The sequence below is a fragment of the Electrona antarctica genome, assembly GCF_951216825.1.
Source record: "Electrona antarctica genome assembly, chromosome: 5".
NCBI lineage: Eukaryota > Metazoa > Chordata > Actinopteri > Myctophiformes > Myctophidae > Electrona > Electrona antarctica.
The window spans coordinates 44,145,193-44,206,140 of NC_136810.1; the positions used below are offsets into that span (position 1 = coordinate 44,145,193).

At 43.9% G+C, this 60,948-nt stretch overlaps 3 protein-coding genes across 3 annotated transcripts; all 3 read right to left on the bottom strand.

Annotated features, from left to right (window-relative positions):
• Window positions 1–7,983: 7,983 nt before the first annotated feature.
• On the bottom strand, window positions 7,984–19,490 carry tmem168b (transmembrane protein 168b). The gene is made up of 10 exons (XM_079501366.1): window positions 18,624–19,490; window positions 16,431–16,574; window positions 14,401–14,533; window positions 13,649–13,897; window positions 12,689–12,772; window positions 11,744–12,022; window positions 11,205–11,347; window positions 10,485–10,759; window positions 9,543–9,698; window positions 7,984–8,751 (listed from the first exon to the last, which is right to left on the bottom strand). Exons 1-10 carry the CDS (start codon window positions 18,884–18,886, stop codon window positions 8,357–8,359), a joined length of 2,121 nt encoding a protein of 706 aa, XP_079357492.1. The 5' UTR covers window positions 18,887–19,490; the 3' UTR covers window positions 7,984–8,356.
• Window positions 19,491–25,498: 6,008 nt separating this feature from the next.
• slc7a10b (solute carrier family 7 member 10b) lies at window positions 25,499–47,315 on the bottom strand. The gene is made up of 11 exons (XM_079500664.1): window positions 46,956–47,315; window positions 43,511–43,715; window positions 38,368–38,519; window positions 34,701–34,826; window positions 32,888–33,041; window positions 31,557–31,680; window positions 30,792–30,895; window positions 29,617–29,713; window positions 28,227–28,376; window positions 26,763–26,940; window positions 25,499–25,833 (listed from the first exon to the last, which is right to left on the bottom strand). The coding sequence occupies exons 1-11, from the start codon at window positions 47,191–47,193 to the stop codon at window positions 25,703–25,705; spliced, it is 1,659 nt and encodes a 552-aa protein (XP_079356790.1). The 5' UTR covers window positions 47,194–47,315; the 3' UTR covers window positions 25,499–25,702.
• Window positions 47,316–50,017: 2,702 nt separating this feature from the next.
• Window positions 50,018–56,902, bottom strand: faap24 (FA core complex associated protein 24). Its single transcript, XM_079500665.1, has 4 exons — window positions 56,714–56,902; window positions 53,163–53,302; window positions 52,249–52,404; window positions 50,018–50,794 (listed from the first exon to the last, which is right to left on the bottom strand). Exons 1-4 carry the CDS (start codon window positions 56,814–56,816, stop codon window positions 50,552–50,554), a joined length of 642 nt encoding a protein of 213 aa, XP_079356791.1. The 5' UTR covers window positions 56,817–56,902; the 3' UTR covers window positions 50,018–50,551.
• Between the last annotated feature and the right edge of the window lie 4,046 nt (window positions 56,903–60,948).

Here is a 60,948-nt window from a genome sequence, read left to right on the forward strand (position 1 = left end):
GCGTTATCTACACGTCAGTCTGTGCAGGGCAGAGGTGACATAACACCATCTGCGTGAGAAGATGTGCAGCTCTTCAGTCTAAGGAAATCAATCTACAAATCAATCTGCAGAGTAAAATTACTAACAATATTTTACCTTCAATTGCCTCCGAGCGACTTTCAAGAGCTTACTGCCGTTATAAATCTACTAGAATCAGGAAACGTTACTAGATCCTTTTATAACAATACGCATAGCTGCCAGGTTCAGTACCTACAATTGCCAATTCGTGTTAACCACTATTGGATAGGGAACCCAAGGTCTCGTTCACAGAACCTCGTCCATCCACCTAGATGTCGGGCCCTCATGACGCCGCCGCGTCTGCACCGACTAAGACTATGGCCGACAGCTTTACCAAGCCACCGGGCGACTCCTCAAGATGGAGAATACCACAGCGATTTACGCTAGACTTCGGTCGAATTCAATCTGACTACTTTGTCCATGATGTTCGTGCTAGTGTCGATAATCAGAATACAATTTCTGTAGCGACCTTCCAACAAATGGAACCACTAACTCAGGCTTAACTCCCGATAGTTGTTGCGGATTTCACAAGAATGTGGAAAACTCTGGTTCTAAAGAGGACTCAAGATGTATATGAAAGTGCGAAACGAACACGTCCACGCGATTACATTCGCATTAGCAATAACATCCCAACCCCCGCGTCACTCGCGGATCTCTTAGCCAATTTGGGCAACTACTACTGCAAAGAGACAGGCGTACAATACGACCTTGTCCCTCAAAGCTTTTATCCAAGGTCCTACTCCCGCGGACGCCATGATACGGTTCCTCCATGATCCGATGTATCTTCCTGCCGCACATGCCTACGGCACCTGCCACCTAAGAGGCTGAAGGATTGATTGTGCAGTGGACGTGAAACTTGAATGAGGTTTTTGTACATCTACGGGCTTGGACTAAACTGCCATCATCCTCAGTGGCATAATGAACTTTCACTTCAGGAAGGCGGCATTAAAGCAGAGAAGTGTGATTTAAGCAGGCTGGTCAAGGCCATTCTCCCTCTCACCCCTACTCAGGAAACATTGTTTGGTTTTGGTTCTTTTGAGTTAGTTTGGTCCTTAGTTAATGCACCTGCACATACACTACATTCTCACACATCCATACATGCACTACACTACTGATACAACTGACTACTCACACGCCACTCAAAGTAAAGTATAATTAATTCATGTTTAATCTAGTTTCAAATAAATACATTTTGGCATTTATTTCTGTGTGTCATACATGAGTCAGGTCATGACAAGATGGGGGCTCGCTAAAACTTTAGCCAAGTTTATTGGTAGATGTGTTTACTTTTTTGGAGGTTTTATCTATCAAGTGGTTTGGTAAACTGAGGCTTTGTTTGTTGTTCTTAAGACAAGTGGAACAAGTTGTTTTGGGAGACACACATAGAATTTGGTATTTTGTTTGGGGGGGGGGGGGGGGGGGGGGCATTGGGAACTACATCCCTTTCCTTGGGGTTCCAACTCCCGGTAGATTTTTAACAGTGGGTCTCCATATGGGATTTGCTGTGTTTTTTTTCTGGTTTAGACTGTGTTCCACAAAAGCTGGAGTGCGGTGGTACCACTGAGAGGCCTTGGTCGGAAGGGGGGACTCAGGAGGGCCACTGAAGACTAGGGTTGAGCCAGTCAGTCAGATTTTGGTAGGCAGTTTAGGTAGGGGAGTTGGGATCTTTTGCTACTTTATGGTTAAAACCTGTGCAGAAATGAGTTCTTTAGTGGAGGAATTTATTCAGGCTCCGTCTGTGGGGGTGCTGGACAGATGCACAAAAGAGCAGCTGTTTAAGATAGCAGACTACTACAAAATTGAGATCCCTGCCAAACGGTCAAAGGTTAGGGTAAAACTCTTTCTGGTGGACGACTTGGTGGCACAGAAAGTATTTCCAGAGGAGGAGGAGGTCCCATCGGAGGAGGACACTCAAGAAGCTTGAGATATTGACAACCATTCCCGCAGAGCAGCAGGCCAAGGTTATATAATAGTTTTTATTTTTTTATTATAGTTTAGCTTTAGTTTCGTTTTGACATTTGTATTTACTAATTCAGGTTTAATTCAATTTTAGAGCGGGTTTGCTAGTTTTTATCTTTGTGACAACACTTAGTTTTAGGGTTTAGTTGAGTTTTTATTAGGTTTAGTTTTTTTAAGATTGAAAGATTGCCAAACCAGGCAAGCGTCAAAGTTTGTGGGCAGTGCTCGGCAAACCTCCCTACCAAAGCCAAACATCGAGCCAAATTAGAAAAGTATGAGATGGGCAAGTGGAGCAGTGCTGTTAAGAACAATGTTTCCAGTGAATATAACGCAGCAGAAGTTACCGTGGCCAAACTCCATGCTTTAGGACAGGCTGTAAGCCAATCCTGCTCTATGGTAAACTGGATAGAGAAGTGTACTGCACTGTACATACAGTAAGCTCCTGGTCACTCTACTGTTGGATGATATGAATGGAGGAGGAAGATCCACAATCAATTTGAAAGGTTAAGTTACTAGTTTCTTTTTACATTATTAATGCATGAACTACCTAAACCCCTATTTTATACTTGAAAATAGACATTTAAAAAATGTTGTGACTTTGGTATGTACATTTTGATGCCAATTTACTTTAACTAAACTAAAGATTTGAATGCAGGCCTTTTAGTACATTTTGATGCCAATACTTTTGTACTTTACCCAACCTAAAAATTCAAATGCAGGCCTTTAAGTATATTTTGATGCCAATACTTTTGTACTTTACCTAACCTAAAAATTCAAATGCAGGCCTTTAAGTACATTTTGATGCCAATACTTTTGTACTTTACCTAACCTAAAAATTCAAATGGAGGCCTTTAAGTATATTTTGATGCCAATACTTTTGTATGTTAACTCAAGTAAACATTTTAGTAAGGCCTCACTCAGACCTTTACTGCATGTTGTGTGTTGTGTAGTGTCATGGCCGCCCCAATGCATTTCCAATGGAAGTCACATGGTTTGTAGTCCACATTTTGGACTACAAGCTGTTGTATGGTTTTCGGCTATGTTTCAACTGCGCCCCTCCCCCTCATACAACACAAATGTGTCAAACCATGTGACTCCCATTGGAAATGCATTGGGGCGGCCATGACACTACACAACATGCAGTAAAGGTCTGAGTGAGGCCTTAGGGTGCACTCACACGGTTAATGCAATTCTCTGTGCTCGTTGGATCAATGCTGTGTTGTGTCATGGCCGCCCAATGCATTTCCAATGGAGGTCACATGGTTTGACACAACATTGTGTTGTGTGAGGGGGAGGGGCGCATTCGACTGCGCCCCTCCCCCTCACACAACACAATGTTGTGTCAAACCATGTGACCTCCATTGGAAATACATTGGGCGGCCATGACACTACACAACATGCATCCAACGAGCACCAGAATTGCATTAAAGGTGTGAGCTCAGCCTAAGGCCCCGACAAGCTGAAGAATGCCAATACTTTTGTACTTTAACTCAAGTAAACATTTTAGTAAGGCCCTGACAAGCTGAAGATGGTTGGGGGGGGGGGGGGGGGGGGGGGGACCAGAATTAAGACCACGCCTCCCTCCCGTCTCAGAGGAGCTGAAGGTGTGGATGGATAAGATGAAGGAATCCGTGAAGAACGTTCAATGGCTGCCACGAAAAGGAGGTTTAATAATAGTGTCACCTCTAACAGCACCATGCGCTCACCTCCCACCGCAAAGAACATTCCAGATTCACAGAGTACAGAAACATAAGACGCTTCCACACAGGTGGACTAGATTATATAATTGAGTAGTATAATTAACTATCAATAATTTTCTCAGCCATTATTCTATAGATTATTTTCTAGTAATAAATAATTGCCAGGCAGACATGAATGTTTGTATACATTTGCCTATACTGCCTCCCTCTGGCCAGCCAGGGTGCCTGATGGAGGGGAAAGGAACGGCTTGGAATGACGTGTTCTTTCCATGTACTACGTCCTATTAGGGAAACATCCCCCTGTCAGGTGATAAGAAGCGTTAATAGTGATGTTGCTTTTTGATCCTTCGATGTCGGCTCTTCCTATCATTGTGAAGCAGAATTCTTCCTTGTGTTGGAGTGCCTCAGTGCAGCCGCATGTGCAACCTCTTCCAGAGAGAGATGGAGACACTATAAACACTGCAGCAGGTCTTTGTGTGAGTCCCACATTGTTAGGGAAATAAGACTATTGTAAAACCCTGAAAAATGACCCGGGGAGGGGGGGGGGACCCAAAAAAACTTTCAATGGCTGCCACGAAAAGGAGGTTTAATAATAGTGTCACCTCACCTCCCACCACAAAGAACATTCCAGATTCACAGAGTACAGAAACATAAGACGCTTCCACACAGGTGGACTATATAATTAAGTAAGGCTGCAACTATCAATAATTTTCTCAGCCATTATTCTATAATTATTTTCTAGTAATAAATAATTGCCAGGCAGACATGAATGTTTGTATACATTTGCCTATACTGCCTCCCTCTGGCCAGCCAGGGTGCCTGATGGAGGGGAAAGGAACTGCTTGGAATAACGTGTTCTTTCCACGCACTACGTCCTACCGGGGAACCCCCGTCAGGTGATAAGAAGCGGTCATAGCGATGTCGCTTTTAGATCCTTTGATGTCGTTTCTTCCCATCATTGTGAAGCAGAAGCAGAAGCGTTGGATTGTTCACCCACGAATAGGGAACGTGAGCTGAGCTGGGTTTAGACTAGGGATGCCAGAAAGTGACCATCAGCCAAATCGAATAATCAACAGCTCTGCCCATTAACAATCGATTAATTGAATTAATTTTTTTAATCAATATCAGATAAAACTTTTAAGATTTTATATTATGCACATGCCATGGTCACATAACCATTATATGTTGAGTGCATGCTTTGATGGTTACAGTTTTAATGAGTAAACCTTTGTGGAGAACTTCTCAGTTCTCAGATGCTAGTTACTGCCATTCAGGATGGAAAATGAAATCAATTTGGATTTGGGGAGAAGTAGTTGCATAAGGGGCTGGTATGAAGTACTTGATAAACAGAAAACGTTCAGTTCACTAGTCTACACCTGCCTTCATTTCATCTGATTGTCTGTCTGGCAGGCACTTAACAAGCGATCGTTAACTGTGTCTGTTAGCGAGAGGGGCAGAGAAGAGTGGCTTTGCTCAACTTGATTTATACTTCTATTCTCCACTCTGATGAAGGTACATGTTCGATATATCATGCAGCCTTACTTATTAGCCTATATTTTGGCTATTAAAATCGATTGGCTATTAAAATCGAGACTAAAATCGAGACTCCGACGATTAATCGGAAAATCGATTAATCGGCGGCATCCCTAGTTTAGACCATCATGAGACAGGTTAGTTTTACCCTACCGATGATGTGTTGTTGCAATAGTAATCTCGCTCAGTACGAGAGGAAGCAGCTTTCTGCTTCTACAGGCCGACGGCGTGGAACAAACTCCCACATTTTAGTTGAGCTTTTAAAAATCCTTGTTATTCATGTCCTCGCAGGGCTATCCATTTCAGAACACAAGAAATTTGAAGGAAACAATAAAGGCTCCATTCTCTTGGGTGGACACTAGTCACCACACACACTCCTGAGAAGACGGGCAGGCACCAGCATTAAAGAATGTCATTATTCACTGGCAATCACTGCTAATATTTAATGTAATTTTATGCCTTTGCTTTTCTTTTGTCTATTGCTCTGTAAGGCACTTTGAGCTGCATTTCATGTCATGAAATGTGCTATACAAAATAATTGTTAATAATGATAATAATAAAACGGAGCCTGTAGTGGAGACAGGACTAAATCCAGTCAATTTTAAGACATTGGTAATTTAAAATGTTAAGTTCAAGTCTGAAGGTCCATCACTTTGGCTCACTTTAAAAGGAGCCAAATCAGCCCCTTTCTGGTGGAAAACGACACTTTCTTCTGCAGATGATACTTTTGATTTTTTTGAAGTTTTGAGAGGCCTGTTTTGGTCGCGGACGCAGTCCACAATGAAAGCATCATCTCAGACCTGACTGAGAATAGTATATTTTCTTTTAATTCCTAGATCAGTGGTTTCAAGGAACCATACTCAAGAGTTACAGACCAGTAAGGGTCCATTTGGAACCCCCCCTCACGGAACCCTGACCTTTAAGGGTCCATTTGGAACCCCCCCTCACGGAACCCTGACCTCTAAGGGTCCATTTGGAAAAACCCCTCATGGAACCCTGACCTGTAAGGGTCTATTTGGAACCCCCTCATGGAACCCTGACCTGTAAGGGTCTATTTGGAACCCCCTCATGGAACCCTGACCTGTAAGGGTCTATTTGGAACCCCCTCATGGAACCCTGACCTGTAAGGGTCTATTTGCCTCATGGAACCCTGACCTGTAAGGGTCTATTTGGAACCCCCTCATGGAACCCTGACCTCTAAGGGTCCATTTGGAACTCCCTCATGGAATCCTGACCTTTAAGGGTCCATTTGGAACCCCCTCATGGAACCCTGACCTGTAAGGGTCTATTTGGAACCCCCTCATGGAACCCTGACCTGTAAGGGTCTATTTGGAACCCCCTCATGGAACCCTGACCTGTAAGGGACGGGTCCATTTGGAACCCCCTCATGGAACCCTGACCTGTAAGGGACGGGTCCATTTGGAACCCCCTCATGGAACCCCGAGTCCGATTCATTTAAATTTCTCCTATATTGCTTTAACCGCCCACTCCAAATAAGTTAGGCTAATAGTTGGAACTTGACACCCAATTCTCATCTACAATTAAATATGATCGATATAATATATACAGATAGATGGATAATAGTATTTCTTTCAACAGCTAATGGATTTGAGAAAGAAATACATGCGCTGCACTGCGGGTAAAACATATCGCCTAGGCAGAGAAAGTAGGGCTGTCACGATTTCAAATTTAAGTTGACGGCTGTCTTACAAACAATTGCTATTAACGATTTAACTGTTTTTGGTGTTGAACATAATACAAAAATCACACCCGTGTGAACTGAGTGGTGCAACTGTTCACACACTACCCATAGCAACCATTCTCATCTGTACGTGGGCGTACAGGTACACACACATACACAGACACATACAGACAAAGCTGGTTGTTGGAGTGGTTTGCACCACTCAAAAATATATATGTAAAAATAGCACATTTCTGCTTTTTTACATTTCGACGATTATAAAAATAATTATTGCGATTAACTCAAATAATTGTGATTAGATGTAATAATTGTGACAGCCCTAGAGAAGTACTTGGAGTGTTGAGCCAGTAGGGAGAAGAAAAGAAAAAAGCCAGACCCTGAGAGACTTGTACAATCAGTGGTTCCCAACCTCTTTTTGATTACAGCCCTCCTTCTTAGCGGACGGGACGGCAGGCTGGGAACCACCGGTCTATGCCAAGGCACATTTGTGACAACGTTCTGGAAGCTCATGGACCATGGTGGCTACAGTTGGAGGCCATCGATATTGTCCTTTTCTTTTTGCTGAGGTTTGCGTGATCTGCGCAAAAGGACAGTTAACCCATTTTGGGCGGGAACCCCTTTTGGTGTTTTAAACTATGTTATAATTTAGCTATTGAAAAATAGCAGATCTACAAGCTCATAGCGCGCCACCGAGTGGCGCGCTATGAATCGTGAAAATATTTATTTCAGAAAACTGGAGGATTTAGAAGGATTTTTTAAAATTTTAAGGTCAGGCCTAAATGGGTCAAATGATAAGGGACAATATCGGTGGCACCCAACTGTATAAACACCTCACTAAAGGTCCTTCCAAACGGGCAGCGGTGAACGCAGACGTTGTCACCTGGATGAACGACAGGTCTGCTCAAGAGGGGCGTGACAACGCAAGCGTGCCCGAAACGAGCACGCGCGACAATTTCACGAAAATACGCTTGCGTTACTTGTCACCCCTCGACTTCTCCGCGTGTACAAAAAAAAAAAAAACTGCAGGTCTCATTAAAAATGAACTATAGGTGCGTTAAATCGCTTCACGTTTGAAAGGACCTTAACTCTTTTCCACCAAAAAAAATAACTTTGGTTCTAGAACTCGTTACGTTCTAGATTCTTGGAACCGGCGGCCATTCTTTGGTTCCAGTTCCGAACCAACTTTTAGGGTTCTGAACCAATCATCTTCAGTGGAAACACTCTGAGCTGGTTCAATATTAGGCGAGAAAAGAATAACTGAACCTTCCTATAATTTGCCACTTTTGTCTGCACATCAATATCAAAAAACGGACTTCTACAAAATAGTCACGAGCTGTGGAAAAAATATATACATTTCACTAAATAAAAAGCAAAAAAAGAACCTTTGTGACTGTGCAAATCTCCTTCAGGACTTGACGAGCTTGAAGCCCTGGCCAGTGTCCAGCACGCCCGGCGGGAACCAGTTGAGTTTGACCCTCCGGAGACACCGTAGGCAGGCGCCGCAGGCCCAGAGCAGGTTGAGGCCGCCGCACCACAGCGCTAGCTGCACCACCGGGTAGGTGACCCGGGGGAAATACGTCCGCCAGTGGTCGGTGACGTCGCTGCCCGTGGGCAGGTGCAGCGTGTAGTCGCTCCATTGCCGCGAGACGCCGTAGGCAGCCCGGACTGTGCGGCCCCTCTCCGACCACCGGATGTCGCTGGCCGCGTTGCAGTTGAACTCCACCCACTGCGCCGTGAAGTCGCCGAGCCGTGGCACGTCATCCTCCATCTCCACGTCCCTGGGACAGACCAGCTCCGCACCTGCAGAACGACAATCACAATCGGCTGTATTTGTCACACACGTTTACAGAGTGAAAGAGCGGGTCAAAGTAGTTTTTGTGCAAAGTTCCCCATCGTGGCAAAAATCTACATATAATCTGAGATAAGGTGCACGAGCATAGAAGCAGGTGCGTACTTAATATACCACAGTTACCCTTAAAAAAAAGATATTCAATAAAATACGGGGGCGTGTTTACACCTAGCTTAGATGGTAGCCACTGCCTGCAGAGACTGCCCAGCACAGCTGTTTTTTAAATGTTTTTATTAGGTGTGCGGTGATGCTCGTTTGAAGCACGGGTAGAGAACTATTCTCAACCAATCAGATACAGATACCTGTGGTATAATGTGCGCTTCAGTGCGTTGTGCATGGGATTGGCGTGCAAACTGCGTGTCAACCATGTGTGGTTTTCATGTCAGGGACCCCCAAATTGACACTAATTAGCCCACGGACCACAATTTCAAAACATATACCAAGGACCCACATAAGAGGATATCTGTATGGCTCTAGCAGTGATTCTCAACCCGTTTCATTTCAAGGACCCCCAGTTCGACATGCATTAGGCCCATTTAATGGCATTTCTATCTCTGGGAACGCAAATTATATTGTAAAATCAATGTTACAAATGGTGTACAATTTGTACACCTCAGAGTTACAGACCCATAAGGGTCCATTTGGTTCCAAACTATCATTTAGCTGGGAACCCCCTGGAACTCCCTCAAGGACCCCAGACCCCACTTTGGGAACCACTGATGTAATCTACATCATAAGATACCTTGCACGGCTACGTAGAGGCCCTCCACCTTGCGTATGTCGCGCACCCAAGGCGCAGAGTTGTCGCAGTCCAGCACGAGGATGAGGCGCGAACACGAGGCGCCGTTCTTCTCCCTCCACCACGTCAAGATGTGGTCCAGGCGGAGAGTGTCTCCCCCTGGTGGCAAACGCAAGATGCCCAAAGATCATCGTCTGAGGACTCTTTGGCCAGTGACGGAAAAAGTACTCACAACTGGTTGATGTCGCCAAACAAGTTTACATAGAGGGGAAGTGACACACAGGGAAGGAGGAATCTCAAACATACAGAGTGTAGGCCTACACGGGGGAGAAGAGGAGCTCCAGGCTCCAGATAGCGTTTTACATTTGAACCGCTATTAACACAATCATTCCTGGGATTCCTTCAAAATAGGAGCTCTGGGGTGCCGGAAAGACATGGCCGCTTTTACTCTGGATTAGGAGAGACGAGGCATTCTTTCTACCGCGCTAACAGCTAAGTCAACGGGAAGCTAATATGACCGTAGAGCACAAAGTACTCAGAATATTCTTCTCTCGCCTGGTATCATTGAGGATGCGCTAGGACGTGTACACACGTCCAATGCATCCCTCGATTGGATTCCCTATGACGCTTCCAGACGTCCTACGGAATGTGTTAAAGTTTAAACGCGCATATCTGCAGCCATAATAATGAAAGAACAGTCGGGCCCATCGGATAGAGCATCACACATGCTGCTTCTGTCGGGGATCGGTGTTGGAATCAAGGGTTACGTGCCGGTGTTTGGAGTCCAACAGAGCTGCTGCTACAGGTGAGGCCATTCCAAGTTGTTTTTGGACGATTAATTTTTCCAACAGCTAAAGTATAACAAGTATAACAACTAAAACACCAAAAGGGGTTCCCGTCCTGAATGGATGGGATAATCAACAACAGTGCTGCATTCATTCTCACCTGCCAAGGCCCACTCCCCGGAGCGGTGCGTGTGTCCGCTGTAGAAGAGCACGTAGGTGTCGTGGCGTGGCCCGTCGGCCGTGCGGAGCTCCAGGAAGGCCTTGAGCTTGGCCTGCACGGCGTCCAGCGCCAGGCCGCTGGTGGAGTAGTCGCAGCCGAATGTCTGGATCAGGTGGTGGGAGAAGAAGCGCTGCACGGCGCTCAGCATGGCCGTGGAGCGAGCGTTCAGACGCTGCACCTGCTCCGGAGGCAGCAGGGTGGGCTGGCCGTCAGGACTGAGACACACACACACACAGAGAGAGAGAGAGAAGTTAAGGTCCCCACACACACACCGAGTGCGTTTTTAGCTGCGTTTCTCCATCGGTTTTCCGAAAAACGCGTCCAGTGTGCAACCACATTTACGGTCACGGTGTTGACGATTAGAAATCAGTGTGTCTTATGTTTTTTTGAAACTTAACCATAACAACACTGGTGATTTAATGTTTCCATGAAAATATGGCTTTCAGATTTCAAATTCCTCATAAGTCATAACTGGTCCAATTAACAAATTCTAGGCCAGGGGTCTTCAAAATGTTCAGGACCCCTTAATAATAAAGTATAGCACCTTTCATGACATCCAATGCAGCCCAAAGTGCTTTACATAAAAGTGAGAGAAATAACACAACACTAAACAAGATTTAAAACAATAAAGCGACAGCGCAGCCCACGCATGTGTCTTACCTGCAGTAATTGGTGGGTATAACGACAGCGTAGCCCACGCAGGTTCCTCCCAGACAGTTGGCCAGCTCGTAGAAGAGGCCGTGGAACAGAGCCTCGAGGGGCAGGACCAGCAGGAACACACTGACAAACAGGCTGTTGGACGACTGAGAGAGCAACACGTTTACATTTACATGGCGCAGTCAGAGCACTGGTTCAACTTCAGTCTAAAGTTCAGCAGAATGGAGCAACTAAGAGCATTCACGGGGATTTGCTATTGAGTCACTGAACAGTCGCTTTATTCATCCAGCGTGATCCGTGCTGGAATTCTCATAAAAAGGACTAGAAAGGCCTCATCCACCACCTTCCTTTTTTTCAATGCATTGTGGCTGAAGGGAAAGCCAATCGAACATGGAGCTGCCGATCGACGAGAGCTTTGTTTGGTAAGCCAACATTATATGTTTATCATTAAATAACACGTTAATGGCGTCGTTGGCGGGGGATGAGTTTAAACTAACTAGTAATCGTTTTGACATTGCGGAGACAACAAAAGTAAAGCCTACCTGCCACGAGAGACCAGCGAGGAGGCCCGTGGCCACCAGGGTGAAGAGCAGCAGGCGTTCAGAGATGAGGCAGAAGTGTCTCATGCCCTTGGACGCCATGACTTTATCCAGGCCGCTGAGGGAGCCTGCCGTCTGGCCGAAGCACAACCTCTGGCACTCGCTGAGCTTGGTGTGGAAGCCCCACAACGTGATGACAAACACCATGTGGCAGATGAGCCAGAACAGGCCGCACAGCACCAAGCCCGGGATCATCACGTACCACTGCTCCAGGTTGGCCAGCTGCCACGGGGAAAGGGGGGGGGGGGGCAATACGTGTGTTTTCGGTTAACCCATTTAGACCCGAGAAAAGATTCTACAAAAGGTCTTCGAAATCATGACAGTTTTCTGAAAAACCTTATGTTTCTATGTCAGTAGTTCTCAAACATTTCCATGCCAACAACCCCCAAAAATTATATGTTGGCCGCCGACCCCCATCTGAAAATATGTTGTTCCAGGGACCCCACAGAAGGAAAGATGAGTTAAAAACGTTTACTCTGGAATAATATATATTCAAAGATTTGCACCACATTTTTTCAAAAATAGCAGATCTACAAGCTCGTAGCGTGGCTATTTTTCCACAGCTAAAGTATAACATAACGATTAATACACCAAAAGGGGTGCTGAATGGGTTAAAACCAATTTATAGCAATGAGTAGCATCACATCAATATAGAAACTCTCAACACAACTTTTAAAAACCTTTGAAGACAGATTTGATATTAATGACCCAACAATGTAAGTTAGGATTGATTTTGCTCATCATGCTAAAAAATGTTTTACTACCTTTAAACAGACAGTGCCTCACACCCAATCTATGATCTTTAACCCACCCCTCCTTAAGAATTAAAATATTTTAACAATTCACACCTTTTTAAATAACAATATAGTCAAGTCGTTTTAATACTACCTTTAAGCTGGCCAGGATGAGGAAGGTGAGCTCCACCACCAGTAGGGGCAGCAGAGAGAGCCTCCGCCACAAGCCTCGCCACACCTAAGGGTTGTCACCATAATCACATATTAAACCACCATTCACTCACCTCAAGCATACAGAGAATAGGCTCAAACCAGTAAGACGAAATCGACCTCAAGGGCGAGGTCGCGTGCACGCATCCGCCTGGGTGACAGCAGACTTCTGGGCGAGCACTGGCCATATATGGAGCGTGTCTTGAGTGTACAGGGTTTGATGAGGTCAGATCAACATATGGAATGTCAGAACAAGTCAGCTCCATATATGGAGATCTAAGGGTGGCAGTGTCTTGAGTGTACAGGGTTTGATGGGGGTCGAGGTAGGGACGAGGTAGGGACCCATCAGGAATCTCCATCCCTGATGTCACGAGGCATGAGGCATATGGAGATGTGGGGTGACGGATGGACTGACGGGAAATGCACGTTTGCCAATCTTTCAGTAATTTCATGAAGAAATTAAAGATTGTAGATGGGCTATTTTCACTAGTTTGTGTCCCTGTAAAACGTCCAATTTATTTTTCGGGTCACGGGCTAAGACGTTGACAGACATTGACAGTCATTAGCCCGCGGAACCACATTACAAAATACATGCCAGGGACCCCCCATAACCACTAGCAGTGATTCTCAACCAGTTTAATTTCAAGGACCGTCACGTTTGACATGCATTAGGCTACGGACTCCCATTTAATGGCATTTCTATCTCTGGGACCCCCAATTTATATAGTAAAAATGTTAATTTAACTCTGAGATTGTACAAATGGTCCATTTGTACAACTCTGAGTTACAGACCCATAAGGGTCCATTTGGTTCGAAATTTAGCTGGGGACCCCCTGGAACTCCCTCAAGGACCCTTGGGGGTACCCAGACCACACTCTGGGAACCCCTGCTCTAGAATACCCACCAGGAAGGGCTGCCATCGCTCGGTCACAGACAGGCCACTGAAGTAGACGTCCAGCAGAGGCTCACAGAGCAGCCGAGTGTAGAAGCAGGCCAGGGCGAAGGGGTTGGTGTCCACGGCCAGCGACCTGAAGAACAGCAGCCCGCTGAGCAGGGAGAAGAGCACCAGGGCGGGCAGCGCCAGCAGGGCCTTGGTCCGCAGGGACACCATGACGCTGGCCAGAGCCACGGAGAGCACGGCCACACTCAGGGACTGGCGGGAGAGGGAGCATCAAGGTTAATACCGTATTGTCCCGAATAGAAGACCACTCTGATTAGAAGACGACCCTCATTTTTTGGTGGAAAAAACAACATTGAATGTCAAATAGTCTAGTCTCCGATTATAATACGACCCCGCTTTTTAGAATATTTCCATTGGAAAAAAAATAGTCTTATCTTATATTCAGGCCAATAGGGTATATAGTGTTCGCAGACTGACGAAAACTAAATAAAAACTAACCTATGATGATTAAAACCAAGAGTAAATGTGTCATCAATTTCATCAAATAAAAACTAGACTAAAGGGACTAGAGGAACTAGTGGGAAAGAGATCCAGTAGAAGTTTGGTTGCGCTCGGGTGTTGTGCTGAAATGAGCAGAGCTACAACAAGCTCACAACTAAATAGCATTTTCAAAAATAAAAACTAGCGAACCCGCCTCTTAAAAAACGAATTAAAACATACTGAATTAGAAAAACTAAATGTCAACATCTTCTAACCTTGGTGTGGGAGAGCAGCAGTGTGGCGCTCGCCACGGCAAAGCCTGTCAGCTCCAGCAGCTCTGCCGAGGTGAGGAAGGCTGGCCGCTGTCTGGTGCACCCGCACATCCTCGCCAGCAGGGCCCACAGCGTCCTGATTACAACGAGGTAAAGAGAACGTCAAGTTACTGTACACTGTTGACGTCAAACTCGCCAACATTGCAGCTGCATGAAAAGCTTGGCTCTAGCCCAAAGTCGCTTATGTTAAGCATACATGGCAACACCGGTAAACAGGAAATCCCTTGATATTCAAACCCCATCCCACTCCACACTCCAACAGTGGGCATGGCCAGGAAAAGTGAGTAGGTCTGGGCGATACATACAACTTCAAATCAATAAGCTCTGAGCATAACTGTAGTTCCTCTTTCCAGACAGTCAGTGGTATAAATATTTCCTGTTCCTGGTCCAGTTTTTCCTCAATGCATAGCTTAATTTGATTGGCTCAGCATCAGATTTGAAACATATGAAGGTGTAGGTGTTTTTCCAGTTCAAATGTGCTGTGCTGAGCCAATCAAACAAAGCTATGGAAAACTAACACAGAAACAGGACATTTTTATGCCACCTTCTGAAAAAGGGAACTACAGTTATGGACGGAGTCCATTTCATGATTTATTTAAAACGTTTTGATTAAGACTATTTAATGATTTAAACTGTTTTATTTTCAAATTGCCTCAGTATTGATCAATAAATAATTAGTCCAATAAGATGACGTATGATTCTGAAATGGGCATAATGAGTCCTTTTACTTTAGCTACTTGGAAAAACAAAAAAGTTTGACAGAATAGAAAGTTTCTCATAACATCAGTAGATTTGTATTAAAGGTATATTCAGTGATTTGACTTAATTCAAATATCACTTATTTTTTTCTGGATAATCCTCCCTACTATAGAGTGTGCTGACCATATAAGGAGTTCCTCCCTGTCCCCAGTGAGCCCCTGGGGTCAAAAAACCCTAGTTTCAGTTTTGGTGGCGGGTGGCAAAGCCTTCATCCAATCAGGATGAGAGGGGCCTTCCTCCAATCATGATCGAGTGGGGGCGGGCCTTGGTGCACATGCTATTGGCTTGTTGCACTTCCCCCCACTGTAGAGCGTGCATGTGCACATTTTGTTACCGGGGCGGACTGGGTGGTTTTCCAAATCACCCAAATCACTGAATGCTCCTTTAAACAGTCTTGACAGAGACAAGGAGGATAATCAAAGCTGAATATGTTTTTTGAATATGTTCATTCAGACAGGACTTTCCCTATTTCATGATTGGGCCGTCAACGGAGCAGCAAGATAATTCTAGCAGCCCATGTCCCGTCTAACTACCGTACTTCAAATGAGTGAGAAACGCCCACGGGCACAAAGCCATAAAAGAGCACCTGTCGTCTAGCTTGCAAAAACAGGGGCACATACGTTGGTCCGATGTACTGTACAGTCCAACATGCAACAGTCCGACACATGTGTGGCTGGTTAAGCCAAGGTCACTGCAGGTGCACTGGCGATTGAATGAAATCATTAATACCTTAGTATTGTATGTCTTTATATCAGGTCTTGATGCATCGAATACAGTGCAGGGGCTCCTTTTAGTATTATTGTAATTGTACTTTTTGCAAACTGTTAAGTATTCCATCAATCAACCAGCCTACCTCAGCTGCAGGGTTTTAACCCATTCAGGACAGGAACCCCTTTCGGTGTTTAAGCATTATGTTATACTTTATCTATTGAAACATAACAGATCTACAAGCCCATATTGCGGCACAGAGTGCAGCGCTACGAGCTTGTAGATTTGCTATTTTTTTTAAATCGTGAAAATGTGGCGCAAATCTTTGAAAATATATATATATTCTTTCAGAACTAATAATTCTGGGGGTCCTTGACATGAACAAGGTTGAGCACCACTGACATAGAAACATAGGTTTTTCAGAAATCCTTTAGGATTTAGAAGACTTTTTTAGAATCTGCCTCAGGTCTAAATGGGTACTTTATTACTGTAATCAACCAGCCTACCTCAACAGCAGGCTGGCCAGCAGGATGTAGCAGGTGGCCTTCTCCTTCACGTCGCTCTGGAGCTCCAGGGTGTTGAGGAAGCACAGCAGACCCAGCAAAAAGCCCAACCACAGGTGCAGCAGGCCCCTGCCCAGCCTCTTCATGCTGGAGGAAGGCAACAAGACTTTGATTTAACCACAGGTGCAGCAGGCCCCTGCCCAGCCTCTTCATGCTGGAGGAAGGCAACAAGACTTTGATTTAACCACAGGTACAGCAGGCCCCTGCCCAGCCTCTCCATGCTGGAGGAAGGCAACAAGACTTATTTAACCACAGGTGCAGCAGGCCCCTGCCCAGCCTCTCCATGCTGGAGGAAGGTAACAAGACTTTGATTTAACCACAGGTGCAGCAGGCCCCTGCCCAGCCTCTCCATGCTGGAGGAAGGCAACAAGACTTTGATTTAACCACAGGTACAGCAGGCCCCTGCCCAGCCTCTCCATGCTGGAGGAAGGCAACAAGACTTATTTAACCACAGGTACAGCAGGCCCCTGCCCAGCCTCTCCATGCTGGAGGAAGGCAACAAGACTTTGATTTAACCACAGGTACAGCAGGCCCCTGCCCAGCCTCTCCATGCTGGAGGAAGGCAACAAGACTTTGATTTAACCACAGGTACAGCAGGCACCTGCCCAGCCTCTCCATGCTGGAGGAAGGCAACAAGACTTTGATTTAACCACAGGTGCAGCAGGCCCCTGCCCAGCCTCTCCATGCTGGAGGAAGGCAACAAGACTTATTTAACCACAGGTGCAGCAGGCCCCTGCCCAGCCTCTCCATGCTGGAGGAAGGCAACAAGACTTTGATTTAACCACAGGTGCAGCAGGCCCCTGCCCAGCCTCTCCATGCTGGAGGAAGGCCACAAGACTTTGATTGCAGCAGGCCCCTGCCCAGCCTTGGAGGAAGGCAAAAAGACATATTTAACCACATTTGTATAGCAAAAAACGCACCGGTTCAATTTTAATGCACGCGTCACGCAACGTGGGCAGTGGAGCCACCCTTCATTGAACATTCCCTGACGGTGACGGAGACGCGATGCGGACGCGCCCGGTGGAGCCCTGGTGTAACACTCAAACTCAGCTGATTTTGTATCTAAAATAACAGAAAAAAAACTTTGCCTTAGTTTTGCACGAAAAACACTCAATTCGGCCATAGCCACTTGCCCAAATGTGCTGACCGCTATGGTCAGCCCAAGGAGTGTTTTTCGTGCAAAACTAATGCTTGGAATGAATTCAGAATCATGAAAACCCATAGCCCCTTTCGAGGGTCCCGAAAGGGGCCAGTTTGACACGTCACATGATACTTAAAGCATAATGACATTTAGAAAAAACCTTATATAGGTTGTCAATGGTGGCCATACTTTACAGGCTTTCTCAAATTGGAACTTGAGAAAGCCCGGAGGGGCGAAACGTTGTTGTATTTAGGTTGAAATATAAAGACGGGGAGCAGAACTATATCGTGTGCTAGCCCCTCTCGGCACCCTCTGTAAAGTTTGTTTACACTGGACTTTACATAGGGTCCCTCCCCATCGGTCCCTGCTCTGTCGCAGCTAGCCAGTTCCGGTGCTGGAGGCGGTACAATGGGATGTCAATAAGGAAGTGAAGGAAGGAAGAGATAATTTCAGACCAGGTATCAGATCAGGTATACAGACGGAAAGTCCGTCTGTATACCATTTAGCTTGGGACCGATGGGGAGGGACCCTATGTAAAGTCCAGTGTAAACAAACTTTACAGAGGGTCCCGAGAGGGGCCAATCGTGTGCGGACATTCCACTTTTTTCTTCATTCAGTCATTTTTTGGGTCCTGCACCGTATTCTGAAACTGGGATGTCGTGCATATCGTTTTCCTTCTGGCCATACTTTACATGACATTTTCAAAACTTTCCCCTCAGACAATTCCAGGGAACTTTTCTTCTGTTATTCAGGATATATTGAAGATAAAAAAATCCGCTGAGTTTGTATTTTTTTTGCAATTAGTCGGAGGTCAAATTACATTATTACTGTACTACTATTCATCTGGACTTATGCATTTAAAAAGCCATTTTAAGCTATAACTAGGACTAGGACTTTGAAAAGCCATTTTAAGCTATAACTAGGACTTAAATGATACTCATGATAATCATGAGTATCATCCTCTCCTACAGTAGTCAATAATGTACAATCAATACCTGAAGTAGTAGTAGAGTATGCTGGCGATGCCCAGGGCGAACAGGGCCAGCACGGAGGCGACCAGGATGGTGGCATCCTCCTGGGTCTTCTCCCAGCGCACGTACAGGCCCAGGCAGAGCGCCACCGCCAGGTTGAGGCCGGACAGGCAGCCCAGGAGGCGGACAGACGACCACATGTTGACCTCTCCGTTCACCTCGTCCAGCCTGCTCATGGCTGCCCGCAGGCAGTGGCTCACACTGTAGCGGAGTCCTAAGCGACACATTCCCAGCTTTCTGGGTCTACTTTGACCCCCCTGAATGGCCCCGTTTCTAATCTAAACGCCCCCAAAATAATGCCATCATGATGACGTTATGATTTGAACCCGGCACGACACGACACACAGAAGTAGCTTCCTTCCGCAATCCTCCTCCTCCTCAACACACAACTTGCAGTGTTAATTTTTACAGCAAATTGTGACACCTTTTATTTCAGTCTGAAAGTCATATCCTATGATTATTGTTTAGTCTTAAGTCTAGTCGACTAAATATCAAAAATCTCAAGTCTTTTAATCAGTCGCATTCGCACTCGGACTGTTAGTCAACAAACTTTACACAGCTTACAAACAGTCTAGCATCGCTAGCTATCTCTGTTCTCCTCTTCAGTCTCCTCCTAGCCGGCTGTTGATGATGATGATGTTGATGATGGTTGGCATTTTAGAATAAATAATTAAATACGGTTGTTTGTTTTATAACCGGATGTCCTGTTAAGTTTGAAAAGTTGCCAGAGGAGCGGTCATCCTAAATGCAGACGCAGGGGGGTCAACGTCGACGCCATATCAGCCAGATAAGTTTGTCTGTCACTCTGTGAAAAGTTTGAGATGACAGTCAGTCGCCATCATTGTTATAGTAAACTTGATCGAGTACGGCAAGCCCTCGGGGACAAAACGCTTTGACGCGCGGATCAATTTACCCACTAACCTGAGTTCCCAGAAGTTTTCTTTTTTTCGCCACTAGGGGGCGAGAAAAACTTGCACACAGAACAGCAACAGCTGGTTTCTATTTCAATTTCAAATCAATCGTGGTGGAAAAAGTATAGTCACTTTTTTCTCCTTTTTCTTGTTGCTTTAAGTAAAAGTACCAATACTGCAATGTTGAAGTAAACGTCCGGAATTAAAGATTTACTTGAGTAAACGTAGAAAAGTATTGGTATGAAAAATCAAATGTAAAAGTAGGCTACTCATTGTGCAGAATAATGTCCCATTTCACAAGTAGCCTACCCCAAAATGTAGGCTATTATTTAAATATTTTGAAAATAGCCGATCTACAAGCTCACAATGTGCCACATCACAACGTAGTGGGCTTGAAATAGGCCTGAAGTTATAGTAACTATAGTAGGCTAACTAAAGTTACTTACTTTCCATAATTGTAGTGGAGTAAATAAGCTTAGGCTATAATATTTTCCTCCGAGATATGTACGTGGAGAAGTACTGAAAATTGGAAATAATACAGTAAAAGTACCTCAAACTTTTACTCAAGTAAATGTACTTTCCACCACTGATTTCAATTCCTAGTAAAACTGGATCCTATTACCATAATACCAATACAACGGCATCGTCCCTATAGCTCAGTGGTTCCCAAACTTGTTCATGTCAAGGACCCGTCCTTGGACCCCCATTTGAAAATATATGCCAAGGACCCCCATAAGAGAAGACTTTTTTACGGCTCTAACAGTGATTTTCAACAATTTTCATTTCAAGGACCCCCCGGTTTGACCTGAATTAGGCTACGGCCCCCCATTTAATGGCATTTCTATCCCTGGGACCCCCAATGTATATTGTAAAATCACTGTTTATTTAACTCAGAGAGTGTACAAATGGAACGGGTCCATTTGGTTCCATTTGTACACTCTCTGAGTTACAGACCCATAAGGGTCTATTTGGTTCCTATCACTTAGCTGGGGACCCCCTGGAACTCCCTCAAGGACCCCGGACCCCACTTTGGGAACCACTGCTATAGCTGTTCCCCCAAATACTGGTTACTTCTATTCTACCACAACTCAGAGGAAAATATTGTAGGCTACTTTGACTAGTCAGTAGATAATTAATCAGAAATCTTACATTTTTTGAAAATAGCAGATCTACAGAACTGTTATTGTTAAATGGTAAATGGTGCATTTATATAGTGCCTTTATCCAAGGCGCTTTACATAGATTGTGCATTACATTCACCCATTCACACACACATTCATACACTGATGGCGGCGAAAACCATGCAAGCACATCGGGAGCAATTAGGGGTTCAGTGTCTTGCTCGAGGACACTTCGACACTAACTCTGGGGGAGCCCGGGTTCGAACTGGCAACCTTGTGGTTACCAGGCATTCGGCCACTCTACCCCTGAGCCACCGCCGTCCCACATTTGTTGTTAACTTAATGTATGAAGAATATGTTTTCAATGTCAATGTCAATTAAATGTAAGACTGACTTTTTTTTAACAAATAGGCATAGTGTGGAGGAAAAATCTTGAAAATGTTGATATACTGTAAATCTTTTGATTTGATTTGATAATCTTTATTTTAAACTTTCAGGTAAAATTTTAAATAAAAAAACAATGTATTTAAAAAAAATGAAATAAACAAAAGATTTTGTGCCAGATTACAGATTAGTTCAACTTTGTACATGGCCCCTTGTGAACTTTAGGGGATGTGTGTGTGTGTGTGTGTGTGTGTGTGTGTGTGTGTGTGTGTGTGTGTGTGTGTGTGTGTGTGTGTGTGTGTGTGGACTTCTCAGATGCCACAGCTAATACACCAGATGTTGTTGATGAGGACAGTAGAGAAGAACATTTTGGAAGTGGCAGCATGTACACCTTCTACAGGGGCACCGTCAAGTCCATCCTCACTTACAGCTTCACCTCCTGGTTCGGCAGTCTCAAGGTACAAGAGCAACATCAGCCGAATGGTGGTGAAGACAGCTGGGAGGATCATTGGTGCCTCTGTTCCCTCCTTGCTAGTGCTCTATACAGAGCGCTGTGCCAGAAGAGCCACCAGCATTATTAGGGACTCCCATAATCCGTCCCATGGCCTGTTTGTCCTCCTACCCTCTGGGAAGAGGTACAGGAGCATTAAGGCCAGGACAAGCAGGATGAACAAAACAGCTTTTTCCCAAGCGCAGTGAGGCTCATCAATTTCCTTTGTGACACCGTCTTATCATCATCATCATCATCATCATCATCATATCATCATACTACAATTAACCGAATGTCAACAAATTATAGATTAATAATTAATTTATTAGTGAATTAAAACGCACACAGGGCATAGTACCCCCACGGCCACAAGGGGGGGTGCAATATCTCACAACGGGTAAGGGCTAGTGATGCATAGTATACTAGAATAGGTTAATGAATACCACAGTCCATTCACATCTTACAGAATGTATAAAAAATGAACATTCCATTCATTAAGTTCTGAGTTGTGGCTTTTAAACAATAATAATAATAATAATAATATAATAATACATTATAATAATAACCACAATAATAAAAAGACTACAATAAGTTCACTTACAATTTCCACTTGATTTATTGTGCTGCAATTGTTATTTTCTTGTTTACAAAAAGTGCTCTAAAAATACATCTCAGTTAAAACTTCCAAGTACTGAATAACCCATTGTAAACACCAGATGCTTTACAAATAATTTACAGTGTAAAATGTATATTTGTAGACAAAGATGACAATCACTGCGGGACATTTGCTGCAGATGTATTTTTCCTGATCTCCTTTAAGGAGGAATACAATTAACCCAACTTCAGCTTTTAAATATAAAACTTAGTCTCAGTGGTGGAAAGTAACTATAGTACATTTACTCAAGTACGTTACATTTACTCAAAGTACTGTACAATTGTTGTGCGATATATTTTATACTTCTACTCCACTATAGTGTCAGAGGCAAATATTGTACCTTTTTACTCCGCTAAACTTATTTGAAAACTTTAGTTGGTAGTTACTTTGCAGATTTAGATTATTAATAGGCTACAAAACATACATTAACCACTTCAGCCCTATTTTTATATTTCGAGAATAGACTATCTACAAGTTCCGCTCTACAAGCTTGTAGATTGTCTATTTTTTGTTAAAAAACAAACAAAACAAAAAAGAATGTTAAATGTTAAATGTGAAATTTATAATGAGTACTTTGACTTTGGTACAGTAAGTATATTTTGAATTTCCCCCCAAGAAAATAGTGAAAAACGGACTGACACAGAAAATCGGCCCTGGCATTTGTGGTCTTCACCGGCCCAAAATCGCCACTTTTTCTTTTTTGGCTCAGGCCTCATGACTGCCCAGGCCTTCTGGCATCTGACAGAATTGCCAGACCATCCAATCTGGGCCTGCTCTTCGCCATACTAAAAAGTGTATACACTGTAGGGCTTAAAGTGGTTAAAAAAAGAAAGAGAGGCAGTAGCTCACACTGTTGATGTCAAAACAAACAAACCAAAAATAACACAGACAATGGAAGACCACAATGCTTCTTAAACATACATACAAAGACACAAAGCAAAGGGCGTTTCAAAAATATATTATAACTAATACAGTGAATCTGTTAATCAAGTACATTTAAAGTACAATTTCCCTGTAAGGCACAATAAAACAAAACAAAACACATAAAACAAAAATTCAAATGGCTTTTCTTTCAGCCAGGGATCTGTGGCGTTACTGAGGAATGAGTACAGAAGTCCTGATGCCAGACCAATTAACAGTGGTGGAAAGTAACTAAGTACATTTACTCAAGTACTGTACTGCAGGAGGATGTTCATGACCCGGTCCGGGGAAAAAAAGTACTGTATACGGACAAAATATTCAGCAGCAGTGTGCAAACGTGATTGACATAAAGTGAGGTCGCTTTTCTTTTTACGTCCTCCGAAATTCGCTCAGATATTCGGCCGAAAAATAAAAATGGAATATATAAATGGACAGTAGTCAAAGTTAACTTGTGTGTATGTGTATTGTGTATATGAATATATGTGTGTATAACTAGAACCATATTCTGCTGCCAATTAGCCACAGAGTATGGTGGTGAGGCATCGTATATATTATATTATAAGTATAAGTGAATATCATATTCTGTAAAATTGGAATCATATTATGTGATCAAAAAGCCACTAAGTATGAAGCCTAGAAACATATTTTATTTAGTGTAACTGATCTTTTTCTTTTGCTTTCTGTTCTTGGTCTGTCTTTTGCTTTAATTTATCCAATATTGTCAGTTTTGTTAAATCAAAGTTAGTTATTTAGTTTTGAAACATTTGTTACCTTTCAAATAGTGTAGGCACAATCTAAGCCTTGCTTAGCTTCTTCAAATTGTCTGATGTTTTCAATCTTGTAAAATCTATGTTTGAAAATGTGTTACTACGTTTTGTTTTTACAACCTGAGTTACGTTCAAAAAGGGTCGGCAATATAAGCCTCGGCTTCAGCCTACACCTTTTTGGTGCCACCAACATTAATGGATTCAACTGCATGTATGTCATGATCTTTTAAATGGACAGAAATAAAATGTACTTACTCTCCTACAGAATAAAAAAAAGGCCAATGCAACACAAGGTGCCCCAGCGGTGCCACATGTGTAATGGCAGATGTAGTCATTAGGTACGTTTTAAGCCTGAGAATAATTGTAGTCGATTTATAGGTGGCACCGTACATCCGCACTCTTAGGATATATTTGTTATTTTGGGAACATATACAACTAGAAAAAGTGCCCCTCAGGGCACAGGTCTCCACCAAGCCAGGTCAGGTTGTGGCCTCCTGGTGGCGCTATAATAGGCCAATGTGAAAAGGGTGCCATTTCTTCATACGCCTTTGATGGCAATTGGATGATTTGAGGCATTTTGTTCCAAAAATGTGTTTTGCAAAAATCAACCTGTTGGTGGCGCTATAACAGGCCAATGTGAAAAGGGTGGGATATATTCCTCAGCCTAGTAAGAAAATCTGTGAAAGATTTCACGTAAATTGCATGCTGCGTTCATGATTTGAGGCTTTTGTTCAAAACGGGGCAATCTTTGAAAGCCAATTATAGCCAATTAGGATGGAATATGAAATATCGGACAGATCCGACTTGAGCACATGACCATAGAGATACTGTGTAACGATTTGTGAGATTTTTGGACAGAATCTGGAGGAGTAATATCAAAAAATGTGTTTTACAAAAGTCGGCCTCCTGGTGGCGCTATAAAAGGCAGATGCGGAAAATGCAGGTCAAAGGTTTTTTCTTGGACTCTAGGGAGTGTGCGTGCAACGTTTCACGCAGATCGGTGCAATTTTAGGTAAAAAATGTGAAAAGCTGCCTCATGGTGGCGCTATAACAGGCCGTTCTGGAAAATGTGGGGCAGAGGTTCATCGTTGGCATCCAGGGAGTGTGTGTGCAAAGTTTGGCATCGACCGGGTTAACGGTGCCGGAGATTAGCTGGTAACGGAAGGACGGACACACACACACACGGACGGAGTGCAAAACATACTCTCTCCCCATGCCTTCGGCCTGGTGGAGACAATTATACAGTATGGTAGTTCTTATGATGTGATGGTGAAAAGGGCTCTGGGATTTAGAATGGGGGAACACTTCTGTGATCCAGCCACCAGGGGAAGTGGGTTTTGACATCAGCAGGCTTCAGTACTGCAATGGGTACTGCAATGGCTCTCAGGGTGTACTTGAGGGCGTTCTAAATTGACCCTTACAAGTCTGTAACTCTGACAGTCAGTATACAAATGGAACCAAATGGGTCCATTTGGTTACATTTGTATACTGTCAGAGTAGAGGGGAGACCTTGACATTTAAAACGTTTGAGAACCACTGCTCTATACTGGAAAAGTGAAGTCCATAAAACACAATTACGATACCGTTGGCATTAGGGTTTGTCGTAATTGACCACTTACTAGGAACGTGGAGAGGCACAAAAAGTGCAGGTGGCGGCCCGCCCCGTCCGTGACTGAGAACACACACGGCTGTAAAAGATTGTTGGCCCAGCTATAGGTTGCAATAAAAGGAACCGCGTGTCTGTAATAATAATAATAATACAGTGACGGAAATACGAGAGAGAAAAAGCAAAACATTAGGAGTTGGCCGACATACTGCTCCTGCCTGAAGATTTGTCAGTCCATTCCGAGGGAGGGTTCAGCTCGATGGGGTCGACCTGGGGGAACACCACGCAGCACAGACGCTGGCCCACGTACGTCGCCCACTCTGCATGCCGGGGGGGTGACATTGTTACGCTAGTGAAATATGACCCTGAAACATGACTGTCATGAGGAAAATACATCGTTATGCTAGAACACTAGCCATGAATGTGACTCTGTGAGGAAAAGACATCGTTATGCTAGAACACTAGCCATGAATGTCACTCTGTGAGGAAAATACATCGTTATGCTAGAACACTAGCCATGAATGTGACTCTGTGAGGAAAAGACATCGTTATGCTAGAACACTAGCCATGAATGTCACTCTGTGAGGAAAATACATCGTTATGCTAGAACACTAGCCATGAATGTCACTCTGTGAGGAAAAGACATCGTTATGCTAGAACACTAGCCCTGAAACATGACTGTCACACTGTGAGGAAACGTCATCGTTACGCTAGTAAAACACTAGCCCTGAAACATGACTGTCATAATCATGACAGTATTTCTTATTGTTCAATAAAAAAAAATATCCGACCGCCGGCCATCTACACACAAACAAAACGTAGACTACAGGGAACCCCTTTTGGTGTTTTAAGCATTATGTTATACTTTAGCTATTGAAAAATAGCAGATCTACAACCTCAGAATGCGGCACCGAGTGCCACGATATGATTGTAGATCTGCTATTTTTGAAAAATCGTGAAAATGTGGTGCAAATCTTTGAATATATTCTTTCAGAGCAGGCGTTTTTAACTCAAATCTTTGCTTCTGGGGGTTCCCTGGTGCCTGGATCAACATATTTTCAGATGGGGGTCTGCGGCCAAATACAGATATTTCTGGGGGTCCTTGACATGAAATAGTTTGAGCATCACTGACATAGAAACATAGGTTTTTCAGAAAACGGTCATGATTTAGAAGACATTTCTAAATGGGTTAAGTAAAACAAATGTGAATACTTTTTTCCCCCACCACTGCCTGCGTGGGGACACTCACCAATGAAGTCGTAGATACATTTTGGCTTGTGCTTCCAGTGCACTCCCAGGAAGTAGACGGGCACGCCGGTGAGCATTATGACCAGACCCACACCACACACCAGAGGCTCCGAGTGCAGGCTGAAGGCTAGCATGAGGGCCCAGAACAGCAGGTAGCACACCGGGACCAGCAGGTTCACCTGATGGGAAGGGGGAGGGGTCATAGTCATAGGCAGGGGTCATCATCAACATGTCCCTACAGCGTACACGGACAAAATAATGTGTCCGTGGAAAAGACTTGGTCTTGTCCGTGGCATAAGACCAATGTCACCTCTTAAGGTTTTTCTTCAAAATATGTATGTACAGTATGACACTTATTTACTATACGACTCTTATAAGGGCCTGTTACAAACAGATTCTAACATCACAGCAAAAAAGTCTTGCTTTGAATAGTGTAGCGGTTTGTTGGGGCGAGCGTCGGGGTGCCAGTCAGAGTCCCAGTCTGACAAATAGGGTTAAATAATAATAATAGCCCCAAACACCGTACAAGGGAATAAGGGATTGACAAATTGTATCAACCCCTAGCAAACAATTCACACACAATACCATATGCAGCATAAAGAAAATACACACAAAGATAACTTCATTAACCAACAGTGTATTATATTCAACAGTGCAATCAACCCAAAATGAAATAATGTTCCTTTGTTTTCCCACAGTCAAATGTTCCAATGTTTCATAAAGTTCCAAGGACGTCACTGGACGAGTGGACGTGCACTACACACACACAATCAACAGTGCACTTCCCGGTCAACCCTCCGTAAATTATAGAAAACGGTAACCAGTCACGTCACTCGTGTCAGAGTCGGCACGTCAGTATTCACCGGTAAAGGGACTTTCCCAATAGTGGAACGTTGAATGTGGTCTTAATTCCCCCAAATCCGTCCCGAGATATCCACGTAACCACTGACAGCTAGCTCCGCTGTCATGAACTGGTGTTACCTTAGCCCAGGAACCCACTGACAGCTCGCCTGTCAGCTGTCAGACGGAAACTTCTGCTCCTCGATAGATAAGAGACGACACGATCCAAATCACGTCTTGCGTGGACAAAGGCTAAATGGCGAAATACTAATAATCCGACGGACTGCATTCACGGGCCGTGAGTAGGCCACTATAGTATATGGACGGCAGGAGAAAGGTCATATTAACAGCACGTAGCACAGCGCTAGCCTCACACGCAGCGTCTGACAGGGGGCTGCGTCTACTACACGCTCAGTTCCTTTGATTCATTCACAAACTTCTGTGAGAGCGTGGGAACGGGTGATGTGGCAGACATGGTTAAAGGCGCAGATCGCCACAATAGTGGGCTCTGATTGGTCACCCACAACTCTGGGGTGAACAAAATGTATTTCAAACTGAGGAGTGCCAGACCAATCTCCCAGGGATTTTTCCCCCCTGGCAGATTCGTCTGGTTTCCAGGCTATACCTTAATAGGCCTGTAGATGTTGGGTTTCTTCCAGCGGTAGTAGAGCAGGCCAGCGATGGTCACCCCATAGGACAGGTAGTTGATGAAGGACACGTAGTTGATCAGGTTGTGTGTTTCCCCGATGCACAGGATCACCACCGTGGCAGTGCACTGAATGAATGAACAACACACACACAATGCACAGGATCACCACTGGGTGGCAGTGCACTGAATGAATGAACAACAACATATAATATGTAATATATTATTATTATTATATACAGCAGTGGTTTTCAACCCTTTTCACATCAAGGCCCATTATTTATTTGGCATTTGAGCCACGGACCACCATTTGATGAGATTTAGCCTTGCAGACCCAAAACTAGAGAATATGTCCACATTTGTACCATAGGAGAGATAACAGGCAAACGTTGATCAAATTCTTCGACCTTCTCTAATTGTGTAGACTTCTTTTAAATTAACTTAAGTAGGCCTAATGCAGATGTTTAACAATAATTTTACTCTTGAGAGTGTAAAATGGAACACTTACGGGTCTATTTGGTTCCATTTTACACTCTCAATAGTTAAAGATCTATAAGGGTCCATTTGGTTACAAACTCTCCATCATTTAGCTGGAGCCCCCTCAAGGACCACTGATATACAGGATCAGAACGGTGGCAGTGCACTGAATGAAAAACAGTGGTGTGGCCTACTCACATTTGTTTTGTGATTTTTACAGTAAAAGTATCAATACTGCAATGTAGAAGTACTAATACTTCTAAATAAAGTAAAAGTCCGGAATTCAAAATGTACTTGGGTAAAAGTAGAAAAGTGTTGGTATCAACATGTACTTAAGTACCAAAAGTAAAAGTACTCATCATTATACATTTAAAGTTTTCAAATGTCCCTTGGGCCATGAGAATGCCAAAGGCCAGATGGAGTGAAAAGGAACTGGTTGTAATAACGTGTTCCTTCCACGCGCTACGGCCAACTGGGGAAACTCCCCCCTGTCAGGTGATAAGAAGCGACTCCACATGCAGTGAAGGAAGTATGAGGTCAGTCTTTTGCTCTCCCCAGGTTGGCAGAGGGAGAGTAGAGCCCAGGATTACATTAGATAATTGACACTGGGTAAAAATGGGGGTACAAAATCGTGAAAATAGCCGCTATTTTGTATTGTAAGGGCCAAAATGTATATAGGGCTGAAGTGGTTAAGGTATGTTTTGTAATAATAATCCAAATTTAGAAAGTAAGTAGTAAGTACGCTGTAATTGTATAGTGGGGTAAAAGTACAATAATTGCCTCTGAGATATAGTGGAAGTACAGTATGCGAGTAGGCCTACTTAGTTACTTTCCACCACTGCATTTCATACTAATAAAAATAACCCTCCTCCCAAAAAAGAATGAAACATACACAGACTAGAAGGGCAGGAATGGGAGTGCAGTTCTTGAAGTGAATCATGGCCAACAGACTTGGTAGATGTCCCTCTCTAGCTCCAGAAAAACATAATCTGCACACCCCCACGCACACGCACACACACACACACACACACACACACACACACACACACACACACACACACACACACACACACACACACACACACACACACACACACACACACCATATTGTAACCCATGCAAAATCTTTGTTTCTGTCAGCTGCAAACTATTATTTTTCAGGAAATAGAAAACAAATGACAAACAAAAACAAAAAAAACTGCAAAACACTTTAAAGGGATATTTCACTTTCAAAAAAACTTTTGGTCATTTTAACGTCTACTCAGTCTTATGTGAACACCCCGGGCAGTTCCTTGATTCAGTATTTAGATATTTGATATTAATTTTAACTGCCCCGCCCCCTTCCTATACAAACCCATTATAACTTAAAACTCAATTTTAACCATGATAGATTCCTCAAAAACACAAACACAAACCACGGCCCCCTCACGTATTAGAAGGACATTATCAGTCAACAGAAAATAGGTTGGGTGTTTTTGATGAATCTATCATGGTTAAAATGGAGTTTTAAGTTATAATGGGTTTGTATAGGAAGGGGGTGGGGCAGCTCAAATTAATATCAAATATCTAAATACTGACTGAAGCAACTTAAAAACTGTCTGGGGTGCTCACATAAGCCTGAGTAGATGATTAAATGACCAAAAGGTTTTTTGAAAGTGAATTAATCATTTTTCATTTAGTACAATATCTTATGTTAAAATTGGCTTAATGGCACCAGCCATAACCATATAAGGATTAATGTCACTATGAGTCAGCCATAACCAAATAAGGATTCATGTCACTGGATCGGCGGTGGGAGGGCTGTGTAGCGGCCCAAACCTCTAGTTTATAAAACCCACAGACTTTCAGAAATAGTGAAAATAGCATAGACATATCGCATCGCATAGCGTTGTGAATGTGTAAATCAGCTATTTTCGGGTCTTTTGCGTGACATTCCTGTACGACTATGTAGGGCCCTAAAAAGTTGAAATAATGTGACTATATTCTTCTAACCCATTAAAATGAATATAGTTTATACTTTAATTAGAATCCATGTGGACATGGGGCAACAGACAGGAACAACCTGACCTTGAGGACGTGAACAGATATCCGTTGATCCCTCCAAACGTAGACAAGGCCACAGAGATGGGCATGATCACAGAGAACATGCCCAGGAGCTTCTCTCCAAACGTCTGTGGACAATTCAAACACGTTTTAACTTTCTTTAAAGCCTCACTATGTAACTTCTTTTAGCGAATAAAATGCAATTTTGTCCAATCTGTGTGGTAGAGTATGTTAATACAATATCACTTATAGCGTGATTGTATGTTGTCTCCCTGCTCTTCTAATGAGACATTTAGATCGTGTCAAAGGTCATGTCTCAAGTAGACACAGGATATGTCTACACTTGCGCAGGAAACCGGATTCAAATCCGGGCAGAATAGGAAAGTTACAAAGTGCTGCTTTAAATGTAGTCATTATAGTGGTTCCCAGTTCCCCTCCACCCCACTTCTTACATCTGACAAAAGCTGAGACCCCCCACACATGTGCACATGCATACATCTACTGTATGTACTTCTATGTGACAAATAGTGTACAAGCTCACATACTGTACACAATACATTCGGTAAGTAATCACAAAATAGAGTGCAGAGATAAACTAGATTAAGAACCTAGCATCTGTCTAAATCACATGCACGCACGCGCACGCGCACACGCGCACGCGCACACGCACACACACACACACACACACACACACACACACACACACACACACACACACACACACACACACACAGAATACACACTGACTCAATGAATAGTTTTGTCTCTGTGCACAGGTGATTAACTCACCACAGCCACAGCGTTGGATGAGAGGAGCTCTTCGGGAGACATGGAGGAGAAGTATGCGATGTTGGTGAGCGTGTACACAAAGGTCACCAGGGGGATGGAGATGTAGATGGCACGGGGAAGGTTCCTGATCGGGACAAGATGACACCATCAAACTCGTCCTAGAAAATCATGCTTTTGAGGTATGAAAAAACCTAGATACCTCATTGGCCGCTGCAGTTCATTGGAGAGACCTGTATCGCAGGGAAGGCGGAAGTCAAGCGGAAGTGCAGAAGGCACGTACACTGCCACTCAAAGTGACTACTGGCAAATCACAGCCAAATGGACCCTAACGTGTCCATTTGGTTCCATTTGTACACTGTCAGAGTTAAATTTACTTTGATTTTACAATACAGTTGGGGGTCCCAGAGATAGAAATGCCATTAAATGGGGGTCCGAAAGCCTAATGTATGTTAAACTGGGGGTCCTTGAAATTAAAACTGGTTGGAAATCCCTGCTAGAGCTGTAAGAACCTTCTCTTATGGGGGTCCTTGGCATATTTTCAAATGGGGGGTACTCAGGCTAATGAGTGTCATTTTGGGGGTCCTTGACATGAAAAGGTTTGGAAACCCCTGCTATAATGTATGTTTTGCTATGCTCACGCACCTTTATGTCTCACCTCAGGTACTTACTGCACCGGAGAGAGACATATGCAGATATTTAGTTTGTTTTGTATTGATCTCTCTGCCTCTCTTCCTGATTTGACAATAAAGTTGATTGTGATTCTAATGGCTAATATAGAGGGTATGCGTGTGACATCGTCATCATACCCGGAAGTTATGCGGGAACGCCTACTGAGTGGCAAAAAACTACTTTCTGGCCTTGACAGCCCATACATCTAAAGAGAAAAGTCCTATCTGGTTGCATTAAACAACGTTAAACAACGTTAAACTCACTTTGCCACTCCATTTGCCACTCACCCTATACTGCGACCAAAAGGTTATATGGGTCCATGTGGCTCTGAAGCAGATACCATGGTATAAAGAAAAAAATTCTAAACTTTTTTATTTTTTGGGGGGGAAATCGGATGGGCACCCCACGTCGCTATTTTGATCTACAAGTTCACAACATGGCGTGTAGCGACGTGTTGTAGATCTGCTATATTCACTAGTTTGGGTCCCGGGCAAATGTCTAATTTCTTTTTTGGCTCTTGAGCTAAAAAGTTTGGGAACCACTGCTATATAGTTATTTTCGCTGTGCAACGTGCTTCCATAAAACACATGCTGGCTTCTATGAAATCCAAATGACTGAAATCAGTCGCGGCGACTGACAACCGTGAGATACTGTATACTCACCGTCGGGGATCGACCACTTCCTCTGTCACGTAGTTGAGGAAGTTCCAGCCGCTGAAGGCGAAGGAGGCCTGCAGGAACGCCAGAGCGATCTGACCCACCGACGGTGTCGTGCTGAACTTGAACGCCACCTGAGGCGTGAGTCCTTCATAGTGTCCTGTATAGGTACACACCACATGAAACCTGAGCCCTTCATAGTGTTCTGTATAGGTACACATCCCAGCAAAGCACGGTCAGGACCTGGACGAATTAGCTTACTGTGGAGACTCATTTTTACTTTAAAATGATTTGTAGTTTCTGAGTTATTTAACTTAAACGCCCAATGCATTCTCAATGGCAATAGCACAAACTTTGGCATGCTACTAGTCCTACATACTTACACCTAGAAACCCCATTCAAACCTATTTAAGTTCATCTTATGGTGGACTGAAAAGAAATCTTTGAAATGTTTCATAGTTTTAGAAATATAGTGCTTTCAAATTTGAGAAATTCACAATGGGGCTCAATGGCAGATATTGGCACGTCAAAAAATCACTTTCACCTAGAAACTCCATTCACACATTTTATAATTCAGCTTACTGTGGAGACACATGCTGGAACTTTTCACTTTGAAATGATTTGTAGTTTCTGAGTTATTTAACTTAAACGCCCAATGCATTCTCAATGGCAATAGCACAAACTTTGGCATGCTAATAGTCCTACAATGTAGATGAATCAATCTCCGTCTCGGGCACATGACCGTGCACTTGAACTTGACGGTGATCTACGTCATGGGCCATTAAACTGTTAATAAACAAATCTTTAAAAAAAAGAAAGATCATCCCCATATGGGCTGTGATCTGGCGTAGTCCTGAACGTCACCAGAGGACGTCATCATGACGTAATTTAGCAAGCTGGGATCACATAGTAGTCCTAGTGGATCATGCTACCTAGTCCTAGTGGATCATGCTACCTAGTCCTAGTGGATCATGCTACAGCTTCACACAAAAGCATCAAAAGCAGCAGATTCGCAGAATCCGCAGAAGCGTGATGCTTCTGACCAATAACACAATGTCTGGACATTATTCGGACAGTCAGAACATCGAGTGGTGCTAGTGGAGCGTCCAAAGAAAGTTCTGAGATCGACCACCCATCCAAAGTTCTTCTGATGAGGTCATTTTGTAGTTATCACCTACCCCTGAGATGTTCGGATGGAGCATGCAACCTCCCTAAATTGGAATAATGACTTATAGAGTTTGGAAGCGCTCGTTTTCAATAACGCAATGTCCAGCTGCCTCCTGCATTATGTACAACTCAGGTGGTACGCAGGACCGCTGAGTGATTTCCAACGAGCGCTTCCAAACTCTAAACGCTCCATGCTGCTCAATGTTTTTTCACTCAGTCTAGGTGAGGGGGGGTTGGGGGTGGGTGCCATGGTGGAAAAGTGATGCATGACTTGCATACTCTCTATTGTGTTCAGCAACGTGGAAGGCACCGGCGGAAGATTCAAACTCCTAGACTCTGCGGTGTTGGGCAGGTAATGTACCCCTGCCCCACCTGAATCATGAACTGGATCATGATAGGTGAACTGAGTCATGACAGATGAACTGAATCATGATAGATTATTTGCACTGGTTTTAGTGAAGTACTTATTTATTTTATTTGTATTAAAGGATACATGTGGTAGGCCTATGTAGTATTGTAGTATGTTCTTTCTGTCTCGTCTGCCCGTTTAAATGCTGACCCTGGGAGCTGCAGCAAATGGCAAATAAAGTCTATTCAATCCTCTATTCTATAGTATAAAGTAAGTATAAATGATGTGTGTAGCCTGTCTCACCGTTGGAGATCTGGATCAAACCCACTACTATGATGAGGCACAGGGCTAGCAGCTTCCCCACGGTGAAGATATCCTGGATCCTGGTGGCTAATCGCACGCTGGAGCAGTTCACCCAGGTTAGGAACACTGCAGAGGAAAACACTCTTATTAAAGGCCTATTTACACTCCAGTGTTAGGTGATAAGGTGACCACCGTTTCTGGTTAGTAAAAACAGAGAGATGTGTTTAGGCTCATTCATAGTCTGGATTTTCAGTGGTGAGGTGACCACCACTCCGGTGGTGAGCTGGTGGTTTGCTCTTCACCGCGGCTCGTGACGTCATGTTGTAGTTCGGTGGTCACCTCACCACCGAAAATCCAGACTATGAATGAGCCTTTAGTGTGAGAGCTGACCACTGCGTCGTGACGTCATATTGTAGTTTTTGTTGGTGGAGCCTTCAGTCAGTGAAGGCAGATATTGTACTTTTACTCCACTACGATTAGTCGAAAACTTTAGTTACTAGTTATTTTGTAGATTTTGATTATTATTACAAAACATATATTAATGACCTGGTGCAATGAAAAATACGGCATTTTAATTTTGAAGTTTCGCCCTGAAACAGAAAGCGGTGTGTTTTTGAACCAATCAGAACGTTGCATCCCTGGGACGTACAGTAGCTCTGTTACATGTGCAACGCATGCACGCTCATGCAGATTGTATGTTTACAAAGTGACAGAGAGATGGGCAGCAAAGCTTGTGGATTATTTCTAACCTATGTTTTCAGATACATATTTTAGTGTGAGGAGTAAGTTTAAAACTATTAATGGATGTCAAAAACGGAGTAGTTCTGTAATCAACATCAACATCAGCTGACAGCTGTGTTTGGAGGACGAGCAGCAATGGGAATAAAACTGGTGAATTAAATCAAGATTCATTTGACACTCGACACGTCATCACGCATCACGTTTTCGTTCAAAGGAAGTAATTCAAATTGGATTTTTCTGGACTTTTGATATAAAAATACACAAAAATGAAGATTTTCCCCTTTTTTTTGCATCCTATAGTAACTCCGAGGACCCCCTAGCAGGCCCCGGACCCCCTTTGAAGACCCCTGAAAGAAGTCATGTAGAACCTGTTAAGACCAAAGTATAGCCTGTGAGGTGGTGTTTTGTTTTTTGCGCGTGATCCCTCTCTTTCTAGATGCCATCATCATTTACACTTGTTTTTAGGAGCCGGAGACTTCAACCATGTGAAGAGAACGTGAGCCTTTGTCTCCTGCCTCTTCGGGGACCTGCCTGCCTGTTTGTCTTCGGCCAGTGTTGCCCCCACCCCCCCACCCCCCCCCACGCATCGGAAACGGTTTGTTTGGGCTGGCTGACAGCTCTGAGAAAGCCAGGCCACCATGGGAGTCAGAGGCAAGCCACTGACGCTGATGGATGACCGGCTCTCGCCCTCCCCCGTTCTGCCACATTCCTGCGTGCCATAGAAACTGCTCCGATGTGGTGCTGCCGCACCGGGGCAGCACCACATCCCCCTGGAACCACGTGGCCAGCCATGTGTCCTAATTGACTCTCACTGTGTCTGCTGCTGTCAGTGGTGGACAGTATCTGAGGCAATGTACTTGAGTACTGTAGCGGTGTATAGCCTACTTAAAAGTCTGGTGACATCTTTTTTTTTTTTTTTTTTGGGAGGGGGTGGGGGGGGGGGGGGTTCTGACCTCAATTGTACCCAAAAAACCTGAACCTGAACATCCAGTAGATTTTCGGTGATCTGGGGTTTTCTGAATAATTAGCCTCAAAGGGCAGTATTATGCGTGTCTTAAGTACCACGTCTTATTACTTAACTTAAGGCCTGGAGGCGTGATCAATGCCATTTGGCTATTCTGAGTGGCCAAACAGCATTCACCACGCCTCCAGGTCTTAAGTTAAGTCATAAGACCTGGTACGCATAATACTGCCCAAAGAGTCCACGGGGAAATTGATTTGCCTGTGGACGGTGATGTCATCAGAATTCAAGACCACAGAACATCTACTGAATGTTCAAAGTTCAAGTTGTTTTGGGTGCAACTGATTCTGAGGATCTGTACTTTTTGTACTTTTTTTTGCGTCCGACGAGCGAGAAAGATATGAAGCAAAATAAAGCCTGGTGTTAAAGTGAACATGGAAGTGGCTGATGTGGAGACCGAAGGTGAGCGGACATGGTTAGATAACACTTGGTCGAGGTGCTGTAGCTTTGTAGCTGCGGCATCTACAGTATTTGTTTCTACACACGCAGAAGAGTCTGTTATATAAGCACATATATTTTTCAATAGTAGTGCTTTTCACAACAGTCACGTTGCATCATACATAACTAAAAAATACAGCAAGATTCTCAAGTAAGGCATGCACAACTAACCCTAACCCTTGTGCAGCACAAGGCTTGGAATTCAAGGTTTTAATTTAATTTAAATGCATGCATTCGTCCAGCCAGCATTCGTCCACCCAATTATCTGTTTTAATTAAGCATAGCCCATCGTTGCTGTCGGTCAGAAAACTTGTATCTCCATATTTCAACTTCTTGAATGAATGCCCTAGCCTACTTTGTCGCATATGGCTGATCAAACTAATCGCATATTCTTTACTAAAATGTCATGATTGTGACAAGCCATAATAGAGGCTATGCGTGTGACTGACACCATGATCATCATAACCGGAAGTTATGCGGGAACGCCTACTGAGTGGCAAAAAAATACTTTCTGGCCTTTACAGCCAACACATCCAAGAAAATCTACCGAAAAGTCCCTGTATTAAACATTTTTAAGTGTCAGAGTTTGAAAGCGCTCGTTTTCATCAACACAACGTCCTCCTATGCCTCCTGCATTATGTGATATTTAGAAACAGATGGTACGCAGGACCATTGAGTGATTTCAAACAAGCGCTTCCAAACACTGCACGCTGCTCAGTCTAGACTTCATAACGTTCGCCACGGCAACTCGCTCGCACAAACTCACTCGGTGGTGTCTCTCGTTGCTTAAGTTCGATTGGGACGGCGCCCCTCCGTCGCGGTCTAAAACTATAGGGCGGTTAATGGGGAGGATTTCAATGTAATATGTACGGTGTTATTTCACCGTGTTTGGGTGAGACCAGGCACATATACTCACACAGGCAGGTGGTGGACAGCATGCGCGTAAGGCACATATACTCACACAGGCAGGTGGTGGACAGCATGCGCGTAAAGCAAAGCAAAGCAAAGTTCTGTTTACCCAGGGAAGTGGACTAAGCTCGAGATGCTTGTTTACAGCCACACCCTGCTCATAGAACATTTCATGGTAGGGGTTCAATGCCTTGCTCAAGGGCACGTCAGCGGTGGTAATTTTAACGTGCCGGTCCGGGGATTCGAACTGGCGACCTTCCGGTATCAAGACCGCTCCGCAAACCGTTCGGCCACCGCTGCCCCAATATGTGCGTAAGGCACATATACTCACACAGGCAGGCGGTGGACAGCATGCGCATAAGGCACATATACTCACACAGGTGGTGGACAGCATGCGCATAAGGCACATATACTCACACAGGCAGGCGGTGGACAGCATGCGCGTAAGGCACATATACTCACACAGGCAGGTGGTGGACAGCATGCGCGTAAGGCACATATACTCACACAGGCAGGCAGTGGACAGCATGCGTGTAAGGCTAAGGCACATATACTCACACAGGCAGGCGGTGGACAGCATGCGCGTGGCCATGTAGGGAGGCACGCAGTTGGGAAAGACCGGCTGCAGCACGTAGTTGGAGAAGGTGAGGGCGATGACGGCCAGCGTGGCCGGGTACATGATGAGAACTGCACTCCACAGCAACAGGAACCTACAGGGAGGGACACACAGTTAAATGCCGGCCGAAAACTGTCCATATTCCAAAAATAATTTGTGTGTATTTTGTGTTTTTCTAAATTAATTGATGTCTCCCCGGGACTCAAACTAGTGAACACTCCGATTGCCCAGGGTTATTTAATTAATTAAATCATAGCGCCCGGCAATTTATAGTAGGACTGGATGTTATCCCGGATGTGGCTGTAGCAGCTAAATGTAGCCAAAACACTCTAGAGCCGATCGACAACAACGGGAGGTATGATTAAATCTAACGCGACTAGCGATGGGGCCGTCATGATCTTTTCTTAGAATTGGACGGGATGATTTAGAATTAGATCAAGAGTTATTAACATTTTAAGATTTTCGGTCTCGAGTCGAGTATTGCGCAACAGGCGCGATGCGATCGGCTTTGATATCAATAACCTCCGTCTTTTTGATAAAACTTCGTCCTGGGCGCTGGGTGTTACTAATTGAAAGGACGGTGAACTTCGTCCTGGGCGATCGGGGTGTGGGGTTTCTAATTTATGGAATTTCTTATATTTTTCTTTAATTTCTTCATGAAATTACTGAAAAAATGCATTGAATTTAGTTTTGTTGTTATTTGGGGAATGTTTTTTGGAAATGTTTTGAAATAATAAGTTACTAGGAACCAAAAACTAAGGGGACCCATAAAAATGTGTCCGCGACTCACAAATGGGTCCCGACCCACTGTTTGGCAAACTACTACAGTGTCACTCAAAGAAGGCAATTAGCAATAAGAACAATATGCACAATTAGCCATTGAAGACTGAATTTGAGAAAAAGAAGACCATGTTATTGTGCCAGGGTCAGTTTTTATTGTGGTTGGGCAGGGTTCTTGAAGACTCATACACTGAGTTATCGGTACCCGGATTTGAACCCATGACCTTGTGGTCCAAAGTCAAGAGCTGGAATGGCTGAGCTAGCTAAACACAATCACTTGTTTCTTTGTTAAGTGTGTGTTCGCTATTCATGTGTTCACGTACAAACTTCTCTTCAACTGGGACTTCAGATAATGGTCCATAGATGTGTGTAGAACGTTTCATGCAAGTTGCTCAAAAATCAGGGCAGAGAATCAGGTATAAGCATTTTTCAAACTGCTCAAAATGTCGGAATATCTGAGGGCGGAGCTTACTGGCCAAAGTGACAGATGTGTTCCCCATGAGTCAAAGAACATGTGGAAACAAGTGCCATGACTTTTGGCGAAACGAGGCATAAGTTATGCCTGTTCAAAGTTTTCATTTTCAAAATATTTCTATAGCGCCCCACTTTGGCCTATTGCACGAAGACTGGTTTCAGTGCTATTTGGCATGACGCTCTACCATACTGTAAAATGTCATAAGCATATGATGCTGCATGTATGTATTAGGGGCAGAAAACAGCAATTTTCATTGGCTCATGAAACCTTCATTTTTTCCAAAGTTCACGTGTAGAAGTTTTCGTGCATTTTGATCATCGTTTAGTTACCATTTGGCATGGCCCTCTACCAGATTCCTGCGTTTCGCTAAAACCGACTGCACGGTTCAGCCAGAACTGCTATTTTTGGCAGAAGAAGAAGAAGAAGAAGAAGAAGAAGAAGAAGCAGCTTGCATCGAGCGGCGCGTATGAGGCGAACCGCGAACCCTTGAGCATGAATCCAAATTTGGGCAAGGTTTCAGCGCAGTCAGAGGCAGAGCCCCTTTGACTTCCATTCCAAAATTATATTAAAAATGTTAAAACAATTGTGCAATTAGTGGAGGTACTACTGTGGCTTACAGCACTACTTGGCGGCGATTGGTCCAGTGGTTTGAGATTAGCTCCAGACACACAGACTACAGACTACACACACGTGCGGGTCGTGCGCACACACACACACACACACAAACACACATGTGTGTACATGCACACAGACCCTGCAGACATCTCCATCTCCATGAGACATATACCAGTAAGACGCCTTAATATAGGCGACGGGCGACCGAAGGGCTGACCTACTCTACCGGAATAATATCACATCATTATGTCAGCACTGTCATAGAAGTTTCATTTTAAATTGTCTCATATAAACAGGGGTGCACATTCATATTTTGGGCTAGTTCTCAAAGGAGCACCTGGACATGTAAGTTCGGACGTTTCTACTCTGCCACAATGTTATGCTGCCCACACGGGCAGATGCAAAAGATACAAAGATGCTAAGCAACACAGAGTCACAGACACTGTATTTGTGGTCGTTAAGCAGCAGGAGGACGTTTGTTAACAGCTCAACCACTGAAACCAAAACAAACGTCCAACACAGATAAAACTAGAAAAAGTGCCCTTCTGGGCACAGGTCTCCACCAGGAGGATAGGAGTGTGTGTGTGATGTTTGGCAAAATGTTTAGGAGCAATATAAACGTGTGTGTGTGACGCGGCTTGGCCTGTTGTAGCGCCACCATGAGGCTGATTTGAAAACTGTCAAGTGGCATTTCTTCCAAAGCCTAGTGGGAATATGCATGGACAGTTTCACCACAATCGGACGCTGCGTTGAGTAGTTGTGGCGATTTGTACAAAACGGGTACAAAGCGGGCTACTCCTGAAATTTAGAAGCCAATCGTAGCCAATGAGGGTGGATTATGAGAAATCAAACAAACCCGTGTTGATCACATGACTATGAAGAGCATGTGTACCGATTTGCGTGAAATTTGGATAAAATCTGAAGGAGTAATATTAGAAAATGTGTTTTACATAGGTCGGCCTCCTGGTGGCGCTATAAAGAGCAGATGTGAAAAATTCCAGGCAAAGGTTTTTCCTTGGCCTCTAGGGAGTTGGCATACAAAGTTATCCACAGATCCGTGCAGTTAGAGGTAAAAACACTTTTCGGCCAGTTATAGCGCCACCATGAGGCTGAGTTGAAAATGTTCATGTGTCATTTCTTCCTCGGCCTAGTGGGAATATGCGTGCACAATTTCACGGAAGTCACACAATGTGTTCATGATTTGCAGCATTTTGTTAGAAACTGAGCACTCCTGCGAACTTTGGAAGCCAATCTTAGCCAATCAGGATGGAGTCTGAGAAATCTGAAAGACCCGTTTCGTTGAATGGCTCTAGAGAGACTGTGTACCAATTTGCGTGATGTTTGGACAAAATCTGTAGGTGTACTGTCCAAAAACTTGTTTTGCACAAAGCGGCCTCCTGGTGGCGCTATAACAGGCCGTTCTGGAAATTTTGGGGCAGAGGTTCATCGTTGGCATCCAGGGAGTGTGTGTGCAAAATGTGGCATCGACCGGGTTAACGGTGCCGGAGATTAGCTGTTCACAGACGGACGGACGGACGGACGGACGGACGGACGGACGGACGGACGGACGGACGGACGGACACACACACGGACGGACGGACGGACGGAGTGCAAAACATACTCTCTCCCCCTACACTGTGTGTGTGTGTGTGTGTGTGTGTGTGTGTGTGTGTGTGTGTGTGTGAGAGAGAACGGGAGCCTGTGACAAGCTTGAGTTAGTGTTACAGTGTCACTGCACGTTTGCATAGTAAGTGTGCGACCTTCGGTCGCAATAACAATATACCTATTGGTAGATTACCAGTAATAAAGCATGAATTCTGTCTCTCATTTGGTATCATATACGACATATGAGGGGAACCCATAGTCAATAGATTTTAATTAAGACACCCACGACGGGTGTCTTAATTCAAATCTATGGGTTCCCCAGCGCTCTACACTTGCACGTGCAGTATTTTTTTTCCTTCTATCATGATACCATCTGTGTTGAAAATAGCCGATCTACAAGCTCACAACGCGTCACAACAGCGTCACAACGTGACGCGTTGTGAGCTTGTAGATCAGATATTTTGACAGACCCTAGAACACTACCGTTGAAAACTGTCACACCATCACTAACGTTGGGTATATAAAGGAAATCCATAAAAGATATTTCTGGTGGGCTTTAGGCCCTCCTCTTCCGGTGGGGCCCTGACGACAGTTTCAGTGGCGTGGCTCGGAATCTGTTCTTGAGAGATTAGGGGTACCCTAATGGTATCAATATGACATCATTGTACTGACTGGCCTGGACTCCATAATATGGACCCGTTGTCAAGGTACCTGTTGTACCTTATACCCATATATGGAGTCCATATATGGATATAAGGTACAACGGGTATAGGAATTGTACAACCAGATCCCAACAGGCATCATTCCCGATGGGCATCTTTATTGAGAAATAAACCCCTTCAGGGTGATAAAGACTCACTAATCAGGGTTTATTTCTCTAGTGGACACAAACCGTCCATCCATATAAACATGACACAACAATGTGAAAAGGCAATGGCAATTGGATGATTTGAGGAATTTTGTTCCACCTGTTGGTGGTGCTATAACAGGCCAATGTGAAAAGGGTGGGATATATTCCTCAGCCTAGTAGGAAAGTCCGTGAAAGATTTCACGTACATTTTTCACGCTGCGTTCATGATTTGAGGCTTTTTGTTCAAAACGGGCCAATCCGGCAAACTTTGAAAGCCAATGTTTGCCAATTAGGATGGAATATGAAATATCGGACAGATCCGGCGTGAACACATGACTATAGAGATAGTGTGTAACGATTTGCGAGATCTTTGGACAGAATCTGGAGGAGTAATGTAAAATAATGTGTTTTTCAAAAGTCGGCCTCCTGGTGACGCTATAACAGGCCGTTCTGGAGAATTTGGAGCAGAGGTTCATCGTTGGCATCCAGGGAGTGTGTGCGCCAAATCTGGCATCGACCGGGTTAACGGTGCCGGAGATTAGCTGGTAACAGACGGACAGCCGGACGGACACACGGACGGAGTGCAAAACATACTCTCTCCCCATGCCTTCGGCCTGGTGGAGACAATAATAGTTCAACACAGACTCATTTCAGAAGTGCCTCACGTATTTCCGCTTGAAAATCTCGTATTGCAATGCAGTGGGGGATAAATGAGGATCATCCCTTTGAAATCTACCGCTACCCTAGTTCTTATACTTACCCCACCAGGCCACCAAATATCTGGGTGACATAGGCGTAGTCCCCTCCAGACTTGGGGATGGTGACCCCCAGTTCGGCATAGCAGAGGGAGCCCAGGGCAGCTATGCAGCCGCCCAGCACCCACACTATCAGCGCTATCCCCACTGAGCCGGAGTGCTCCAACACCCCCTTGGGAGAGATGAAGATCCCTGAGCCAATGATGTTCCCTGTAAGCAATCACAAGACAAGTTATTTGTATAAATATATTGCAACACAGAGAGTTAGTGTCAAAGTGTCCTTGAGCAAGACACTGAACCCGTAGTTGCTCCTGATGTGCAGGTTGTTGCCTTCTATGGTTTCATCCACCATCGGTATATAAATGCACCATTTACCATTTCCAAACAACATGAATTTAATAGCAGGTTTCTGTAAGTGATGTCTCTTTGGTTATAACAAAAACGTGTATTGTTCAACAGTGAAACCTGTATTTTCTGATAGTAATCAATCTAATCATATAGACTAACAGTAACAGGCCTATTCCCAGGCCACCCCACTACATTTCAAAGATAAATATTGTTCTTTTGACCCCACTGCATTTCTAGGAAGGGAAAACATACATTGTGAATTAACCCCTTCAGCCATATTGCAAAATAAATGAATAGTGAAAATAGCCTAGAATACAAGCTCAATGTGTCAAGGCTATAGGGAAAGCCTCCATGGCAAGGCCAGCCCAGGGCAGCAGCAGTTCTCAAAACATTCAGGGTACAGCGCTGCGAGTAGCACAGCAGAAGGCAGCCAAGTGGCACAGACCTCCATTACGTAACTGGACATCAATTATTTACTCTGAGACGTCCCGGGATAGGGAGGCTGGGGGCCGCGAGAATTAAACTGCACGGACTGACTGACTCTCCTCGTCTGCATTATTTCTACAGCTTTCTCTCTTGTTTTCTAAAAGTGTCAGTTTGATGATCATCTGATTGTTAGGCTTGTGTTGATATCAATGTTGGGTTTCCAATCACTTGGTACATGGTGCATTTATATAGTGCCTTTATCCAAGGCGCTTTTAACATAGATTGTGCATTGCTGCACCCGATTGATTACATTCACACACAGATGGCAGAGAAAACCATGCAAGGCACCAACCTGCTCATCAGGAGCAATTAGGGGTTCAGAGTCTTGCTCAAGGACACTTCGACACGTAAGGCTCATTCATAGTCTGGATTTTCGGTGGTGAGGTGACCACCGCTCCGGTGGTGAGGTGACCACCGCTCCGGTGGTGAGGTGACCACCGCTCCGGTAGTGAGGTGATCACCGGAGCTGAAATAACGTTGAGCGGTGGTGAGTAAAAACAGAGAGAAGGGCTGGAGCGGTGGCGGTGGTTTGCTCTTCACCGCGGCTCGTGACGTCATGTTGTAGTTCTTTGGTCACCTCACCACCGAAAATCCAGACTATGAATGAGGCTCAACTCTGGTTCACACAATCACTTCTCTGAGGCTGATTCTACAAATGTCTTCTAAATCGGTTTTCTGAAAAGTTACACTCATGTGAAGTGAGTGGCTGTGGCTGCCACATGACATCACTGCTTAAAGCAAAAGTCCATAGACTTGGCTGGGGTCCTGTTCTTTTGGGGGGTACCGAGTTTTTTCTTCCAAATATAAAAAGTCCATAGACTTGGCTGGGGTCCTGTTATTTTGGGGGGTACCGATTTTTTTCTTCCAAATATAAAAAGTCCATAGACTTGGCTGCCACAATGCGTCACGAGTGGTGCTGTTTTTTATTTTTTCAAACATTAACAACTCTTTGGGTGCCAGGGGGTGGACACCAGTTTTGGTCCTGGGTGCCACTTTTCCCATTATAAATAAAAGAAAGACATTTTAATTCTATTGTGCATGTCATGTGCATGTCATCACCTGCACACCAGATTAGAGGAATTTTCAAAAACATGGTGATATTGAGCTCGTCTTAACGTCCCTGGCACTTAAAAGTCCATAGACTTTGGCTGCCACATGATGTAATTTCTGAAATCCTGAAGTTAGCTAGCGGCTATAGCGGCCCTCAAAAACATACGTTTCTATCACTCAGTGGTTCTCAAACTTTTTCATGTCAAGGACTCCCAAAATTATATGTATTTGGCCACGGACCCCTGTCTCAACACTACACTTTTTGAGTGGTGTAAACCACTCCTACAACTGGCTTTGTTAGTTTACGTGTCTGTTCGTACCAAAAAATGAGCATGGTTGCTATGGTCACCCAGTTCACACGGGTGTGATTTCATTACGTCAGACATTACGTCAGACCACAGTTGATCAGTCTATATAAGACCTTACACCACTCAGTTCACACGGGTGTGATTTTCTTTTAAAGAAATACCAGATCTACAAGCTCAAAGCAGGGCACAAAGTGGCGCACTGTGAGCTTGTATATCTGCTATTTTTTGAAGAGCCAAAGTATAAAATAATGCTTTTTAGCTCAAATGAAATGACATGGATGGATGCTTTCCCACTCTTAACACATGGTGCAGGACAAAGTAGGCTATAGGCATACTAGTAGGCTTGCAGGCTGACACATTTCTGGAGCACCCCACAAAAAGGTAATTGTTTGAATGTGTTTTTTTAATTTCCAAAATAGGGATCATTATATATTAAATATAATTATTCTAATTAATGAATAGGCCTATATCATAATTGACTTGATTAACTGCATGCTTCGTGTGACGTGCTGCAGATGAACTGGGCTATATGGACAATCAACTGCTCTAAAACCAACCCGTGGTGGAAAGTTACCAAGAGGCTATACGTCTCTATAGCCTATACCTGATCAGGGTCCCCCGCAGCCCAGTTTGAGAAGCACTGCTTTACTGCCATCCATCCAGATCCATTCTACCTCAGCAAACAATCAGCTTCTGCTTGACAAGCTAATGTTCTTCTTGACAAGATATTTTTGGCCACGTAAGCAGTGAAGAGGCTGTCTCTGCGACACCCAATTTATCCCAATTTATGTAATCCTGCCAAATGTATGAGGGATTCCCCATGGTTTTCGAATTATTTCAAAATGTGTTATTGGCTATTGCTCCGTTAAAATAGACAACAGACAACAAAAAAAGAGAGGAAAAGGAAAACCGAGGTAGCTTGCTGCAACAGGTGTAAAGTATAAGAGCATGGCCTATCGTGAGATATATAGGCTACTGAAAGGGAGCTTTGCATAAGTTTAGCACAATGACCAAACCAAAGCCTAGGCTTGCATCTTTGGCCCAATTAATTAGGCTATTACAAAATAGATTATAGACTATATGGCTATTCTATGATGTTACACAATAGAGGAAAACAAGAGAAAAGATTTAGCTAGGCTTTATACAAGTCTTGACAAATAACAGACCTGTGCGAAATAAGAGCATGTATACTGAAAATGGGTTTTTGCAGGTTCAGCACCAACACAAAATAAATAGCCCAATATCATCCTCATCTTACCTATGATAATTGTGCAAGCACTTAAAAGTCCAATTTCTTTCTTCAAAGTTACTCTCTCCGGGACGTCCGGATGCCTGCTGCTGCTGTTCTTATCATTAGGGGTCGATCCATCATCTTTTGGGGGCTTGTTATTCTGGGCGGCCGGCGACAGCGAGGTGTCTGACCGCCGCGAGGAGCAAACCCCGCTGCTGTTGGTTTTATGATTGTTCCCCTTTGCTCCATCCATGTCCGCCACCATATCATCTAAGCCGCTTCTCCCCTGGCCCGGGGTCTTCTCTTCAGCTCCACACACACACACGGCATTGATGACAGAATGAATAGGCAGCGCATGCGCAACAATCTGTCGCTGTCCAGGGTAGAATGCTAACGACCTGCTGCCCCCCCCCCCCCCCACCTATGCTCAGCGGTACCACGGTGTCGCGTGCCTAAAAAAAGAGAATGCATAATCTTTAGCTAGAGTAGAACACTGTGAACCAAGTGGACCCCCACTCTGACTGTAACCCGTGGCTTTAGGCCCCAGATGAATGCATATTGCATATACAAGAAGAAGAGCAATATAATTCTCAACTTTTATTTCAGGGACCGTGTTTTTTTATTTTAACAAACACACAACATATATCACTCCTAAATTCCCAACATATTTGATTAATTTCTCGTCTCAACGTCAAAGTGACAAAAGTCAGGCATAATTCCATTCAAGCATCGTCATGCTGAAGTGAAAATGGAGGCCCTGTGGTTCCACTTCCACCCAATGCAACTGAATGCCTGGAAAATGGAAATTAAGATTTTACATAGTACACATAGTACATGCATAAACTTTCCTTAGTGATTTCAGTATTTATTTATGATGTATTTTCTCTACTATTAAGGTTATTGTAGCGGCCAATTTGAATTGAGGGTGGGGAGGGGGGCGGGGTGGGAATCACGAGACATGGCCAAAGCATTTCCAGGGGTCCCCAGCCAAAAACGTTGCCCCTGCACTAGAGGACACCGTGCTGAGAGGGACATCACACTAGAGGACAACCCATGCAGGGGACACCGTGCTGAGAGGGACATCACACTAGAGGACAACCCATGCAGGGGACACCGTGCTGAGAGGGACATCACACTGGAGGACACCCTGCAGGGGACATCGTGCTGAGAGGGACATCACACTGGAGGACACCCTGGAGACACCGTGCTGAGAGGGACATCACACTGGAGGACACCCTGGGGACACCGTGCTGAGAGGGACATCACACTGGAGGACACCCTGGGGACACCGTGCTGAGAGGGACATCACACTGGAGGACACCCTGCATGGGACATCGTGCTGAGAGGGACATCACACTGGAGGACACCCTGGGGACATCGTGCTGAGAGGGACATCACACTGGAGGACACCCTGGGGACATCGTGCTGAGAGGGACATCACACTGGAGGACACCCTGGGGACACCGTGCTGAGAGGGACATCACACTGGAGGACACCCTGGGGACACCGTGCTGAGAGGGACATCACACTGGAGGACACCCTGGGGACACCGTGCTGAGAGGGACATCACACTGGAGGACACCCTGGGGACACCGTGCTGAGAGGGACATCACACTAGAGGACACCCTGCAGGGGACATCGTGCTGAGAGGGACATCACACTAGAGGACACCCTGCGGACACCCTGCATGGGACATCGTGCTGAGAGGGACATCACACTGGAGGACACCCTGGGGACATCGTGCTGAGAGGGACATCACACTAGAGGACACCCTGGGGACATCGTGCTGAGAGGGACATCACACTGGAGGACACCCTGCATGGGACATCGTGCTGAGAGGGACACCACACTGGAGTGCTCTGCACATGCATCCAAAAGAAGGGCCTTGTTTATGCTTCCCTGCCCCTCTAAAGAACCCTGTGCAGAATCGAAGAAGTCAAGTTGAGCGGACGCATGGGGGCTTTTTTTCTCCCTCTCTCTCACTAACTCCACAGACTTTGGATGATAAAAGGGGTCTGGACTATTGCCTGGAATCGGCCTGATCTGGGTCAGGAGGCCAATAAAAATGGTGAGTTTCTTTTGTGCCCGGTCAGGAAAAAGCACAACACTGCCAGCAGTGTGCAAAGACTTAAAAAGGGGAAACAGAGCAGAAAACCAATATATTTAGGAGGCACTGAGAGTAAGGTGGACAGAGACGGCAACTTCATCAAATGAATTCCCACAGCGATTATATTATCTCAGATGGCTCAGATTAGCAACTCACAGACACACAGACGGACGCACAGGAGCAAAAACACTCTCCAGCCTTCCCACCGGCCGTCCCCTAGCAGATAATATGAACAACAAAATCATCTAAGATATTCAAACAATGAGTAATATTCCTAGGTTAAACTGTTTAAGTGCCAGGGACGTTAAGACGAGCTGAATTTAATTATGCACCGATTGCCAGGGGCGTTAAGACGAGTTAAAAAAAAAAGTGACGTTTGGGTTAAAAATAAATAAAAAATAAAATATAAAGTTCTGTATTCGGATCATTGCGAGTCTGTCCCGTTATTGAAAAAAACACAATAGCAGAGATTACTGTGGGAATATTTCAAAGATGTTTTTGGTCATTTCATCATCTACTCAGGCTTTTGTGAGCACCCCAGATAATCTTTAAGTTGCTTGATTTAGTCTTTAGATATTTGATATTAATTTTAGCTGCCCCGCCCTCTTCCTATATAAACCCACTGTAACTTCAAACTCCATTTTAACCACGATAGATCAATTGAAAACACCCGTCCTTGGTTCTGGTAACTGATATCGTCTTCTAATACATAAGGGGGACGTATTCTTTCAATAAAATTAACATTTTCTTTCTAAGTGAAATATCCCTTTAACAATAATTTTGACAAACAAAACTACGTTTAAATAAAAAAGTAAGACAGCGACAATTTTCGCCGCTTCACCTCGTCGTAGCTGGAAGTATAAAGCATGGCATACTGTAAGTGAGCGAAGAGCATCGCACATCGATATCAGTGAGTGCATCCATTAGTCTAGTCCAGTGGTTTTCAACCATTTTGATACCAGGGCCCACTATTTATTCTGCATTTTAGCCACGGACCATTTGATGAGGTTTAGCCTCTCAGACCCAAAACCTTTTTTTGTTTTTGTCCACAATTCCATGCTGTATTTAGGAGAGATAACAGGCAAACGTTGATCAAAATAACAATTCTTCTACATTTTCTACTTGTGTAGAATCTTGAAAATTAAGTAATGCAGATGTTTAACAATAATTTAACTCTTGGGAGCGTAAAATGTTACGCTCAAGAGTTAAGATCTATAGGGGTCCATTTGGTTACCAACTCTCCATCATTTAGCTTGGGACTACCTGGAACCCCCTCAAGGACCACTGGTTGAAAACCACTATAGTCTATTTATAGAGGTTATGCGTGTGACTTCATGATCATACCCCGAAGTTATGCGGGAAGTATTGCCTACTGCGTGGCAAAAAACCCGACTTTCTGGCCATGACAGCCCATACATCCAAACAGAAAAGTCCTATCAGATTGCATTGCATTAATTTGGGAGCGCCAAATGAATGACATGACAATGACTGAGTTTGAGAAGCTAGCACTGCAGCATCAGCCCACAGGGTTATGGAAGAAGTTGTGTATGTGCTGGGCTGCAGCTTGGCCCACTATCGGCTCCAGCTGCGGCGTCGAAGCATTGCACAGCTGGTGGACGCTGGAGAAGTGCTGGAGCAGGGCCGTGGCTTTGATCTTCCCCACCCCAGGGATGTGTTGAACCAGCGACAGAACGGCCGGGTCCAACAGTCCAGACACGCTCTTCCTCCGGAACGGGTTCTCTTTGCTCTCGCCATGCACCTGTGGATAATTCATTCATCATCATGACAATTAGGGATGCTCCGATCAGGTTTTTGGGGGACAGATCCCGATCACCGATTGTTTTTTTCACGATCGGCCGATACCGAGCATGTGCATAAGGGGCAAATTTGAATATTTCCAAAATGATTATGTCAAAACCCACGTCAAAACTGTTCCTGTGTGTGGGGTGGAAGGGGAGAAATGTTTAGGCCTGTCACAAAGATGAAAAATTATATTATACTATATATCTGATTGACATTTAAATACCACTTAAACGGTGTAAAATATCGGTTTCTCCAGATTGGGTAAACTGCCGATCACAGATAGGGTAAATTGCCGATCACCAATCGGAGTGAATATTGGCCGATATGGCCGATCACCGATTATCGGAGAATCTCTAATGACAATGTCACCGGATATTTGAACGCTAAATTACAATGCAGGCGTTGACACTAAGGGTTGCACACCTGTCCCTGGCAGTTTTCGGGCAGGTGGAGTTTGCTTTCAGGTTGGCCAACCGGGCAAGTGCTCGTTTGAGAGAGGGGACACAACCGTCTACAACACAAGATACAGTATCTGTCTAAACACCTGAACGTGGCCAGCCGCCAGAGCACTCTTCTGGTCTGTGGAATGGCTAAAATAAGAGCACTGTTTACCTAAGTGCTGTTTTCAATGTTGCTACACTTGAAAATATAAAATAACCAAAAGTGTGAACCCATTGTCATTATTCATAGCATGTACTAGGTATTTGGCATACAAAATTAGGTATGACATTTTTCATCGCACAGCCCCAGAAAGTAAAAAAAAAGGTAATTGAAATTTTACCTATCATTTTATAATGGACGATTAACCTTTCTAGAAAATGGGCATTACCTTTGGGCAAGTGAACATGACCTGTACTTGCCTGACGCATAATCACACATTGTGAGCCTGTAGACTTGTAGATTTTACACATTTGAAAACATTTGAAAACTTGTGAAATGGGAAATTCGGTACTTTAAGTACATTTTGCTACCAATACTTTTCACTCAAGTAATTCTTTAAGTCTGGACTTTTTACTCGTAACAAAGTATATCTACCATGCAGTACTGATACTTCAACTTAGCCCATTCAAGACGGGAACCCCTTTTGGTGTTTTAAGCATTATGTTATACTTTGGCTATTTTTGAAAAATCGTGAAAATGTGGCGCAAGTCTTTGAATATATTCTTTCAGAGCGAACGTTTTTATCTCAAATCTTTGCTTCTGGGGGGGGTCCCTAGAACATCATATTTTCAGATGGGAGTCATGGTCAATTACATATATTTTTGGGGGTCCTTGACATGAAAAAGGTTGAGCACCACTGACATAGAAACATTTTCAGAAAACGTGTCATGATTTAGAAGACATTTTGTAGAATCTGGTCTCAGTCCTAAATGGGTTAAGTAAGGAATGTGAGTATGGTCCACCACTGACCATCTGGGTGATGAGCTGACAGGCCTCCGACTGGGTGGTGACGGGCAGCAGGGTCATGCCGAGGTCAAACACCACGAATTTCTGCATGGCCGAGAAGTACTGCTCACTGAGCCTGGTCCTCTCCACCACCACCACCTCCTGGAAGTTGCTGTTTGCCTGCACAGAAAACAGTGTATCAGGTACGGTCGCCCCTAAACCATCTCGCCCCTCGATTTTTCCGCCGACCTCACGCCGACCGCTCGGTCCTACGGTTCTTGTATTTTTTATTTTTGTTTTACTAGCTACGAGCTTGTAGATCTGCTATTTTTCAATAGCTAAAGTATAGCATAATGCTTAAAACACACACACAAAAAAAAGAAAAAGATCTCCTGAACGTCTAATCCAACGAGCCTGCCGCTCGCCTCCACATTATCAAATTTTGAAAAATGCATTTATCTCCGATTCTTTTCCCAGATTGCGTTTTTGGTCAACACAAGCTTTATTCAAAGGCCAATTTTGATATTCCAGTATAACATGAACAAAAATGAATACTGGAATACATTTATTGGATTTAAAATTGCATTCAATTATTTAATCATATTTATTACTTTACTACAAAATAAACATGCTCTAAAGCAGTGGTTCCCAACCTTTTTAGCTCAAGCCCCAAACTAGTGAAAATAGGAGATCTGGACTTCTTATACTTTTTTTTTACATTTATTTGGAAATTATTAGATTATTTTTTTATATAAAATAATTTTGAAAGTTTGTTTTTAATTGATGAAAACCCTTTAAAACTTTTGAAATTATGTAAAAAAGTATGACATTTGTTCCACGACTCAGTGCTCTAAAGACGTCGGCTGCCGTGTTAAGTGGTCAGAAGGGTGGGCGACAAACGCTTTCTACATTTTCAAGTGGGCCGCTGATATACTCACATTTCTATAGCGAACCAGCTTTCTTCTGTAGTCGTTGCCCGCCACCATGTCACCTTCAGACACGTACAGGATACAGACCTTATTAGGCAGGTGAAAATCCACCACGCCCAGCTCGCTCTCAAAGAGCATTTTCACACCACCTGAAATTAAATTAAATCAAATCCAAGATTAGAGACGTACCGATATCAGTTTCTCCTTCCAGATAGGGCTGTCACGATTACAAACTTAAGTTGACAATAAATTGTCACACAAATAATGGCTATAATTGGCATTGGAAATTGGAACATTAAATATTATGAATAGAATGAATATGAATATATGAATAGAAAATAAATTACATTTCTGTTTGAAATTAAAAGTGCATTAAAAGTGCACCGGGCAGATAAGACAAATAGGAAAAACTAGCAGAAATAGCTGATCTACAAGCTTACAACGTGTAACTTTGTGATGCGTTAGCTTGTAGATCTACTATTTCTGCTTTTTTGATGTAGGGTGTAAGCTATGGACATCTTTCAACATGGAAACGATTATGACAAAACAATTGTGATTATCTCGAATAATTGCGATTAGACGATTATGTAATAATTGTGACAACCCTACTTCCCGATACAGATTCCCATAACTTGTGTATCGGTCGATTGACGATCCGATACCAGACAGAGTGTGTGTAATATAAACAAATCTAAGACAGTGGTTCTCAAAGTGTCGTCCAGGGACTATCTGAGTTCCTTTAGGTGGTTCCTAGGTGGGCCCTTATGTGACATGTAAAAGGGTCCAGTTCAGAACCACCTCAAGGAACCCAGATTCTCCCAACTCAGAGTGTTTAAATGGAACTAAATGGAGCTGTAACATTTATACACTCTCAAGAGTTATGACTCAGGGTCCTTGAAATTAGTGCAGCTACAGTACACGCAGTGGTGGAAAGTAACTACTAAGTAAGTACATCTACTTACCTAAGTTACCTTACTACTACTACTACTACTACTACTACTACTACTATAGCCCCTTTCGGAACCCTCGGTTACCTTTACTGAATTTTGGACGGCGCTACCCTAGGGTCCCTCGTAGGTTTTTCCACCCTCCATAGGACACAGATTTACCTACTGTCCGTTCACGGAGACCTGCTTGGTCGCTTGAGTGTTGGTGAGATGTTTCAAAGATGCATACAACAGCTTTAGGAGACCGCAGAAACGTGTGCGAAAAGCTAAATCGGAGTTGCCGTTTTTTAAAGTTTTGGCTTCTCTGAAATCCTCTCTTCCTCACTTCCCATGTCCCGCCTCCCACGACACAACAGCATTATAAACATCCTGCATGTACGCTGTCGGCCAATCAGAGGCAGTAACTAGCCAGTCTCGGTGCGGGAGGCGGTACAATGGGAAGTCAACAAGGAAGTCAAGGAAGAGAGAGGAGAGAGAAGTTCAGCGAAGCAAAATTTCAAAAAAATATTGTGAACTGAGTGGTGCAACATCCCCCCCCCCCCCCCTCCTCTCTCTCTCTCTCATTAGCAGGCAACAGTGCAGCACTATCTCTCTCTCTCTGTTTCTGGCACAACAGCGCCCCTACTGGTACTCATAGTCAGAGTCACACACAAACATAGGTTAACACATCAGAGTCACACACAAACATAGGTTAACACGGACATTGCTGTTCCTTGGAGTGGTTGCACCACTCAAAAATACTTAACGGCAACTCCGATTAGCGCTTTTTCGCACACGTTTCTGCGGTCTCCTATAGCTGTTGGATGCATCTTTGAAACATCTCACCAACACTAAAGCGACCGAGCAGGTCTCCGTGAACAGACAGTAGGTAAATCTGCGTCCTATGGAGGGTGGAAAAACCTACGAGGAACCCTAGGGTACCGCCGTCCAAAATTCAGAAAAGGTAACCGAGGATCCCGAAAGGGGCTACTACTACTACTACTACTACCGGTAAGTATAATTTTGAGGTATGTGTACTTTACTTGAGTATGTACTTTACTTGAGAAGTTTTGGCTTCTCTGAAATTCTCTCTTCCTCACTTCCCATGTTCCGCCTCCCACGACATTATAAACATCCTGCATGTATGTGGTCGGCCAATCAGAGGCAGTAACTAGGACGTGCAGCTAGCCAGTCGCAGCTCGGGAGGCGGTACAATGGGAAGTCATCAAGTCAACAAGGAAATCAAGGAAGTGAGGAAGAGAGAATTTCAGAGAAGCCAAAACTTAAAAAAAAAGATTAAAAATACTTAACGGCATCGGCGGTTAATGCGATTTCTCCCACGTTTCCGTTGTCTCCTATAGCCGCTTTATGCATCTTTGAAACATCTCACCAACACTCAATCGGCGCGCCGCTCGGCGTGAAAGGAGGGTATGTACATCTGTATCCCAACTAGCCCTTCTCGGACCCTACGTTAAAGTTTTCTGACATTTGGAGGACTTTACACGTAGGGTCCCTCTCCAGTTCGTAAGCCCACAATAGGACGCATCTGTACATAGCCTCCGTTGCGGCCGTGCTGCGCTTTTTTGATTGGGGTTAGATGTTTCAAAAGAAGCATATAGGAGCTATAGGAGACAACGGAAACGTCGGAGAATTTTCCTTTGGCGCAGAAGACCGTTTTGGCAGCTCTGAAATTCTCTCTCCCTTCCTTCCTTGACTTCCTTATTGACATCCCATTGTACCGCCTCCAGCGCCAGGTTGGCTAGCTGCACGTCCCTACGTACCTGCCTCTGATCGCTCTGTCGCCACTGTAGCCAGTGTCGATGCTGGAGGCGGTACAATGGGATGTCAATAAGGAAGTCAAGGAAGGAAGGGAGAGAGAATTTCAGAGTTGCCAAAACGGTCAAAAAAACGGTTAAAATACTTAACGGCTTCTGCGCCAAAGGAAAATTCTCCGACGTTTCCGTTGTCTCCTATAGCTCCTATATGCTTCTTTTGAAACATCTAACCCCAATCAAAAAAGCGCAGCACGGCCGCAACGGAGCCTATGTACATATGCATCCTATACACTGACACCACAGCGCGTAAACAGCGCCTCATACTGTGACTCCGCTCACAAACGGGGGAAGTTGTGATTTTCACTCGTTCACTGCAATGCAATTTGCGGCATTTTCAAAACAATATTGAGCAGAGTAGCGATTATCAAACGTATTTGCAATGCCATACGTTGAAAGATCTGTTGCCCGTGGACAAGGCACGCTACCTCCGCAAGTTAGATAGCATCGGCATAGATGTTTGTCCGTATGTGATTAAGGATTGGACCAAGTTGCATTGGCAGCCATAGAAAATTCGACGTTTTTGGGCGTTCCTGTCTAGCGTGGTATCAGTGTATTGTGGGCTTACGAACTGGAGAGGGACCCTACGTGTAAAGTCCTCCAAATGTCAGAAAACTTTAACGTAGGGTTCCAAGAGGGGCTATATCCCAACGAGAGTGGAATAACCACTCAGGGACCCTAGGGTAAGCGACGTCCGAACTTCAGAAAAGCTTAACCAAGGGTCCCGAAAGGGGTTACTCCACTACATCTCAGAGGCAAATATTGTACTTTTACTTCACTACAATTATTTTTAAAAGATTACCTTTCAAACTGTGTACAAGTGCCGAGCCTCTCCACTTCTCATTGGCGACAACATGCCCATAAGGAGGGGCAGCAGTCAACAACACGGCCCCTTTACTCTCCATATATATATTAAGTTGTAAAAAAGACGTTATATTTGGGCTTTGGTTTGCAGAAGACGCACGCGCTGTTTAGTTGTTTTGTTTTAGCCGACTGGGGCACTGTTTTTTTGGCAAATCTAAGCTAGCAAATATAAGACTTCCGGTGGACGATCTCTTCAAAATAAGAGTACCCTCTAGAGTATTGAAAAAAAAGATTAATTTGCACATTAAAACGATTAATTAAGCATTTAAACGATGCTATATGACACACATTATGTTTCTGTGTAAAAATAAGTAATAAGTAATGTTTCTGTGTAAAGATAGAATCGGTAGAATCTGCACCTGGCTCGCTGATAACAAACTATCTTTACACCTGGGAAAAACTGAATCCATTCTCTTTGGCTCTAATAGTAATCTCAGCAAGGCAAATGGCTTCTTGGTTAAAGTGGGTGACAATGTTATCACACGTAAAGATGAAATTACCTACCTAGGTTCCATCCTGGAGGCTAATCTTTCCGGTGATAAAATGGCCACCAACGTAATCAAAAAGGTCAACCATAGAACAAGATTCCTTTACAGGATCTCCTCACTGGTCAACAAAAACACCTTGAAGACCTTAACAGGAGCCCTTGTACAGGGTTTCTTTGACTATGCATGCACCTCCTGGTACCACAGCACCTCAAAAGCCCTTAAAACCAGGCTCCAGACTTCCCAAAACAAACTGGTCAGGCTCCTACTTGACCTAGCCCCCCGAACCCACCTCACCCCTGCCCACTTCGACAGGCTGGAATGGCTTAGGGTCGACGACAGAGTACAGCATCTTGCAATGGGTCTGGTCCACAAGATTCGATACACCACCAAGATACCCATGTACCTGTCTAGATACTTCCTTAATGTTAACGAAGTCCACACCCACAACACCAGAGGGAGTGCAACGAACCATGTACAACCCAGATTCGGCACAAACAAGGGACTAAATTATTTTCGCTCCTATGCCCCCAAAATGTGGAACGCCCTACCAACTGTCATTAAGACATGCGAATCCCTTGACTCTTTCAAAACCGCTCTCAAAGGGCACCTACGGACGGCTGCAATTCGAAACTGGCCCCTGTAAAATCGGAATCCCTCAAACACGAACGCAAGGACAACACTAGAGACGGTCGCGGCCACACAGCCAACTCAAGGTATGGCCACTGAGCCAACTTGGGGACCCAACGCAGCTCCTCCAAGGAAAACAAACAAATTAACGGAGCTGAACGTGAATCCCCCCCACCGCCCACCCCTTTTTAGTGTGGTTGCCTATGGGCAACCATACTATTGTTCCCCTTACCTTTTATTTCTTTCTTTCTTTGTTTATTATTCTGTATAAACTTTATTTTGCAGTGCTACTCCTCCCACAGTTTTTGCCAAACATACTCGAGCCATATGTCAAATCGACCGGCTTCATCGGGAATCGTGTGCTTGTTGATTGATAAGAGAAATGTTGTATAGTTTAATTGATATTAATTAATTAGAGAATTAATTTTCCCCATTCACTTGAATGGGAAAATGGGAAAACTCACATTCAACTATTTGTTTCTCTGAGACCGTAAGGCCTGTAGTTACAACACTTGGAGGGGAGGTTCATAATAATTATCAAAATTAATTAACATATAATTATATCGGTCGGCCTCATGGTGGCGCTATAACAGCCCACTTTACCTTTTGCATTATAACTCTTGCACGGTAGGTCATAAAATAAAAAATATTTTTTCGCTGGATTCCTTGAGTCATGACGCATCTCCCCATATAGGCCACGCCCATTTGCGTCAGGATAGATTTTCTGCCATTTTGAATTTTCTTCAAAACACACTTTTGGATCCTCCAGCTACAGATTTTGGCCAAATCTCATAAGAATCGGTACACATGATCTCCGGACCTATCCGATTAAAACAGCAGAGTCAGAATTTTGATAGTCCATATCGTTAGTCCGTAATCAGCTTCCAAAGTTAGTGGGAGGGGCCTATTTTACAAAAGACGGCACAAATCACGAACGGAATGTCCGATCCATCCCAAATTTTAATCAAATGTCGAGGGTGGCTTAATAAACACAGAGCCTAAAGCTATTCTATTTTCATCTATAGGGGGCGCCACAATTGCAAAAACACTTAACCGTTTGTTGCAAAAACATGATTTCGGGGGGGAACCCCTCCCAATTACTTACACATGATCACAAGGGTGACTTTACATTGTAATTGGCTAGCAAAATTACCGGGAGAGGCCTATATTAGCGAGTGAGGCAACCACACTTTGCAATTTCCCAGAATTGCTTCTTTCTAGTTTCCCCTCACTGTATATGTTTCTTTTCCCTTTTTACCTCCTTTATGATGAATTCCTGTTCTGTCTATAGAAGTGTCTATTTGTACGTCTCTAAATGTTTTGATGATTTGAACATGGTGGACCCTATTGGAAACAAGTGTAATGCTTAATTGGGTCGTCCACTCACAGTTAACAGCCTTTGTATTGAGTTTGTGCTTGAAATGTACTGTAATTCTGCAAACTGTTAATAAATTCTTCAATCAATCAATCAAAGTAATTAAAAAGTTATCTAAATGGATAAAAGCTATTCACTGGAGAGCATGGACTTTATAAAGTGGACGCTGGACAAAAATCCCTGCTATGTTTCGACCATAGAGTTTCGACTAGTGTGACATACGATTACCCACGCGTCCGGGGAGACCTCCTCTCTACAACACCACACTGTCCGCCGTTGACTGGCTGGCTTAGTTGAACTTCCCCCCGGCCGTTCCAACCAGTGTCTTTTTGGCAAATCTAAGCTAGCGAATATAAGACTTCCGGTGGACGATCTCTTCAAAATAAGAGCACCCTAGAGTAAACTGAATTCATGGAAAAACTGTTTATTTGCACACAAAAACACATCTAAACGATTAAATTTAAAACACATTTAGACGATGCTCTACAACACACATTATGTTTCTTTGTAAAAAATGAAATCAATAATAACTTTAAAATCTATCTAAATGGATAAATGCTGTTCACTGGAGTGCGTGGACTTTGGACGAATTGGACGCTGGACAAAAAAACGGCTCTTCGTGTCAGCTCGTCCGACATATGCACGCGTGCGGGGAGACGACCTCTACAACGTCACACTCAGTCTCCGCTAAGCGGGAGAGGTGTAAAATAAAAAGTGACATTTAGTTTGACATTTAGTTTGACATTTAGTTTAGACATTTAGTTTAGACATTTAGTTTAGACATTTAGTTTGACATTTAGTTTTGTCTATAATATTTTGTCTATGATAGTTTGTCTATGACATTTTGTCTATGACACAGACTGAGTAGAAACAAATATTTTATCATGAACATTAGTGAGGACCAATTATATGAAGATAGGTTGAAAAGTGGTGAAGTGGTCCTTTAAGCCCAAGTAAAGGTGTGGTTTGGGCTTTAGTCACTCTCTATAACATATGCGTGGGACTAGTAGGGAGGGCTCGTTGGAAACCTGAGGTCAGGAGAAGAACACTCGGTTTTCCCAAACATGACTGTGTCAGCATTCCTCATCTTGCCGCTAAAATGTAACTAAGCGTGACCGCTAACCTGCATTATATTAGTCAAATGCACATATTTACTCAGAACTTCTTGAACCTACACTCATTTCTCACCCATTTTCAATGGTGGAAAAAGTAGGCCTATACTCACATTTTTTAATTAGTAAAAGTATCAATACTGCGATGTAGAAATACAAGTCTGGAATTAGTCTGGAATTAAAAATGTACTTGGTTTATTGATTGAAAATTGTTTGCCGAATGGGTACAGTTCAATACAAAGTCTGCTAAGAGGATAAACAGCAGAAAACATACAAAAAGTACAAAAGTATTGGTACTTAAAGTACTCACTGTGCAGACTGTCCCATTTCACAAATCTATAAAAACTCTTTTGAAAATAGCCGATCTACAAGCATTGTGAGTTTGTAGATCTGCTATTTTCAAATGGCCGAAATGTATATAGGGCTGAACGTGATTATTGTATTTTTTGTATTATTAATAATCAAAATCTACAAAGTAACTAGTAACTAAAGTTTTCAAATAAATGTAGTGGAGTAAAAGTACAATATTTGGATCCAAGATGTAGCGGAGTAGACATAGTATTGGAAATTG

What these genes read in the sequence shown, in the direction of transcription:
- tmem168b (XM_079501366.1), bottom strand. Translation starts at nt 18,886, where the DNA reads ATGTGTCGCTTAGGACTCCGCTACAGTGTGAGCCACTGCCTGCGGGCA. An exon ending in TCATCCTGGCCAGCTTAAAG is followed by an intron (nt 12,023 to 12,688) that starts GTAGTATTAAAA and finishes TCCCCGTGGCAG; the next exon opens with CTGGCCAACCTGGAGCAGTG. An exon ending in CGGGGAGTGGGCCTTGGCAG is followed by an intron (nt 9,699 to 10,484) that starts GTGAGAATGAAT and finishes GTTTGCCACCAG; the next exon opens with GGGGAGACACTCTCCGCCTG.
- slc7a10b (XM_079500664.1), bottom strand. Translation starts at nt 47,193, where the DNA reads ATGGTGGCGGACATGGATGGAGCAAAGGGGAACAATCATAAAACCAAC. An exon ending in GCTGTCCACCGCCTGCCTGT is followed by an intron (nt 34,827 to 38,367) that starts GTGAGTATATGT and finishes TTTCCTCTGCAG; the next exon opens with TGTTCCTAACCTGGGTGAAC. An exon ending in GAAGTGGTCGATCCCCGACG is followed by an intron (nt 31,681 to 32,887) that starts GTGAGTATACAG and finishes TGTCCCGATCAG; the next exon opens with GAACCTTCCCCGTGCCATCT.
- faap24 (XM_079500665.1), bottom strand. Translation starts at nt 56,816, where the DNA reads ATGGAGAGTAAAGGGGCCGTGTTGTTGACTGCTGCCCCTCCTTATGGG. An exon ending in ACTTGTACACAGTTTGAAAG is followed by an intron (nt 53,303 to 56,713) that starts GTAATCTTTTAA and finishes ATTTAATTTCAG; the next exon opens with GTGGTGTGAAAATGCTCTTT. An exon ending in AGCTGGTTCGCTATAGAAAT is followed by an intron (nt 52,405 to 53,162) that starts GTGAGTATATCA and finishes TTTTCTGTGCAG; the next exon opens with GCAAACAGCAACTTCCAGGA.